This window comes from Castor canadensis, chromosome X (genome assembly GCF_047511655.1).
Source record: "Castor canadensis chromosome X, mCasCan1.hap1v2, whole genome shotgun sequence".
NCBI classification, from domain to species: Eukaryota; Metazoa; Chordata; class Mammalia; order Rodentia; family Castoridae; genus Castor; species Castor canadensis.
The window spans coordinates 132,036,886-132,108,974 of NC_133405.1; positions in this window are offsets into that span (position 1 = coordinate 132,036,886).

Genomic DNA, 72,089 nt, shown 5'->3' on the forward strand with positions numbered 1-72,089 from the left:
CAAACATTTAAAGAGTATTCCATCCTATGACAATATATCACACATTATTCTCAGCAGCCCATGGAACTTTTTAGGAAATAGATCACATGCTAGATCATAAAGCAAAACTCAACAAAAATACTGAAATTATTCCCTGTATCTTAATGACTATAATGAAAGAAATTAGAAATCAATGTCAAGGAAAACCACAAAAGCAATTCAAACTGATGGAGATTAAACAATACACATTTGAACACCAACGGGTCGTTGAAGAAGTTAGGAAAGAAATTATGTAATTGTAGTTTATGATACAAAAGGAGTATGTTTAAAAGTTTTTCCCAAGTTAAGCAAATTTAAGGAAAAATTATGACTTAAATTTCTAATGGAAAAACCTAGTTAGGAAATATATATATATATGTATATATATATATATATACATATATATATCATAGTAAGCTCTGAAAAGAAAATGAAAGTAAACTCAAGACTCCTCTTACATAGTAAAATGAATAAAGGCATTAGTGGTTGGAGTTATGATAGACTTACAGGCTTGGTGTTAGTGGAATGGTTTAAGAATATAAGGGGAGGGAGGGGGCAGTAAAGAAACTCTTAATATTTTAGCTCCTTGCTGTCAGTAAAGGTGAGAGTAAAATGGATACTAAGAGTAGCTTTCTGCATTAGATGTCTGGGGTCTGTAAACTTGCTGTTTGGGGATTTTTTTCAGATGTGTATAAGTTCTTGTGTCATGTGACTCAGGTTATCTCCAATCTGTGGGGAGTTCAGTGACCCTGGTGTTAAGAGACCAACCATTTATGTACCCCATTCAGGAGAGATGGAAATGTCCTTGAAACCTAGGGATGAAGCATGTGCCAAAAAGGGATTTAGAATCAAAAAGTGTGCTGCTTATGAAGGTTGACTTTTTAGGAGCATTACCCCAGGAGCCGCATGCCCTATTGGGAATCATAAGGAATATGGCAACACCACATAAGGACCACCTCCTCACTTATCAAGATATTTAAGATTAGTTTACTTCTACTTTCATGAGTAGTTTGCCACTTACTTACTTATAACTAAGGTTTGGTCTACAATACTCGAATACTCACTGTGTTCTCAGGACTAGAATGGAAAAAATACATAAAAACAGTGTTTCAGGGTACAATTTATCTACCAGGACATGTTCCCCTTCCCTTGCCCCTGACCATTATAAAGTATTGCTTTAACTACATCTACATTCATGCACTACTTCAGAGTTGACAGAATTTCAGGAGCAGCCATCATTTCTAGGCTGGAAATGGAGGATATCTTCTTTAGTTTCCTCCTGTATGGGCAGATCTCCAACAGTGACAATGAAAGAGGTTACCATAACTCCCTTAACACTGAAACTTTCAACATAAATTCACGGGACAAAGGAAATGTAAAACCTCATATTCATTAAAATTGCTAGGGCTACAAGGGTTATTATTAAAGCATGCGTGTCAAAAGCATTTTAAGAGAGGGGTTAGGATCACCTTCATTCCTCAGCTTTGAAGATGAAGACAAGACATCCTGCACTGTGATTTAGGCTCATATCAGTGCTTATCTATTCAGGAGACATTTCACTCATGATGATCTTTCAGTAAATTTGGAACTTTTACCTGATTCTGTGAAAGGCATCAGAAAAAGCAAATGGTATCTGGGTGCTGGTGACTCACAGTTATAATTCTAGCTATGCAGGAGGATCACAGTTCAAAGCCAGCATGGGCAAATGGTTCATGGACCTGTGTCTTGAAAAGAACTGATTACAAAAAAGGCTGGTGGAGTGTAGACCCTGAGTTGTTCAAGCCTCGGTACTGCAAAAACAAACAAACCAAAATTACAAACAGTTACATGTGCCATTCCACATACATCAGAAAATTCCCAAGCATCAATTTGCAATTCATGATCCATCTATATACTAGCTGTGCTCTTGCAGAGGCTCACTCACTCAGCCTTGTAAAAATCCTCTCTCTTCAGAGGAAAGCTATAAAATTCTACCCTGGACATCATAGAGATGGACATAATAAAAATTGTAGGAACTTTTCTTTTGCTGTACCTGTATAAGCACTATGTCCACATTGTCTCTCAGCAATCATGTAATGAGATGCAATGCTTCCTAGAAATATTAAGGAGCTATAGAAGATGAAAACATGCATGGTTGAAAAGTTTGGGGAAATAGAAGCACCTACTAATGATGTATTAAATATATCTGAAAATAGTTAGAAATCCAATGACTAAATGTGGCTTCACCTCATATCTATACACTTGCCAATAGGGAATGAGGGAACATGCACAAAACATAGGTGACAACAGGCTAGACCCAGTATGATTGCCTACCTACATATTGTAGATAAGATGATTTGCATTGTGCTATTCTAAATTTATTGAAGATGTCAGATAGGATAGGGAATCAGAGTTCCTGAGCTCTGTGATTTCAGAAACTGCTTCAAGACATGAGAGCTACACTTGGGTAATTCTGATTGTTATTAGCCAAAATAATAACTGCCAACATATTAGGTGCACATAAAATTCAAGGACTAACCCTTAAAATAGCTTTCAATTGCACCTAAAGCCCCAGAAAATGTTGGCATGGCACAACCAATGGGGTGCACTTGCCCTGGGAAAAAGCCCTCTGGCCCTTTCTTCTTTTTCTTTCTTTCTTTTTTCAAAAAGCAGAAGATAAAGCATCAAACAGAACTGAACCCTGTGACATACTGGACCCCTAATCTGTGGAAAGCTTACCTATGCCCCACCAGGCAAAACCCAGTCCCAGGAAGTATTTGCCTTGAGAAAAGTGGCACACTATTTTTCCCTGCTGGCTGGTTTTAAGACTGCCTGTGTATATCTACAGACCCAACAGGTGAGTGCCATGCACCACATGCTACTCCCCAACCTACCTCCCAGGAACATAATCCAGTACAGCTCCTGGGCAGATTGAACCTTACCCCAAACAAAACTGAGAAACATAAACAGTGACAGTGACAGTGGAGGTGGGTGGAACACTGAAGCAACTTTGGAGAATGGGGGTGGGGCAAAAAGCCAAACTCTCAACTAGTGAAGGCAGGGTAAGGAACAAGTGCAGAGAGTGGGGGTGGAATGACAAGCCAACCTCACAAAGCTGGGGCATGATGGAGGATTGCTGAGCTAGTCTGGTGGGACTGAAGGCAGTACTCAAAACTGAATTGCCCCACCTTGCTGGGGGAACAGCTGACCAGCCAGAGCTGCAGTGGTAAGGCAATGAAGCTGCTGCCTGGTTAAAGCAACACATCACACCACCTTGCGCAAACTGGAAGTGAGCTACCACAGGTCCCAATTGCAACCTGCCCTTTGGACAGAAGGAATCAAATATGCTCACAAACCAGCCATCCAATGAGACCACCTCAGAGCTCCCACTTGTAACAGATGACCAATAAGGCCAAGGAAAGCAGGGGGAAAAAACCTTAGAGCCATCTCCCCCACCAACCCTGAGCTGTCTGACAAAAGGGGCAGCACCCTTCCCCACATAGTCCAGACTACCAAGTGCCAATACCAGGACTGGATGTCAAAGGAATAAGTCCAGAACTTTTGCCAAACTGACTGAACTTTTTATTGTTGTTGTAGATGGGTTTCTTTTCTTTTCTTTTTTCTTAGTATTAATAATTTTATTATTACTATTTTCTTATTCCTATTCTTACCCTCTTCACTTTCTCTCCTTTCCTTGTGCTGCAATCCATTGTTCTCCCCCACAACTACTCTTTCTGCTCCTTCTCATCCACTCACTCCCCGTCTTTGCCTCCCCATCCTTGCCTTCTCTAACATGTCACCACATTACCCCTCCCTCCTATATATTTACCATCTGCTGATTAGCCTACTGTACCAAACACTCACACACCCAGCCCTCTGCAATCCCTGACACAAGCACACTCCACAACAGCAGAATTATACCCAAACACACACAAGGCCCCCAAAATCCAGCAGCCCCCACACCTCTCTCACCAACCCCACCTCCCTTGTCACCCCCCCTTTTAGAACTACCTTCACTACCTTTACCAATTACCCAAGTTTCTATCTCTAGCCAAACAGCCATTACCCCCCTAAATCCCACTGTTTATAGATATTATCACCAAGACATTTTCTGTACAATGTGTAAACAACTGGTCTGGCACTGAACCTGTGAATTTGTTATTGCTAATTTACATCTCTAGGCCAGGTACAGAAATAGCACATCAACCTAACTAACAACTAAGCCAATCACAACACAAAAATTAAAACAAAGGAAAGAAAACAGTCAATTAAAACCACCAACTAGCCAGTCAAGAACATAGTTGCACAGAGCCAATTAGAAAGATGAGGAGAAGAAGGCTAGGAAACTGTACTCCTCAAAAGAGCAATTCAATAGAAGATTTAATTGAAAATGAAGGAAATGAATACCCAGTTTCTGATCCCAACAAAATAATGATTAATGTCACTAATGTGATCAGTGATGCCCACAAAAAGTCTTTCAAAGAGGAAATCATGGATAAGATCACTGAGAAACTCATGGAAAAGCTACAAGCATGGCTAACTAGAAAGTAGAAGATGCACTCAAGAAATATCAAGGCACCACAAGTAAAAAAACTTGAGAAGACAGAGAAACAACTAAATTAACTCAGAGAGGACCTTAACAAACACCAAAGTGAAACAAAGGACACTATAAAAAAAGAGATATATTGCTGTGACCTGTGTGGGTGTGCTGCGTGAACCTGACTAGGAGTGACAGGGAATGATAAATAAAGACACACGCAGACATAGACACACATAGACATAAAACAGAAAGCTGGGGACAAGAGGAATGCACGTTCTTGGTGGGATATGTGAGCACCTACTTGAGCCAGAGTGTTTATTTTATAGGTCAGTATAAGGAAATGAATCAGGTAAAAATCAAACTTCAACAATTCTTTGATCTACATAAAAGGAATGGGGTGTGGTGGGCTAAATATCCTAAAGCTGTAGAAGCTTAATTATAGCACATCTGTTCTGGAAATTGTCAAGGCACGCAGCACACCTTATCTAAGGTATTGATTAATCTGGCATCAGGGAGTCTCCAAACAGTTCTTGTACTTTATCTAGTTTTGCATCAGGGGGCTGGTATGTGGACACAACAGGCTTAAAATAACATATAGACTCCAACACGGTGGTAGTGGGAGACTTTAATACATCTCTATCACCAATAGATAGGTCATCCAGACAAAAAAGTCAACAAAGAAATCCTAGAACTAAATGACACCATGGATCAATGGACCTAACTGATGTCTTCAGAATATTTCACCCTGCAATGACACAATATACATTCTTCTCAGAAGCCCATAGAACATTCTTTAAAATAGACCATATCTTAGGGCACAAAGCAAGTCTCAACAAATATAATAAAATTGAAATAACCCCCTGCATACTATCTGACCAAAATGCAATAAAACTGGAACTTAACAATAAAACAGCAGCAGAAAATACACAAACAATTGGAGGATGAATAACACATTGCTCAATGATCAGTGGGTCATAGAAGAAATAAGAGAGGAAATAAAAAAGTTCCTGGAATTTAATGAAAACACAACCTATCAGAACCCATGGGATACAGCAAAGGCAGTCCTAAGAGGAAAGGTGATAGCCATGAAACACAGAAAGATCTCAAATAAATGATCTAATTCTGCATCTCAATTTCCTAGAAAAACAAGTACAAGATAAACCCATAAAAAGTGGAAGGAGAGAATAATAAAAATAAGGGCCAAAATCAATGAAATAGAGACCAATAAAACCATACAAAGAATCAACGGGAAAAAAGCTTGTTCTTTGAAAAAATAAACAAGATTGATGAGCCCCTAGAAAATCTGACTAAAATGAGGAGGGAAAAGATCCAAATTAGTATACTCAGAAACAAAAAAGAGGAAATAACAACAATAAAAAGAAAACCCAAGGGAATCGTCAGAGACTACTTTGAGAATCTATATTCAAATAAATTGGAAAATCTAGAAGAAACGGACAAATTTCTAGATACTTATGACCATCCAAAACTGAACCAAGAAGATATTAATCACCTAAACATATCTAATTGAAGCAGCAATAAAGAGTCTCCCAAAAATGAAAAGTTCAGGACCTGACAGATTCTCTGCTGAATTCTACCAGACCTTTAAAGAACTAACACCAATACTCCTTAAAGTTTTGCACAAAATAGAAAGGGAAAGAACACTGCCTAACTCATTTTATGGAGCCAGTATTATACTCATCCCAAAATTGGACAAGGACACATACAAAAAGGAGAACTACAGGCCAATCTCCTTAATGAATATTGGTATAAAAATCCTCAATAAAACAATGGCAAACCGAATCCAACAACATATACGAAAGGTCATACACTATGACCAAGTCATCCACAAAGAAGAACGAAATTTTGTCATTTACAGGTAAATGGATGGAACTGGAGAACGTCATCTCCAGTTTTGGCTCAGAAGACCAAAAATCACATGTTCTCCCTCATATGCAGATTATAGTCCTAAAACAAATGCAGTAATATGATTGGACACAGATCACGCTAAGGGGAGACCATGCATGGGAGGAATAGGGCAAGGGAAGGAAACCAAAAACTTGAATGTGGTTGATGTGCTTACTGTATAGGAACAAATAGAGTAATCTTAAACTGGCCGAGACCACTATAAGAAGGGGACTGGAGAGTAGTGATGATTTCTGGTAGAGATGAACCAGTTTGGTTTGTAATACATATGTGTACGGAAACAACACATGAAATCTTCCTATATAGCTATCTTTATCTCAAACTAGCCAAAATGCCGTGTTTTTCTTATTATCTCTTATGATTTTTCTTCTACAAACTTGGAGAACAAGAGGGCAGAACAGGTTCTGCCCAAAGGTGTGTGCGTATATGTGTGTGGGGTGACACGGGCGGGGGAGGTACAAATAATGTATACACATGTAAGTAAAAGCAAATATAATACCTGTTGAAACTGTTCCAGGAAACAGGGGAGGAGGGATGAAAGAGAGCAGCAGAGGGGGTGAATTCAAGTATGATATATTTGACACACTGCAAGATCTTTTGCAAATACTCCTATGTACCCACACCCATCACAACAATAATAAAAAATATAAACACATGAAAGAACAAGTTTATCACTTACCTGTATATTAGCAAGTTTTTGCCAAGAATCTTTTCTGCTTTCTTTAGTGGAACAATAGGAAACCTGAAAAAAACATATATGAAGATGTTTCAGGACACAATTGTTCCTTAAGGACACCTTCATCGAGATGTGAACAAAATCAGTAAGAGACACTTGAGCTCTAACTGGATACATGGATTGTGACATTGATGGTACAAGTAGAAAGGGCTCTCATTTCTTGTGTGGACACCTGCAAAAACTGAGCTGCTTTCTGGGCTGAAGGGACCATAGCAATAATAAGGAAGAACAATCTAATTATTCACTCATATTAATAGGTTCAAAATAACATGTTATGCCACTAAAATTCTTAATCCTTGGTCATTACAATTAATAACCAAAGTGTCAGTATTGATTCAAGAAGGGACAATGAAAATTGGTGACAGGAGGGTTTTTGATAGGCAGAAGTTTTGTGCTGTCATGTAGGCCTGCACCAGCATATGCAAAAATTACAGCAGTGTTCTATGTGAGGACTTAATTGTTTTAGTGTCAAGATGTGCTCTGTCTGTAAAAGACATCATGCAAGCAATTACATAAGTACCTGAAGCTACCTGTGTTCTCAGTAACATCATAGCACACTGTATCACTTGTAGATTCACTTACACCACCTGGATCATTCCAGGTCTCCACAAATAGAGACTTTTCAAAGGCCCATTGCTTTTCAGAAAAATGCCTGAAGCTAATCATTGGTCAACATCACAGAGGTGGACAATATGAAAATTATGTGAATCTATACTAATGCCTCTATCATTGGGAATATTAACAACAGTATCTATCTGCCAAGATATAATAAAATCATATTATTGATTAAAAGCATGAGGCATATATTCATGTTTTCACCACATTCAGGCCCCAAATAGGGAAGAATACAAAATGTACATTCTTTGAATGTATATCTGAAAATAAAAAGGCTTCTCATGAGTGACTATGGCACCTTCAGATACCTGTACATTAGGCAGGATATACATAGGGTTATATAAAAATACATGGCAATAACTAGACACACAACCCCTGCTCAATCTCAGGGACGTGGAATATCAGATGGTCTAATCTGTACTTGAACAACTTTATCACCTACCTTTTTATTAGCAATGCTTTGTTAGGAAATTCTTGGTCAGGAAATGCTCTATTTTCTTCCAGAGGACCTATGAGAAAACATGCACAGGTGTGTTTCCAGAAACAACTTTCTCTACCAGGTCACCTATGTATTATTTAAACACCAACACTGTTGATGTACCATTCAACACTATATTTCTGGATTAATTCAAATTTAATAATATGGTCTGGATATTGCATCCATTCTTCACTAGTACATGATAAATATCCTATACTTAAAAAATTCTCCAGATCTACAAAAATGACTATGATCCAGACACAACCATGCCCCAGTACACACAGGAATAATGTGAATTTTTCCCATCATATAAAAAGTATACACACATGGTCACTACAAATGTTAAGGGATCAGTTATTTCTTACCTGAGAACCTGTAGCAAATGTTAGTAACAAGGAGGATTGGGGACAACCTCATATTAATCTATATATAGGAAGGTCAGACATTGTATGATAAGATTTGACCCCCAGCACCACCAAACTTGATGCCAAGAATTCTCCCACCTGATGACATTATTTCTCCCAGAGATTTTTTTTTTTATGGTTTCACAAACTTTATTTTTTTAATTATTTTTTTGCTGTTTTTTAAATTTCCTTTATTCATATGTGCATACAATGATTGGGTCATTATCCCCCCCTTCCCCCTGTCCCCTCCCTTTCTCCCTGCCCTACCCCTCTCCCCCCCAACCCCCTCGCTTCCAAGCAGATACTGTTTTGCCCTTATCTCTAATTTTGTTGAAGAGAGAGTATAAACACTAATAAGGAGGACCAGGGGTTTTTGCTAGTTGAGGTAAGGATAGCTATATAGGGAGATTCTTCATTTTGCTTCCATGTACATATGTGTTACTTTCTAAATTGGCTCTTCTCGAACTAAATTTTTCTCTAGTTCCTAGCCCCCTTCTCCTATTAGCCTCTGTTGCTTTAAAGTTTCTGCATTAGTTCCTTTGCATTGAAGACATCAAATGCTGTCTTTTGGGGGGGGTTACCTACCTATCATCATACCTCCCTTGTGTGTACTCACCTTATCAATGTGATCAAAGTTCTATCCCTTTATTGTGTTTACCCTTGATCTGAAGTCCACATATGAGGGAGAACATATGATTTTTGGTTTTCTGAGCCTAGCTAACCTCGCTCAGGATGATGTTCTCCAGTTCCATCCATTTGCTTGCGAATGATAAGATTTCATTCTTCTTCATGGCTGCGTAAAATTCCATTGTGTATAAATACCACATTTTCTTTTCTTTTTTTCTTTTATTATTCATATGTGCATACAAGGCTTGGGTCATTTCTCCCCCCTGTCCCCACCCCCTCCCTCACCACCCACTCCACTCCCTCCCTCTCCTCCTCACCCCCTCAATACCCAGCAGAAACTATTTTGCCCTTATCTCTAATTTTTTTGTAGAGAGAGTATAAGCAATAATAGGAAGGGACAAGAGTTTTTGCTGGTTGAGATAAGGATAGCTATTCATCAGTAGTGGGGCATCTTGGCTGTTTCCATAACTTGGCTATTGTGAATAGTGCTGCAATAAACATGGGTGTACAAGTATTCCCAGAGATATCTTGACTTGTCTCTAACAAAGACATTAGAGAAAATTTTTGTGCCATACATGGTTCTCAAAGTCATTGTATCATTAAAGGATCAAGCTACACTACTTGAAGACTTTTGAATCTCAAGGGAAAATACTTATAAGATATCCCTACTCTCTTGAGAGTATACCTGCTAATATTTCCAAGTCCTATTTACATGATGGACTCTTAAAAAAAGACATGAATGACGATTCATGCTTCTAGATGTTGTCAGTGTCAAATATTCATTGATTGCTATCAAGATTACCATCATATTAGGCCTAATAGTGTTGTTATGGAAGATGAGGGTTTCTTTAGACCACTTACGTATAATGGGGTGGAAATGTGTTGTGTTCAAAACAGTCATCATATGTGCATTTGAGAACAAGAGATCCTAAGCATTGAACAAGCCATGCCCTCATGCTTCTTTGCTAAGATGTACTTTGCAAAAATTCTTAAGAAAATGTGGCAATACCATATGAGGCACAACCTCCTCACCCACCTCAACGTTTAAGATCCCAGTATTTGTACTGTCACATGAGATGAGAGTCGCTTCTTAGCAATTATCACTGCTCCAACAATAATCCTGTAATGGTTGCTGTGTCTTTGTGAAGGGAATGTGAATAAAGAAACCATATAAATCAGTGATTCAGGAAACAGCTTACTCTACCACAACACATTCTCACACTTTCCTTGCCCTCAACCATTATTATGGGCCACCGAAGCTCTACCTAGATTCATGGAGTAATTCAGAGTTTACAGAATTTCAGGATCACTAATCAAATCTAGACTGGAACCATGAATAATTCTTAAACTTCTGCCTGTGTTGCTGTGTCAACAAAATGACGATAAACCAGAGTATCATAAATTTTTCTGAATTTCAAAGTTGATCATAAATTTCCTTGCTACAAAAACTACAAGGTGATATTCATTAAAATTACTAAGGTCCATTGTTACTCATCTCAGCATGTGTACCAAAAGTAAAGAGAGGTTATGAACACCCTTATTCCTTAATAGTAACTGAATGTATGATGTCCTGTATTGTGATTTAGGATCTTGTGAACACTTACCTATGTAGGAAAAATTTTACTCTTGAGGATCTCAGTGAGTCACTGTACTTCATGGCCTGCCTCTGAGAAACACATCCTGGAAAACGTACTTGCTACTTGTATCACCCAATCTGTGTATATGAAAATTCCTGATTCATTGCATCACTTTAGGAATCATCTATGCTACCTGAATACTTACAGAGGTCCATGTTCTCAATCTGGTATGGGAACACTTGCTATCTTAAAAGTATAAGCATTCCATAGTCAGTGTCAAAGTGATCAGTGCAAGGAAATTACCTGGATGTCTGCTTATGCCTCTGTCCCTGTGAGAAAGATATGCATATTACTAGTCCACAAGAACACACAAAAACAAATTCCTGACAGAAATGTGAGGCACATGTTTCACCACATACATAATCATATATATGGGAAATAGGGGGAAATTGGACTGCACATAACATTCATCAAAGTGGAAACAATAAAAATCACAGGGATTTCTCTTCATGCCTTTACCACTACAAACTTTAATGTACATTGTCAGCAAGCATAGAATATAATTTGGCCCTTTCCAGTCATATTAGGTTGCAATTATGGTCTGAAAAGCATGCATGCAAGAATGTTGGGAAATAAGTGTCTTCTAATGATTTATTACATATCTCTGAAATTATGAAGACTCTTGGGACAGAATGTGGCATCCTATCCCCTCTTCATACTAGCTAAGTTGGTAAGAGTACAGCTGCATGAAAACATGGTAATAGCAGTTTATGTATCACTCAAACCTACCTGGATACTGAACATCCTATGAGGTGTCCTGTACTATTGTCAGTAGAGTGGGATTGTTCATGAATTTTGTGATTCTTGAATGTGTCAAAAGAATTTTAAGAGTATTTATGGGGTAAAAATGTGCAAAGAAGGAAAGTAGTGGTGCATAGGACAGCACATAAAGGCACATCAAATAGAATGCATTTGGGAAGGTAAGGCCTAAGTATTAGTTCTTACACAAAAGGTTCTTCACATGCAGTAACAAAGGTTAATGACCTTAGCAAAACTTGGGGTTTTGGTTTTGTATTAGGTCCCTGGTAACTTGTAATCTTTTTGTTGTTACTGTTGGAATATGTTGACATTATTACCCAAGCATGAAGGCATTGTGTCTGTGGAAGTGTTACCAATAGAAGGGGTTTGTGACACGGCTTCCTGTATTTTATAACTTTTAAGGGCAAATTTTTGCCTGAAAGTATTGATTCCTTAGTTATTCTTCTTTTTGGGGGCACAATACTCAACAATGACAAGTGCAGAAGAAATTTAGAGGAACTTTATTTATTCTTGTTGTTTAGTATGTATTGTAACTTAATGGGATCTCTGCTAGCACAAATACATCCAATGCCTTCTTTTGATTCCAGCTTGTAGTTTGTAGTTTTGTGGTATAATATATTTAAATAAGTGTGGAGTGTTTTTATGCCCTTGAAACAAAACACTAAGTATATTGGGTTATTTTTAATATGTCTGGGTATGTTTATCTAAAATGACTAAAAGTTGAGATTTAGAACTACAGGAAAGTATATTTTAAAAACAAGAACACTAAGACAAATTTTTTACCAAAATATAGGGATTAAGCACTATGTGGTGAATAGGAGCTATAGTTTATTTTAAAGCTTTGTATAAGTTTTGTATTTGTTATTTAGGACATTAGGTGAATTATAAGGCCATTGGCAAGGCACCAATAATCTAAATATCTTATCTTAGTCATTGAAGACAGTGGTCTGCTTTAGATTTGGGCTTAATAGGGTATTAGCTTTCATGAGGGCAATGAGAGGAGCTTCGTGAGTGAATGACAATAGGCTCAGTTATTATTGTTCTATAGTGTGTTTCTGTGTTTTAGACCTGAGATTTTTTCATTCATTTTTTTCCTAGTACTGGTGAGGATTTTTCTTTTTGATAAGGTCTTTCTGGGAAGGTTATGATACTTTTTATGTTGGGGGCTCACTTGAGTCAAAAGAATGACACAGGATAGTTGATGGTTAGATGGATTGTGGCCCTAAATGTAGTAAAAATATTTGTGTTTAATAATGGAGTTGGCCATTTTGTCAAATGAGATATTGTTGTGGTAAGAAATTGAAATATTTATATCTGTATGTGAAGAAAGGAGTACAACTTTTGATCTTTGAGATTTTATTAATATACTGTTTTATTTTTAAGAAAGGGGTCTAGGGTTTTAGTTATGACACAATATTGATCCACAGCACTTAAATGAAGTTTATCATGATTTTGTTACACTAAGAAATACTTGAGTTTTAAATTAGGTTTTGAAGGATGACTGTTTAGGGATAGATTGAGGGAAGTCTTGGACATCTTTAGTCTTAAAGATCTGCCATCTCAGAGGTAGATGGCTCACTATTTCTCCAGGGAGAGGGACATTAGTCTTAGTTTGTCATTTTTAATAGCAGAAAGAGTATACCATCAGTTTATGTGAAGCATAAACTTGGAGCAATTAGACTTTCAGTGTCCCTGGTTTGTATATTTGTATTTGAGTGTTATCAGTTAACTTTTTTTGGAGATATTTGGGGTCTTTTGTATAGGAGGCTTAAATTTTGTGAAGAGTTATTTTTGGTTGAAATTTTTATTTTGAGAATTAGTGGAGTTCACTTCTTTGTGGATTGTTTTATTAGCTTACATTAATTGTATAAGTGGGTTTCATTGTTATAGTTACATAGTTGCATAAAATATACTTTGAGCAAGTTCACCCCCTTTATTATATATCATTAAATCCACCTGTGTTCTATAACTCCCCTCTCCTATCTTCAAGCACCATTTGTTAGGTTCACTTTGGTATCTTCATATGTATATATAACGTACTAAGAGGTTCTTTGTCTCACCAGTACTCTCTCCTTTCCTCCTCTATCTTCCCACTGATCTCCCCTGGAAAATTTACCTTTTATACTCCTGTTACCTTATGACTATCATCATACTCATTGTAAGCCCAGATTCCACATATGACTAAAAACATGATTTTTGGTTTTTTTGAGACTGGCATATGATGATTATCATGATGATTCCAAATTCCATCTATCTTTCTGCAGAAAACATAATTGAACCATTCATCACTGTTGAATAATACTACATTGTGTACATATAACATATTTTCTTTATCTATTCATTGGTTGTTGTACATCATTGCCAACTCCACAGCTTGGCAATTGTGAATAGTGTTATGATAAATGTGGGTGTGCAGGTGTTGCTCCTGCATGTTGATTTACACTTCTTTAGAAACATACCCAAGAGCAGCCAAGCAGGGTCATTAGGTATGGCTATTTTTAGTTTCTTTATTTTTTTTTTTTTGATGAGCTTCCATAATGATTTCCATAGTGGTGACACTCCTTTACATTCTCAATAACAGTGTATGATTGATTGTTGTTGACATTCCCAATAAGAGTGTATGAGTGATACTTGTTGACATTCCCAATAAATTTATTTATTAGCCATTTGTACTTCTTTTGAGAACTGTGTGTTCAATTCATTTACCCATTTATTAGAGTATTTCTTCTTTTGATGTTTAATTTTTTGAGCTCTTTGTAGATTCTGAATATTAATCTTTTATTTGTTGAATAGCTGCTAAAAAACATTCTCCCAATCTATGGGCTGTCTCATGACTCTGGTAATTGTTTCTTTGATGTGCATAAGCTTTGTGTTTTCATTTGATGCAATCCTTTTTGTCAATTCCCATTTAAAATACAGATAAAAAATAACTTCCTGTAAAACTGTTTATATATACATGGAAGAATGAAATAAGTGACTTAATTCCCATCCTCTACAAAAATTAATTCAAGGTGAATTTAATGTCACATTGTAAGTTTTTATATTTTGAACTACTTTAGGGGCTTTTTAGGGGGTGGACAGCAGTGAGGTTGGTATAATGGCTAAAAATGTGTATTTGTGCATTTATAGGCTTTAAAATATTTTTTATAAAATAAATATAAATGAAAAAATGAATTAATGTTGTTTTTATTCATAGGCCCAATGTTTTTATTAATTCATATAAATGGCATTTGTTTGTAGCAGAAGTTTTTTAATAAAAGTTTTATATTTTAATTTCTTAGCATATATTTTAAAAGATAATTTTGAGGAATGCTTAGAGGTTCAAACATCTGTTTTACTTTTAGTGTTTGAATTTGATGGAAAAGGAATTTGGAAGAAAAGAAGGGACGTAGAAGACCCTTTATTAGAACTCCTCAATCAGTTGATCAAGACTATTGTGTAGATTTTTTGTAGGTTTACCATTTTTATTATTATTATTTGCATCACATGAATTTTGAGTCAGGGATTTCTGCTTGCTAGGCATGTACTCACCTTTTTGAGCCATTTCCCTCATCCCACCATCCCATCATTGTGATTTGACAAGGGCACGTCCTTAATATTTTAGAGGGAGGTTAGTGAATTTGTATTTGTTGAAATTATTGATAAGTAGTTGTCTTGGCCATGATGGACTGGACTTAATCAATATATAAGTTTTGAAAGGTTAATTTTAAGGAGTTAATTTTTCCTAAGAAAGTTTAAGATTTTTTATGTTAAAATTTAGAAAGAGTTAGCTTTTGTGATTATTTTATCATATTTATTAAAAAATGGAGGTCTGATTAAAGTCATGGTGGCCATGTATGGCCCTCCTTTGTATATAATCTTGGTAATCTCATGAGAGGAGGGCAAAGGAAACAGCTCCTGCCCCAAGAGATCAGGTTTGGATTTTGCAAAGAATTTATAGATAATATTTTTTGCTTCATGTGAGTTTAAGAGATAGAGACTGGTATATTTTAATAAGGCTGACTAAGACAACAAAACTTTAAAATTACCTCAAACAGTATAACTATTTTAGTATAAACCAAAAAGCAAAAGGAAGAGAGAATATACCAAGAGCCAACTATAAATATATGCAGCAAACATCAGTTCCCTCAAGCACAAATAAAACAAGAGTTTCTGAGCTTAAAAGAACAAATAGGTCCAGATACAGTAATAGGGGGATGATCTCAACATCCATACCTCATTAACAGGTAGAACATCCACATAACATATTAACAAAGACATCCTAGAATTAAACAATACCATGGACAAAATGGACATAACAGACATTTATAGTTATACTTCATTCTAAGGCAGTAATTTACACATTTTTCTCAGCAGGCCATGGAACTTTTCAAAAACAGATCACATCCTTGGTCATAAAGCCTACATCAACAAAAATACTGAAATAATTCCCTATATCCTAATACCAAATGGAATGAAATTAGAAAATAACAGCAAAGAAACCCACAAAAGCCATTCAAACTGATGGAAATTGAATGACACACTTTTGAACACTAATGGGTCACTGAAGAAATTAACAAAGATATTATGTAATTGTGGTTCATGACAAAAGGCATGTGTTTAAAAGTTTTTCCCAAGTTAAGCAAATCTAAGCCCAAAATATGACTTAAATTCCTAATACAATGACCTGGTTAGGCAATTTGTAATTTTTAAAATAGTAAGCTCTAAAAAGAAAATGAAAGTAAATGAGAGACTTCTGTTATGTGGCAAAATGAAGAATGGCATTTGTGGCTAGAGATTTGACAAACTTAGAGGTTTGGTGTTAGTGGAATGATTGAAGAATGTCAGGGGAGAGAGTACAGGTAAAGAAGTCGTTAATATTTTAGCTTCTTACTGTCAATAAAAGTGACAGTAAAATGGATAGTAAGTATAGCTTTCTGCCGAGAGAGTTAGATGTCTGGGGTCTGTAAACTTGATGTTTGGGGATTCTTTCTCAGATGCATATTAAGTTCTTGTGTTGTGTCTCAGATTGTCTCTTCCTGTGGGGAGGGAGCTGAGTGGCCCTGGTGTCAGGAGACCAAACATTTATGTACTCATTTCAGGAGAGATAGGAATATCCTTGAAGCCTAGGAATAAGTTATGGGCCAAAAATGAATTTGGGATTAAAAATGTGATGCTTCTGAAACCCGTCTTCACATGTGTGTTACTCCAGGAGCCACATGGCCTCCCTGGAATCAGAAGGAACATGGCAACACCATGTAAGGCCTACCTCCTCACCCATCAGATTTTTTAAGATCAGACTGCTTCCACTTTCATGTGTAGTTTGCCCCTTACTAATTTATAAGCAAGGTTTTGTCTACAACCCTTTAATATTTGCTGTGTCCTCATGACTAGAATGGAAAAAGCATAAAAACTGTGTTTCAGGATAGTTTTCTCTACCACGATGCACACCCCTCCCCTTGCTCATGACCATTATTAAGTGTCACTTAAACTATACCTGGATCATTGTCCACTTCAGAGTTGACATCTTGTTTCCTCCTTTGTGAGCAGATCACCAAAGTGACAATGAAATAGGATTACATAACTCCCTCAGCAGTGAAAGTTTAAACATAAATTTACTAGCCAGACAAAAGGTAAAACTTAATCTTCATTAAATTTCTAGGGCTACAAGTGTTCTTATCAAAGTGTGTGCATCAAAAACATGCTAAAAGAGGGGTTAGTCATTCCTCAGCTTTGCAGATGAAGATAGGACCTCCTGCACTATGATTTGGGCTCATATAAGTGCTTACCTATTTAGGGAGCATTTTACTCTTCATGATCTTTGGCTGAATTTGGAACTTTTACTTGCTTCTGAGAAAGGCATCATGCACGTGTCATTCCACACACAGTCAAAAATTCTGTCATTGCATCAATTCATGCTCCATCTATGGCAGATGTACTCTTGCAGAGGCCCACTCACACAGCCTTGTAAAAATACTCTTTCTTGAGAAGAAAGATGTGTAAATTTCAACCCTGAGCATCATAGAGATAGACACAAAATTATACGGAACCTTTTTGTGCCTCTACCTGTGTGAGCCCTGAATCCACATTGTCTCTCAGCAATAATGCCAAGATATGTGACACTTCCTAGAAATGTTAAGGAGCTATAGATAATGAATACATGTATGTCTAAATAACTTGGGGAATAAAAGTACCCTGTAATGATTTAATAAATATATCTGAAAATAGTAAGAAATCCGGTGACTGAATGTGGCTCTACCTCATACTTATACACTAGACAATATGAAATGAGGCAGCACGCACAAAGCATTGGTAGCCTAGCCCATGCACTGACCTGCATATTGAAGGTGAGATGGTCTTCACTGCTCTCACATGTTTATCAGATCTCTGGTTATTAGCAAGCTTCTGTCAAGAATCTTTTCTGGTCATTATACTTAACAGAGAAAAACTGAAACCATTCCCTCTAAAATCAGGAACCAGACAAGGATGCCCACTATCTCCACTCCTATTCAACATAGCACTGAAATTCCTAGCCAGAGCAATTAGGCAAGAAGGAATAAAAGGAATACAAATAGGTAAAGAAACTGTCAAAATATCCCTATTTGCAGACGACATGATCCTATACCTTAAAGACCCAAAAAACTCTACTCAGAAGCTTCTAGACATCACCAATAGCTATAGCAAGGTAGCAGGATATAAAATCAACATTGAAAAATCATTAGCATTTCTATACACTAACAATGAACAAACTGAAAAAGAATGTATGAAAACAATTCCATTTACAATAGCCTCAAAAAAATCAAATACCTAGGTGTAAACCTAACAAAAGATGTGAATGACCTCTACAAGGAAAACTATACACTTCTGAAGAAAGAGATTGAGGAAGACTATAGAAAGTGGAGAGATCTCCCATGCTCATGGATTGGTAGAATCAACATAGTAAAAATGTCGATACTCCCCAAAGTAATCTACATGTTTAATGCAATTCCCATCAAAATTCCAATGACATTCATTAAAGAGATTGAAAAATCTACTGTTAAATTTATTTGGAAACACAAGAGGCCACGAATAGCCAAGGCAATACTCAGTCAAAAGAATAATGCAGGAGGTATCACAATACCTGACTTCAAACTATATTACAAAGCAATAACAATAAAAACAGCATGGTACTGCCACAAAAACAGACATGAAGACCAGTGGAACAGAATAGAGGACCCAGATATAAAGCCACACAACTATACCCAACTTGTCTTTGACAAAGGAGCTAAAAATATACGATGGAGAAATAGCAGCCTCTTCAACAAAAAATGCTGGGAAAATTGGTTAGCAGTCTGCAAAAAACTGAAACTAGATCCATGTATATCACCCTATACCAAGATTAACTCAAAATGGATCAAGGATCTTAATATTAGACAACAAATTCTAAAGTTGATACAGGAAAGAGTAGGAAATACTCTGGAGTTAGTAGGTATAGGTAAGAACTTTCTCAACGAAACCCCAGCAGCACAGCAACTAAGAGATAGCATAGATAAATGGGACTTCATAAAACTAAAAAGCTTCTGTTCATCAAAAGAAATGGTCTCTAAACTGAAGAGAACACCCACAGAGTGGGAGAAAATATTTGCCAACTATACATCAGACAAAGGACTGATAACCAGAATATATAGGGAACTTAAAAAACTAAATTCTCCCAAAACTAATGAACCAATAAAGAAATGGGCATGTGAACTAAACAGAACTTTCTCAAAAGAAGAAATTCAAATGGCCAAAAAACACATGGAAAAATGCTCACCATCCCTAGCAATAAAGGAAATGCAAATTAAAACCACACTAAGATTCCACCTCACCCCTGTTAGAATAGCCATCATCAGCAACACCACCAACAACAGGTGTTGGCGAGGATGCAGCGAAAAAGGAACCCTCTTACACTGTTGGTGGGAATGTAGACTAGTACAACCACTCTGGAAAAAAATTTGGAGGCTACTTTAAAAGCTAGACATTGATCTACCATTTGATCCAGCAATACCACTCTTGGGGATATACCCAAAAGACTGTGACACAGGTTACTCCAGAGGCACCTGCACACCCATGTTTATTGCGGCACTATTCACAATAGCCAAGTTATGGAAACAGCCAACATGCTCCACTACTGATGAATGAATTAAGATGTTGACAAAGCACTATCATTAATACTTATAAGTATTAATTCAAGTCAGGAAACAAAATGTGTGACAAGAAGGTTTAGGGTCGCAATTACCACTTACCTTTGTTTTTGGTGGGCCAAAGTTTTGTGCTGTAATGTAAACGCACACTACCATATATGAAAATATCAATCATGTGAGGACTTTATTGGTTCACTGTCAGGCTTAGCCTCTCTCTGTAAGACACATCATTGCAACCAATTAGGTAAATACTTGAAGCTACCTGTGTTACGCTTTTTTTTCAGGAAAGTAATAGGTCTTTAAAAGTTTCTGTTCATGGAGACCCAGAATTATCCATGTGTTCACAGTAATATCCTAGCTCACTGTATCATTTTAGGATCCATTTTACACCACATGGATAATAGCACTTTAGGTATCACTCAAACCTACCTGGATATTGAACATCAGATGAGCTATACTATACTAATGTCAGTGGAGTGGTGTTAAAGAGCTTTTCACCTGGGTAAAACCTTGACTTATTGTCCATGGGTTTTGTGATTCTGGAATATGTTGGACAAAAGAATTTTAAGAGTATTTATGAGGTAAACATGTGGCAAAGATTCTGTTTGATAAGCAGGAAAAGTAGTGAGACATAGGACAACAGGTTAATGAACACCAAGTGGAGTGCATTTGGGAAGGTAAGATATAAGTATTAGTTCTTACACACAAGGTTCTTCACAAGCAGAGACATAGGTTAATTACTATAGTTTAATTCTATATTGGGGGTTGTGTATGTATTAATTCTCTGCTAACTTGTAACCTTTTTTCATTGTAATACTTCAATGCTATTATCCAAGCATGAAGGCATTGTGTCTGGGGAGGTCTTACCAATCAAAGGATCTTGTGACATGGCTTTCTATATTTTATAACTTTTAAGGGAATATTTTTGCCTGAAAGTATTGATCCATCAGTCATCCTTCATTCTTGGGGCACAGTACTGAACAAGGACAGGTTTGGAGGAATTCTAGAGGAATTTTTTTTTCTTCTTTTTGTTTAGTATGTATTGTAACTTAATGGGATCCCTGCTAACACTAATGCATTCAATGCCTTCTTTGAGGTTTCTTTAGTGCAATATTTTATTTTATAATCCCACATCCATACTCTAGCTTGCATTGGTTCCATGCTACTTGTCCCTATTTTAGTCTGCCTTACATTTCCCCTAAATGACTTTTGTTCCTTGATCTTAAGGAGTCATGGAGGGTCTATGGTTTGTTCTTAATAGCTCTTTTCAGTTTAAAAGAGGCATCAGTCCTACCTAACAAGGTACTGACAATCACACACTACTTTGTTAGAAGGTGACATGAAAAACTTAGTCCTTGGACTGTCAGGATAGGATGATAACAGAAATGTGGTGTGTCTTGTATTAGAAAGTAAGTTTTGTGATATACTAAAGAATACAAGACACCATAAAACAACATAAAGATTAGCCGAGCAGTAGGTATGTAGGCATTAAAATAATTATTACAATTTTTTAAAAAAGAGTCCCCAGAAACCCCTGACCTTATAAAATCATTAATGCATGATGTACAATTAGATATAGCATTGATTTGCTTCTGGAGAGGCTTGAAGAATGTGGAGACATTGAGATATTCTGGATATAAACACAGCACCAAGAATTTTGAGGGCATTTTTGCCACCCTGAGAAGGAATTAGAGGGTAAAGGATATTTTATTTTGAAGAAAATTTTGTTTTTGTTATTTTTAATTTTGAATTTAGGAATGCTATGTCTTGAACTATGTCATAGAAAGGCTTTTGAGTAAAAATGGTGAGGGGTTATACATGTTCTATATTTTAATGTTATTTAAGAAATGGCAACATAGACTAATTAATAATACCTGTTGAAAATAGATCTTCTTTGTTTATGATTTTATACTAGCAATATGTTAGGTTTTGTAAGTTCTTTCTGAATTATTTTTGTGTCTACAGAAGTCATTTTCCCATCCAATCTAGTGTTAGACATGTTTATAGTTTCTTGTTACACAGCTATCACATTTTGTTTGTAGCTAATTAATGAGTTTTTTTGTTAATTTTTTGCATTTAATTTAGCATACAAATTAGTAGTTTTGAGTATTAAATGTTTTTATAATTACTGTGATGGATTATTTAGTGGTTTTTCTTACTCATTATATCAGTGGTTATATTGTTCTTTCATGAAAAATTTTTCTGGATTAGTTGAACTCATGTAAAATAACTAGATTAAATAGTCATTTTATAATTCATTATAATTTTTAAGAATTTATTGTTCATTTTTATCTTAGGTTATTGTGGAAATTTTAAGGTCTTTTTCATCTGAGAATACATAAGTTTGATGCCTGGTTAAAGATTGTGATTCAGAATGGTGTTTTGTGTTTAGAGTGTTGTGTTGTTAATAGGCTATTTTTAAAAGTTTTTAATTCTATTTTAATTAATTATGTCTATTAGGATATTATTTACTCTTCTAGTTTTAATTTTACGTATGGGTCTATAGATTGGCAAAGTATTTACATGTTGTATTGGACTTTTGCTTGCTACTAATAGGTTGTAGTTTGTGGTATAATACATTAAATAAGTGTGGACAGTTTTTATATCCTTCAGAAAAACACTTTTGGTATACTGAGATGTTTTTTAATATATATTTGATATATTTATTTCCAATAACTAAAAGGTGAGACTCAGAACTAGAAGAATGTAGAATATATTTTTAAAACTAAGAACACTAACCCAAGAGCTTTATAAGTATTTAAGTTAAAATGCTTATACAAATTAGGGTGATATGGGGTAAATAGGTACTGCAGTTTTTAAAAAATTTTTATTGTTTTATTATTCATATGTGCATACAATGTTTGGGTCATTTCTCCCCCCTGCCCCTACCCCCTCCCTTACCACCCACTCTGCCCCCTTCTTATCCCCCCCACCCCCTCAATACCCGGCAGAAACTATTTTGCCCTTATCTCTAATTTTGTTGAAGAGAGAGTATAAGCAATAATAGGAAGGAACAAGGGTTTTTGCTAGTTGAGATAAGGATAGCTATACAGGGAGTTGACTCACATTGATTTCCTGTGCATGTGTGTAACCTTCTAGGTTAATTCTTTTTGATCTCACCTTTTCTCTAGTTCCTGGTCCCCTTCTCCTATTGGCCTCAGTTGCTTTTAAGGTATCTGCTTTAGTTTCTCTGTGTTGAGGGCAACAAATGCTAGCTAATTTTTTAGGTGTCTTACCTATCCTCATATCTCCCTTGTGTGCTCTCGCTTTTATCTTGTGATCAAAGTTCAATCCCCTTGTTGTGTTTGCCCTTGATCTAATGTCTGCATATGAGGGAGAACATATGATTTTTGGTCTTTTGGGTCAGGCTAACCTCGCTCAAAATGATGTTCTCCAATTCCATCCATTTACCAGCAAATGATAACATTTCGTTCTTCTTCATGGCTGCATAAAACTCCATTGTGTATAGATACCACATTTTCTTAATCCATTCATCAGTGGTGGGGCATCTTGGCTGTTTCCATAGCTTGGCTATTGTGAATAGTGCTGCAATAAACATGGGTGTGCAGGTGCCTCTGGAGTGACCTGTGTCAGTCTTTTGGGTATATCCCCAACAGTGGTAATGCTGGATCAAATGGTAGATCAATGTCTAGCTTTTTAAGTAGCCTCCAAATTTTTTTCCAGAGTGGTTGTACTAGTTTACATTCCCACCAACAGTGTAAGAGGGTTCCTTTTTCCCCGCATCCTCGCCAACACCTGTTGTTGGTGGTGTTGCTGATGATGGCTATTCTAACAGGGGTGAGGTGGAATCTTAGTGTGGTTTTAATTTGCATTTCCTTTATTGCTAGGGATGGTGAGCATTTTTTCATGTGTTTTTTGGCCATTGGAATTTCTTCTTTTGAGAAAGTTCTGTTTAGTTCACTTGCCCATTTCTTTATTGGTTCATTAGTTTTGGGAGAATTTAGTTTTTTAAGTTCCCTATATATTCTGGTTATCAGTCCTTTGTCTGATGTATAGTTGGCAAATATTTTCTCCCACTCTGTGGGTGTTCTCTTCAGTTTAGAGACCATTTCTTTTGATGAACAGAAGCTTTTTAGTTTTATGAGGTCCCATTTATCTATGCTATCTCTTAGTTGCTGTGCTGCTGGGGTTTCATTGAGAAAGTTCTTACTTATACCTACTAACTCCAGAGTATTTCCTACTCTTTCCTGTATCAACTTTAGAATTTGTCATCTGATATTAAGATCCTTGATCCATTTTGAGTTAATCTTGGTATAGGGTGATATACATGGATCTAGTTTCAGTTTTTTGCAGACTGCTAACCAGTTTTCCAAGCAGCTTTTGTTTAAGAGGCTGCTATTTCTCCATCGTATATTTTTAGCTCCTTTGTCAAAGACAAGTTGGTTATAGTTGTGTGGCTTCATATCTGGGTCCTCTATTCTGTTCCACTGGTCTTCATGTCTGTTTTTGTGCCAGTACCATGCTGTTTTTATTGTTATTGCTTTGTAATATTGTTTTAATGATGATATGTCATGGAGTAGTTGTATTTTTATCTGGTCTGTTTGGTGTCCTGGAGGCCTCTTGCATCTGTATGGGAATATCTTTCTCTAGATTCGGGAAATTTTCCGTTATTATTTTGTTGAATAGATTGTGCATTCCCTTTGCTTGCACCTCTTCTCCTTCTTCAATGCCCATGATTCTCAAGTTTGGACTTTTGATGGAGTCAGTTAGTTCTTGCATTTTCTTTTCACAGGTCTTGAGTTGTTTAATTAATAGTTCTTTGGTTTTTCCTTTAATTACCATTTCATCTTTAAGTTCTGAGATTCTGTCTTCTGTTTGTTCTATTCTGCTGAATTGGCCTTCTGTTTTGTTTTGCAGTTCTGTTTCGTTCTTTTTTCTGAGGTTTTTCATATCCTGGGTGGTTTCCTTTTTAATGTTTTTTTTGTCCTGAATTCATTTATCTGTTTATTCATCGTGTTCTCTGTTTCACTTTGGTGTTTATACAGTGCTTCTATGGTTTCCTTTATTTCTTCTTTTGCTTTTTCAAATTCTCTATTTTTGTTGTCTTGGAATTTCTTGAGTGTCTCCTGTACATTTTGGTTGACCCTATCCAGTATCATCTCTATAAAATTCTCATTGAGTACCTGTAGTATGCCTTCTTTTAAATTATTCTTGTGGTCTTCATTGGGTCCTTTGGCATAGTTTATCTTCATTTTGTTGGAGTCTGGATCTGAGTATCTGTTTTCTTCATTCCCCTCTGGTTCCTGTACTAATTTTTTGCTGTGGGGAAACTGGTTTCCCTGTTTTTTCTGTCTTCCCGACATTGTCTATGGTGTTGTTACTGTCCCTGTACTGTGTGCAATTAAGTATTTTCTAGCTTGTAATAATAACAATGGTAATATTTAGAATGGAAGGGTGAGCTGAGATGGAAAGCAAGAAGTTAAAGAAAAGGGGAAAACAAATACACAGACAAGAGGAAGAAAACACAACAAGGTTTCAGACAAGAAAGTTTCAAAGGTATAAACAGGGAGTGTTAGTGTACTAATTGACAGTAAGCTGAACAGGCATTAGAGGGACAGAGATAGGATTGAAAATCAAAAATAAAAAAAAAGACAATAAAAATAAAAAATAAGTAAATGAAAGAAATATCCATATATAAAAATGAATTAAAATAAAATGGAAAATAGAAAATTAAAAAAAAAACCACCAAAAAACCAAAAAACCAAAAAACCTCCAAGTTCAAATGCAATGCAGTTTCAGTCTTAATAATTTGGGTGTCCATCTCAGTCTCTAATCCTGGAGATGGTGCCTCAGATGTTGTTCTGTAGTTGTCTTATCAAAGGGGATGCATAAAGTAGAGCAAAACTACACACACACACACACACAAAACCCACCAAGTGTCCCAAGTTCAAATGCAATACAGTTTCAGTTAGTTTTTCAGCTTGCAGGTGTAATTTGGTTGTTCTCTCATCAAAGGTAGGGATGAAAAGAAAAAAAGGAATCTGGAGACAGTTCTGAGAATGGTATCTGCAGCTGTGGCTTGCCTGCCCACTGCTGTCAGCCTGCTGTTGCTGGAGGCATTGTTTATGCAGATCTTTGGGGTGAGCTTAGCACTCACCTGGCCCCACAGGCTTTGTTTGTTCAGAGTTCTCCTGTGCGGGAGGCTCTGCTACAAGCTTTCCCCTTTCCAAGCACTGGGAAAGGTGACACTGCACCCACGTTGTCAGGCCTGTGTGTTTATTTACAGTTCATGTGGGAGGTGGGTTTTCCCCCTTCTCCTGTGGGGTTTTCCTCCCACCGCCACTTTCACAAGCTTTCCTGCTCCTGATTACTGGGTGGTGCTGCTGCTCCTGCCAGCCGCCATGTTTGTTTACAGTTCACGTGGGAAGTGGGTCTTCCCTCCTCTCCTGTGGAGTTTTCCTCCCTCCGCCACTCTCGCCAGCTTTCCTGCTCCTGGTTGCTGAGCGTGCGCCCTGCCCCCGCTCCTGCCAGAGCCTCTCCGGCCAGGTCGGCTTGTTTATTTACAGTCCTGGGAAGGATTCCCTTCCCCCAATCTTTGACACTCAGTGCTCCCCACCCTCTTTCCTGCATGTCTTATTTGTTCGTATTGCTTATTACTCAGTTTCTCTTTTTTCCCCGGGTGGAGGTCAGTCTGTCCAGGGGGCTATGCTGCTCTGGCCCAGGCTTGTCTGTGGGAGTACCGTGGTACCGCGAAGCTCACCTGGTCTGCGTCTTCCCAAGCCATCTGGGTGTGGGCGACTGGTGGCCCGGGAGCCCTCCTGGTTTCTCTGTTTAACGTGAAGTGGAGATTCTCTGCACTGGCTGGAGGTGTGGAGGGGTCAAAGTTATGCCTCTTCTCAGTGATTATGCCTGCAAAGTGTGTCTCCAGCTTCTTTCCAAGATTTCACTATAGGAGGCTCGCTTTCTGCCTCCTCCCTCTAGCCGCCATCTTGGAATCCTAGGAGTGAAATTTTTGATCTTCTAGATTTTATTGATATACTCTTACAATGTCCCAGATTTTTTAAATTTAGATTTTAGGGGTTATCAGTCTACTTTTTTTGGAGCTCTTAGGGGTCATTTGTAGAGGAGGCTTGAGCATAGTGAGTTTTATTTTTGTTTGATGCTTTTATTTTAATAACCAGTAGAGTTCTAATTATGGATTTTTATTAGCTGACATTAATAGTATCAGTGGGTTTCATTGTGACAATTCCATAGTTGCATACACTATGCTTTGAACAAATTTACCCCTCTATACCATTAAATCCACCTGTCTTCTGCAACTCCCTTGCCTTTTTTCAAACACTATTTTTTATGTTTCACTTTTTTATTCACATATATGAGTAATATTCTTAGAGGTTCTTTGCGCACTAATACCCTTTCCTTTCCCCCTCTGTCCTCCCACTGATCTCCCTTGGAAAATGTATCTTAATCTCCTGTTACCTCATTATCATCATCATACTCATGGTAAGCCCAGATTCCACATATGACCAAAAACATGTGATTTTTGGCTTTTTGAGATTGTCTTCTGGTGACCACATAGTGATGATTCCAAATTCCATTTTTCTGCAGATAACATAATTGAATCATTCGTTACAAGTGAATAATACTCCATTATATACATATAGCATATTTTGTTTATCCATTCATTGGTTGTTGTGCATCAGTGCTGACTCCACAGGTTGGCAATTGTGAATCATGGTTTGATAAATGTGGGTGTGCAGGTGTTGCTCCTCTATGTTGATTTACACTCCTTTGGATCCACGCCCATGAGCAGAATAGCAGGGTCATTATGTAGGACTATTTTTAGTTTCTTTCTTTGTTCCCTCCCTTTTTTTGGTGAGTTTCCTACTGATTTCCATAGTGATAACACTCCTTTGTATTTCCAATGACAGTATATGGTTGACTCTTGTTGACATTCCTAACAAGAGTGTACAAGTGACATTTGTTGACATTCCTAATAACAGTGTATGTGTTACACTAGTTGACATTACCAATAACATTGTATGAGGACTCCTTTTCTGCACATCCTCACAAGCATTTGGTGTTTTCTGGATAATTGCCATTGTGACTGAGGTCAGATGGATCCTAGTGTAGTGTTAATATGCCTGTCCTTTATGGCTAAGCATATTGAAAATTTTTCTCATATATTTATTGGCCATTTGACTTCTTTTGAGAACTATGCGTTCAATTCATTTCCCATTTATTAATTGGAATGTTTGTTCTTTGGTATTTAATTTTTTGAGCTCTTTGTAGTTTTTGAATATTAATCCTTTATTTATTGAATAACTGTTAAAAGAATTTTTCCCAATGTCTCATGACTCTGGTAATTGTTTCCTTTGATGTGTAGAAGTTTTGTGTTTTCATTTCATGCAATCCCTTTTGTTAAATCTTGCTCTTATTGCCTGGGAAATTGGAATCTTGTTCACAACATAACTGCCTATACCTATGTCTTCCAGTGTTTTTCCTGTATAGTTTCAGAGTTAGTGGTGTGGCTCAAGTGTTAGAGTGCCTGCCTAGCAAATATGAGACCCTGTGTTCAATCCCTAATACTACCCCCTAAAAAAGAGTAGTTTCAAACTTTTGCTACTTACCTTAAGATATGTGATGCACTTTGAATTCACTTTTGTAGAGGGTGTACTATTACAACAGCTTATTTCTAAATATCAGGGTTTCTTTTTAGTGTAACTTTCCTGTTTTAACCTGCTCTTTTTAAAAAATTATGCTTCAGTTGTTCAAACCCCCAAAAGGACAAATTACTAATTGTCAATGTGAATTTCAGTTCTCATTGCCTCTTTTCCTGATTTGTGATTAATATCTGGTGCTGACTAACTAATGAAGGCCATTTGCAAACATGCTAGTCCTTTATTAAGTTTGATATTAGTATATTTTTAAGATCTTTTTCAGTTGACCTAGAAACCGGGTAAGATTTGCGTTTATTCAGTGTGCAAATTTGGATGATTTTTTGGAAATAATTTATGATCTTATGCATTGATTGTTTTCTGTTTTTAATGGGGCAGGTGATTATGTAGCTTTTAAAGTTGAATTTAGCACTTTTAAATTGGTAATTTTAATTTGGATTAGTCTTGGGATATATAACTTCTTTACTGATTTATATGGCTTTTGACCCTAATATCATCAGCATAGTCCTGAGTCATCGTTCAAAATTTGTGTTTATATTTAGAATTCTAGTCAACTGAAAATGTGATTTGTAATCTGTCCAGGTAGGTTAAAAGTAGTAGTTACAGCTTTGAATTTGTTAACAGTCTTTCAGGTCTTTAGAGAACCATTTGAGCCTGGCTTTATATTGAGATACATGGGTTAAAGAAGAAGTATCATGTGATTGCATTGTTATTTAGTTATATGTATTATTTTTTAGGAGACATATTTTGTTTTTCATTGTATGAAGGTTTACTGTGGGTTATTTAATAGAGAATTATTTTATCAAGGAAGGATAATGAAACTGAGACTGATAAGCTGGAAGTCTGATTATGTGTGATCAGGGAGATGGAGGGGAAGTGTTTTATGGCCAGGATTAGATGAAGTGTGGACAGAGACACCCTTGAATATTGGGAGTGGTGGTAATAGTGGGAGGAGTTGATGCTTTTAGCAATCTTGATGTTTCTGATGTTTCAGGGGCACTGGTAGTACTGGAGGTCTTTGGGGGAGTATTTATTTATTTATTTTTATTTGCAGTATCAGTTATTGGACTCAGGGTATTTCACATGTAGGCAAGCACTCTACCACTTGAACCATATTACCAACATTTTTGGGTTTCTATTTTGTTTTTGAGTTAAGGTCTCTCTACATTTGCCTGAGTTGAGACAATGTCTAAATAAATGTATATATGCATTTAGAGGCTTTTGAATTTTGTATAAATTAGGTATGAATGAAAAACATGCATTAAATGTTTGGTTTTTATTCATAGGCCAATTATTTTTATCTTTTAATTCTTATTGGGTGCATTTGTTTTGTAGCAGAAGATTTTTTTCATAGAAGTTTTTATATTTGAAATGTATTTGTCTATATTTTAATGATAATTTTAAGAAATGCTAAGGGGTTCACACATCTGTTTTACTTTTACATTTGGGGAAAAAAGAAGAGGGAATAACAGAGGAAATAGATTATCTTTCAGTAGAACTCCATCTTAATTAGGTGTCCAAATCCATTTTGTTGATTTTTTGCTTGATTATCATTATTATTATTTTATACTTTGTAGTACTGGGATTTTAAATTTTGGATTTTTTGCTTGCTAAGGAGGTTCTCTGTTACTTGAGCCATGTCCTTATTCCATCATTGTACTTTGACAAGGGCAAGTCCCTAATATTTTAGAATGAGGTTTGTTAATTGGTTAGAATTTGGTGAGGGGATGTGTCTCCCTTCCAAATGTGTGATACCTGTGACTTATTTTTGAGGTCATTTGGAACTCTGTTCAATCAGAAGTCTAACAAAAAGGCGTGATGAGGGAAACAGTGAGGGCTATGATGATAAATGGGAAGCAGGATTTGAAATTTATGACAAGTGGCCCTTTTAGATATTAAAATTGATTACTAAGAATTCATTTTTTAAGTTGTTTGAACTGTAAAAAATAGTCTACATAGAATTACAGCAATATTTTTAGTTAGAAAAACCTTTTTAGAGTTAATTCTGGGGGAATGGTCTTTGGGTGCACAGTTGGTATTACCTCTCCTTCTGCAGATAAAGGAAAGGACATAGGAGAGTCTGCTTTTTATGATGATATTTATTTTTATTGAAATTATTAGTAATCATCTGTCTTGGCCATAGGCTAAATGAATGTCTAATCTTTAAGAATTTAATTTTAAGGAGTAAAGGTGTTTTTTAAAGAACATTTAACATTTATTACACAAAATTTAGGAGGAGATATCTTTTGTGCTATTTTTATTATATCTATAAAACAAAGATATCTGATTAAAGTAGTCATGGTGGCCTCCTTTGCCTATTATCTCTGTCATCTAATTGTAGGAGGGCAAGGGAAACAGTTCCCACCCCATGAGATCTTGTGTGATTGTAAATGTACTTTGGATTTTGCAAAGAATTTATATATAGTTTTTTGTTTCATTTGAGTTTAAAAGAGAATGAATGGCATATTTTAGCCAAGGCTGATTATGATAACAAAATTTTTAAATTACCTCAAACTGTGTAACTAGCTAAGTAAACCAGCAAGAAAGCAAAAAGGAGAGAGAATATACTAAGACCCAACAACAAATATATGCACCAAATATCAATGTCCCTAAGTTCATAAAACAAGAACTTCTGAGCTTAAAGGCACAGATAGGTCCAGATACTATAATAGTGGGAGATCTCAACATCTCACTCTCATCAATGCACAATACCAGCCAACAAATTGACAAAGATATCCTAGAACTAAACAATACCATGGACAAAATGGTCTTAGCAGACATTTATAGAGTATAATATATTAGAAATTTTTCTCAGTAGCCTATTGAACTTTTTTGAAAATAGATTATATCCTAGGTCATAAACTAAACCTCAACAAAATAATCCAAAATAATTCCTCATGTCATAACAAACCATAATGGAATAAAATTAGAAAACAATGGCAAGGAAGGAAAACCACAAAAGCCATTCAAACTGATGAAGATTGAGAAACACATTTTTGAAAGTTCAATGGGTCACTGAAAAATTAGGAAAGAAATTATATAATTGTAGTTCATGATGCAAAAGGCATGTATTTTAAAAGTTTTTACTAAGTTAAGCAAATCTAAGGCAAAAATATCAATCAAAATTCTGAATGAAAGAATCTAGTTAAGCAATTTATATATTTTTAAAAATATAAGTTCCAAAAAGGAAATGAAAGTAAACTCAAGATTTCTGTTATGTAGTACAATGAAGAGAGACATTATTAGCTGGAGTTTTGACAGACTTATAGGCTTTGTGTTAGGTGGAGTAATTGAAAAAAATTTAAGGGCAGTGAGGTACAAGTAAAGAAGCTCAGGATTTTAGCTTCGTGCTCTCAATAAAAGTGAGAGCTTTCTGCAATGAGAGTTGGATGTCTGGGGTCTGTAAGCTTGCTGTTTGGTGATTTTTTTTTTAGATGTACACATCTGAAAAGTTCTTGTTTCTTGCGTCTCAGATTGCCTCTGTGGGGAGCTAAGTTTCCTTGATATTTTGAGACCAACCATTTATGTACTCTTTCAGGAGAGATGGGAATGTTCCTTGAAATGTAAGGAATAAGGTATATGCCAAAATGGAAATTGACCAAAACTGTGCTACTTGTGAAGACTGACTTCTCATGCACATTACTCTAGAAGCCCCATGGCCTCCACTGGGAATCAAAAGGAGCATGGCAACACCACATAAGGAACAGCCTTCTCACCCATCAGGACGTTTACAAACAGATTGCATCCGCTTTCCTGTGTAATTTACCCCTTACTTACTTATAATCAAAGTTTTGTCTAAAATCCTCTAATATCTGTTGTGTTCTCATGACTGGAATGGAAAAAAATAAAAATTTTGTTTTAGGGTTCAGTTTTCTGTACCAGGACAGGTTTCCCTTCTCTTGCCCATGACCATTATGAAGTGACATTTAAACTGTACCTGCAATTATGGACTACTTCAGAGTTGACAGAATTTCAGGAACATTCATCATTTCTAGATTGGAATTATGGAAGATATCTTAAGTCTCCTCCTGTGTGGGTAAATTAGCAACAGTGACAATGAACCAAAACTACCTCAGTACTGAAAGTTTCAACATTTCTGGTCAGAGAATAGCTAAAACCACATATTCATTAAAATTACTAGGGCTATAAGGGTTCTTATCAAAGCATGTGCATCAAAAACGTGTTAAAAGTGGGGTTAGGAATACCCTCATTCCTCAGCTTTGTAAATGAAGATAAGACATCCTGCACTGTGATTTACACTAATAGCAGTGCTTAACTATTTAGGAGACATTTTACTCTTGATCATCTTTGTGAGTAAATTTGGATTCTTTACCCTCTTCTCAGAAAGACAGCATGCAAAACCTAATTCTTACATGTGTCATTCTACTCACACTCAAAAATTTCAAGGTCTTTGCATCAATTCATGACCCATGTACACTCTCTGCATATTTTCAAAGTTCTACCCACACAGCCTTATAAAATTACGCTTATTTTTTAAAGAGGAAAATTGTAAAATGTCCAGCCTCCACACCTTAGGGTAGATACAAAAAAATTACATGGAACCTTTTTTTTATGCCTCTACCTATATGAGCATTAAATTCACATTTTCTCTCAGCAACCCACAGTAATATGTGATGCTTCCTACAAATATTAGGAAGCTATTAGGAGATGAAGGCTTGTAGGATAATAAGTTTGGGGAAATAGAAGTGTCTCATAATATTTACTAAACATATCTGATTTTACTCAGCCATGAAGAAGAATGAAATCTTCTCATTTGCAAGTAAATGGATGGAACTAGAGAACATAATTCTGAGTGAGGTTAGCCAGGCTCAGAAGAACAAAAATCATATGTTTTCCCTCATATGCAGTCTTTAGATCTAGGGCAAATACAGCAATGTTGGTGGACTTGGGTCACATGCTAAGGGGAGAGCACATATGGGAGGTATGGGGATAGGTAGAAAACCCAAAACATGAAAGTGTTTGATGTCCCCACTGCAGAGGAGCTAATACAGAAACCTTAAAGCAACAGAGGTCAATATGAGAAGGGGATCAGGAACCAGTGAAAAGATCAGTTAGAGATCAATGAACTTAGGATGGAACACCATTTGTACATGGAAGCAATGCTAGGAATCTCTCTGTATAGCTATCCTTATCTCAACTAGCAAAAATGCTTTGTCTTTCTTATTAATGCTTATGCCTTCTCTTCAACAAAATTAGAGATAAGGGCAGAACAGGTTTTGCCTGGAAGTGAGGGGGGGCTAGGAGGAAGGGGGTGGGGACGGAAGGCAGTGGGGAGAAATGACCCAAACAATCTATGCATATGTGAATAAATGAATAAAAAACACATCTGAAAGCAGAAAGGTATCTAATGATTGAATATATCATCACATCGTACCTGTACACAAGCCAAGACAGAAATAGGCAACCTGCAAAAGATATGATGACACCAGACACAGCCTCCTCAGCTACCTGCATATTGAGATGAGATGATGTGCACTGTGCTATCACCACTTTTATCACTCCACTGGACACTAGCAAGCTTTGGTCAAGAATCTTTCCTGCATATGTGGGTTGTTTTCTAGAAAACTTGGAAAAAATCCTACATGATCAATTTTCAGGAAATAATTTCTCTTCAGGGATACCTGCATAGTGGTGTGCACAAAATCATTGCTAATGGGCATGTGAGCTCTAACTGGATACTTGGATTAATTTGAGATTAATGGTATCAGCATGAGGAGCCATTATTTCTTCTCTGGACACCTGCAACATAAACCCCTCCCACCAAAAATGCCTCTTTCTGGGCTGATAAGACCATACCAATGACAGTGCAGCTCAGTATAATCATTTCCTCAAAATTCCTGGTTTCAAAATAAAATTTTATGACACTTAAAATGTTTAATCCTTGGTCACTACTATTAGTAGTGACAGTGTCAGTTTTGATCTGAGCAAGGACAACCAAAACACGTGACTTATAGTTTTGGAACCAGTCATCCCTTACTGTGTTTTTGATGGGCAGAAGTTCTTTGTTGTCACATAGGCCCATACTAGCATGTATACGCACATCAGCAGTGTTCCACATGAGAACTTCATTGGCTCACTGTCAGGCTTGGCCTCTCTCTATAAGAGACATCATTGCAAATGGATTTGGCAAAATCCTGATGCTACCTGTGATCTTGGTAATATACTAGTTCTTGTATACTCGTAGGAAAAAGTCACATCACTTTGGTCTTTGTGAACAGAGACTTTTTAAGAGACCTATTACTTTCCAGAAAAAATTCTGAAGATATTTCTTAGTCAAGATTGCAGGGATGGACTTTATAAACCTTTTGTGACTCTCTGCTTATGCCTCTATCACTGGGGCCATTAAACACAAGACAGTGTCTGTCTATGAGGATACAAGAAAATCTTACTTTTGTTTAGGAATGTGAGGCATATATTTGTGCTTTCTCCATACATAGGCCAAACATATGGGGGAAAATAAGAATGAAAAACCATTCTTCAAATGTATATCTTAAAGATTTTTCAGATTAGTGAATGTGATGCCTTCTGACCCCTGTAAATCAGACAAGACCTCTACAGATTACTGTAAAAACATGACAATAACCATACACACAAAACCTGCTCAATCTCAGGGATATTGAATATCAGATGGTCTGCTTTGCACTTGGTCCTCTTTGCCATCTACCCTTGTTATCAGCAATGCTCAGTCAGCAGTCTTTCAGGAAACACTATTGTCCTTCAGAGAACTTGTGAGAAAACATGCACAGATGTGTTTCAGGATACAAGTTGCTCTACCAGGACACCTGTCTATTACTTCCAAAAGTAACATCTTTGACATACCTTTCAACTCTACATTGACACATGGATCAATTCCTGTTGAACTGGATGGTCTGGAGATTCCTTCCATTCTTGACTGGTGCCTGAAAAATATCTTACACTTACAAGAAGATGCAAGGTCAACCAAAATAACAATGATCCAGGACACAACATATCCCAATATCCACAGGAACAATGCAAATTTTCTCCAACATATAAAAAGTGTAAACTAATGGTCACTACAAATGGTAAGGGATACAGTCATTTCTTACCTACACACCTGTAACAAACGTTAGTGACAAGAAAGGTTAGGGGCAACCTCATGTTATTCTATATATAGGAAGATAAGACAACCTATGGTAAGATTTTGATTCACAGCACCACCAACCTGGATACCAGGAATTCCCCACTTGATGACTTTTTGTCTCCCTGAGATATCATGATCTGTTTCAGACATATAGATAAAACATACCTTCCCAGAAAACTGGTATGTACACATAGAAGAATGAAATTAGACCCTTAAGTCCTTCTACAAAAATGAATTCAAATTATTGGTTGTTGTGAACCTAGACTGATTTGGAAGCTTGGCTATTATGAATAGTGCTGCCATAAATGTGGATGTCCAGGTATCATTTTTGTATGCTGATTTATACTCCTTTGGATCTATGCCCAAAAATTGTATAGCAGGGTCATTATATAAGGCTATTTTTAGTTTTGTTATTCTTTTCTTTTTGATGAGCCTCACTACTGATTTCCATAGTGATGGCACTTATTTACATTCCCAATAAATGTGTATAGTGTTCCTTTCTCCACACATCCTAACAAGAATTTGTTCTTTGTTTACTTGATGATCGCCATTCTGACTGGGGTTGGTGAGATTGAATCTCAGTTTGATGATAAGTATTCCTTTCTGCTGAAATAATGGATAGGTTTCTGTCTTGGCTGAGGTGGACAGGAGTGCATAAATATATAACTTTTGAAAGGTTAATTTTAAGGGGTGAGGTTTTTTTCAGAATATTTACTATTTGTTAAGTGAAATTTAAGAGGAAATAGTTTTGGACATTTTTTTAATCAACTTGATAAAAAACAGAGATGTGAGAACAAAGGACTGGTTGCCAATTATGGCCCTCCTGTGTAGGCAGCATTGGTCATCTCACCAGAGGAGGGGCATGGGAACGAATCCATCCCATGAGATGCTCCGTATGTGGTAAATATGTTTGGATTTTGCAAGAATTGTTGTACCATTTTTTGTTTCATATGAGTTTAATAGCTATACAATGTTGCATTTTAGCTAAGATGATGAAGATAACAAAACTTTAAAATTAACTTGAATAGCACATCTATCTCAGTACAAGTAAGAAAGCAGAAGGAAGAGAGGAGGTGTGGCTCAAGTGGTAGCGTGTCTGCTTTCTAAGAGCAAAGCCGAGTTCAAACCCCAGTCCTACCAAAAACAAAACAAGAAAACAAAAGACAGAAAAAATATATCAATAGCCAATAATCTTTATATACTAACTCTCTAAATGTAGTTTATGATACCAGAGTTGTGTATTTAAATGTTTTAGCTGAGTTAAGCAAATTTAAGGGAAACATATAACCTAAAGTCCCTAAATAAGAGAACCTAGGTAGGCAATTTGTAATTTTGTTATCAAAGTGAGCTCTAAAAATTAAGTGAAGAAAACTCAAGAACCCTCATGTTTTTTAAAAAGAAGAAAAGCATTAGTGGTCTGAGGCTTGACAGAGTTAGTGGCTTGGTATTAGGTGGAGTTATGGCAAGGTTACAAGGAGATAAAGAACTTATTAATATTTTAGCTTTTTTGCTGTTAATAATGGCAAGAGCAAAAGGGATCCTAAAGGTAGGTATCAGTATGAGAGATTCTGGGGACTGTGGGTTTGTTTTTTGGGACTTTTTTTCAGAAATATGTTAGATATTGTGTCATTTGTCTCAGATTATCTCCAATTTGTGGGAGAGATGAGTGGTGTAAGTGTGGGGAGACAAACCCTTTAAAAATACCAATGTAGTAGCCAGGAATGTTCCTTACAGCCTAGGAATGAGGTATATGCTAAAATTTGTTTTGGATAAAAAGTGTGTTGCTTATGAAGGCCAAAGTCTCTTGGGCATTACCCCAAGTGCCATAGGGCTTCTTCTGGTTTTCAAAAGGAAATTTTACTTTTTGGCTTGAAAAAAATGCATCTGTAGAAACTGCTTGACCAAACTTACAGATTCCATCCAGACCCCTTGTTTAGTCCCGTCTCAACCACTGACAAAACATTTAGAATCTAATGGACACTTATCTTTGGAACTCTCAGATGAAGCTCTCATTTTCTAAAAGGCAGATTCTCAAAAAAGGTATAAAGAGTGGGTGAGTCAAAAAGTACATCTAAAAGTCTTTGTAAAGCAGAGTAAAAGAGAGACATATAGAGAAACAGAGAAAAGAGGAAAAGCAAAAGAAACTTAGGAAGATAGGCAATGTCCTGCCTCATAACTGTTGATTGCCATTCTGACTGGGGTGGGTGAGACTGAATCTCAGTTTGATGATACATATTCCTTTCTGGTGAAATAAGGGATAGGAGTCTGTCTTGGCTGAGGTGGATAGGAGTACATAAATACGTAACTTGAAAAGTTAATTTTAAGGGGGGGATGCAAGAGCACTGTGTGCTACCTCCTGGCTGGTTCACCTAAACTGTCACTGGAGATGTGTTGAGGAGGTATTTGATGCAGGAAAAATGCTCAATACATTACTCATGGTTTTTGAAGCTACTGAATGGATCAGAGAAAAGATTTTTAAGACATTCTACAAGGGAAAAGACTGGCAAAGAACACATTACACAACTAAGGCAAAGAAGGGAAATGCACACAAAGCAGATGGAGAACAGGTGTTGGAGACACAAAGAGTTGTTCTTCCATCAAGGCTATTTATATTAACTATATGCAGTTAAGGAATTAGGCTTAAACTTTTTCAGAAAAGTGATTTATTTTGTGTTAGATACCATGTAAATTTTAATCATTTTGAACTTGTAATATTTTAATGGTATTATCCAAGCATGGATACACTGAGTCTGGGGTGGTCATACCAAACTAGGGTCTTGTGACACGTGTGCCTATTTTCCTTGTTATTTTATTGTTATGATTGCTTTTGTTGACCAAAAGAATTGGTGTGACAGACACTCATAATTCTAGGGCAGAGGAATCATCTGGGGCAAGCCAGAGGAATTGTAGAAGCATTAGGTTATTTTTACTACATAGTGTAAAGTGGAAGAGGTATGTGCTAGAAGGAACTCATGTGTGTGATTTAATAAAGCTCATTTAATGCAATGTTTACTTTTATAGTTGTAACGTCTGATTATGCTTTGCTTTGGCACCCATGACACCTATCCCTATACTACCCTGCTGCTGTATAATCATTTTATCATCCACCTGATTATTAGGACACCTCTGTGAAGAATCTTTCCAGGGTTTTTGAGTTTCCTTGTTGGGAACCTGAAAAAGCACATGGAAAAATGTCTTTCAGAATACACTTGCTCTTCATGATACTTGCCAATTTGCACTCTCAAAGGAACACTTGAGTCTACCTGGATATGTGTATTAATTTGAGGCTCATCGTATCATCAGGGTAGGCCATACTCTTTTCCCTGGACACCTACAAAAATATTCTGGGTTTATTTCTGTGTTGCTATGATCACAGATTGAAAATAGAAAATGATATTATTATTCCTTCAAAATTTTCAGGCTCAACATAAATTTTCTCTTCTCTATTAGGTGTTTAAAACCTTGGTCATTGCAATTGCTAAAGGTTCTATCCATTTTTACCTGAGCCATTGATCCAAACCACATTGACATGAAGTGGTAGAAGTGGTACAATTACTGTGATCACTTGATGTTTTGTCTCCCGAAAATAAAAAACACAATTTGGTACATATCTAGAACTAACTGATTTAGTGGCATTTAGCTACTTGTATTCACATACCTAGTTTTTAGCTATACTTAGTCAATAATGTTCACCCAGCTCTCTTTCTGAAAAACTGTAAGAAAACATACAAATGTGTTTCAGGATATATGTTCGTCTACCAGAACACCTATCTATTTCCTGAACTACCACCATTGATGAAGTACACTTTAACTCTATGCAGATAGTTAGATTAATTCTAGGTGACCTCTATTGAGAAGACTCCATCCTTTCTTGACTAAGCATCTGTAAAATATCCTATGCTTACAACCATGCTCAAGGTCAACAAAAATGACAATGAACTATGAAACAAGCAATGCCTCAGCACACACAGGTTTAACTTGAATTTCTTAATCATATGAAAACTGAAGTCCATGCTCACTGCAATTTCTAAAGAACTGTCATTTCCTACTGAGAACCAAGAACAAAGATTAGTGAAAAGAAAGATTAGGGACACAGTTTTCACAGGTCAGATTTATGCCCAAAACAACACTACCATAGATACAAGGGATGGTCAACTTGATCATTTTGGCTAACTAAGATGTATTCGCCTGTCTAAAACACACATTGTGGCAATTCTATGTGGCACATGTCATTCCCAAGGTCATTGTATCATTTCAAGATCCAGATATACCACTTCTAGACTTGTATAATGCCAAGACACAGACATGGAAGAGAACCCTTCCTCTCTTAAGAGTTCAACTGCCATTATTCCCTGCCCTACATAACTTCAAAACTGCCTGGATCACCATTTAGCATCTAATATTATGTGCTTTAAATATGCATTATCTATGCACTAACATGATGCTTGATAATGTTTTTATGAACATATGTGTTTTTTGACTGCATAATTATTAATGAGAGAGAAATATGATAGTGTTCTAAACATTCCACAGATGTACATCTGAGAATAAGAGGTGTTAGTGATTGAATGATTCTCCAACTAGTGCATGACCTAAGACATTATTAGAAACATGAATAAAAACATGGCTACACACTCTGCAGGCACAACTTCCTCACCTACCTGCGTATTTAAAATCAGTGTGTCTGACTTGTCACATGTGCAGTTTGTGACTTACATAGTAATTTACCAAGGCTCTGTCAACAATCCTTTAAGTCTCTGTGTTCTCATGAAGGAATGTACAAAAAGAAAACATAGAAAATTGCATTTCAAGAGACAGCTTGCCCTACCTGCCCCTTCAATGTCCCATGACCATTATTAAAGGACACTTAAACTCTACCTAGATTCATAGAGTACTTCAAAGTTAAAACAATTTCAGGACCATCCATCATTTTTGGATGGGAAACATGAAATTTTCGAACTCCCCCCACCACATTTTGTCAGGTAAACCACAATGATAATGAACAACCATATCATAAATCCCTCGGTATTCATAGGTTCAACATAAATTTTCTTGCCATAGAAAAACAACACATGCATAACCACTAACAATGCTAAGGGCTCCATTGTTTCTTATCATACCTCCAACGCCAGAAACTTGTGGATAAAAGGGCTTAGGAATGTCCCAGTCCCTTAATTTGTAGATGAAGGTAGGATGTTCTGAGACTATGATTTAGGCTCATAGCAGCACTTACCTACATAGGAGAAACTGTACTCTGGGAGATATCTGTGAGTTATTGTGGGTATCTGACCATTTCTGAAAAACACATCATGCAAAATCAGTTTGTTATTTTTCTAATTCAACCTGTACGTTTGAAATTCCTGAGGTCATTGTATCAATTCAGGATCTACTGAAACTATTGGCATTTGTACCCACACAGACTTGTAAGAGAACTCTTATTTTCTTAAGAGGAAACTTCTAATAATTTCAGCATTCAAGCAGTTGGTACAATGAAAAGCACTGGAACAGTTCTTTTGGTTCTACAAGTATGGGCATTGTCTATCAGCAAACATACAATAAAATATCATGTTTCTTAGAAATATTAGGAATCCATTAGTATATGAACGGTGTGCATGACAAAAATGTTAGAGAAATAGTAGAGTGTCCTAAGAGTTTATTAAATATATCTAACATTAGATACACACGCTCTTCATCTACCCATATATTGCATAGCAGCTGCTCTGCACTTTCATATGGCCACTTTATCACCTACTTCATTCTTAGCAGTCTTTGGTGAACAATCTTTTAGGGATTGCTCTGTTCTCTTTCAGAGAACCTATTAGAAAACATGCACAAATGAGTTTCGTGATAAAATTTTCTCTACCAGGATGCCTCTATTTCCTTGACCACCTTGATGTACCCTTCAACTCTACCTGAATATATGGATTAATACAAGATGAACTTGACTCGAGACCCCATACTTTATTTTTTAATATTTATTTTTATTAACTTTAATTAATTGTATAAAGAAGTTTCATTGTGATATTTGCATACATGTATATAATGTAGCTTGATCAAATTCACCTTGTGTATATTTCTCTTCCTTCTCTCTGTTGTCTCCATCTTTAATGTTTCTTGGTATCTTTATGCTATTCCCTCCCACCACATGTAGATAGATAGACAGATAAACAGATGGACAGATAGATAGATAGATATTCTATCATGTAGCTCCCATTTACTTCTCCTTTCCCATCTCCTGAACCTACCCACTTCCCCCAATATCCCCCTTTTTGCAATTACTTTATATTATTTTTAGGCCTAAATTCCCTATATGAATGAAAACATGCTATATATGTCTTTTTATTTGGTGTTTGGTTGTTAAACGGATTTTTTAGAGATAAACAAGGCCATGTAATGATGAAGAGAGATACGGGAGTCATGCTGCCACAAGCCATGGGATGCCACAAGCTGGAAGAACAAGAAAAGATTCTCTCCTAATGCCTTTTGAGGAATCCCCCTTACTTTATCTTCCTTACTTGAAAAAGGAACTGTTCCTCCTGAACTGTACCTCAGACTTAGATGTCCAGGCCCCAAATTCACATTCCCCCAGAGTATGTATCTTACCTTGAAAGGTTTGCTGGTCACCAATGGGCTCTGAGGTCATATTACTAAATTTCGTAAGGAATGTGTTTTGGAACTATCTCTGCCTGATTGCTTACCCCCATGCTAGAGAATTTCAAATTCCATAAATCTGAACTCACTGTCAACTAGAGTGGAAGTGATCAGCCGGTTTATTCAACAAGGTGTAATGTTCCGGATTCCCACCTAAGTCTTACCATCTTGGGAGCAGGAATTGTACCTTTCTTAGATGGTTGTTCATGGCTTCCCCCAGCCCTATCAGCAGTAGAGATGCTGCCATCGCTCCTAAACCACTTTGCCAGAGGAGGAGTCAAGATGAGGCCATGTTTGACTCTTGTAGGATTGGCAAGAGGCTGCTATAGCTATAACATAAAAACTGGATGCCTGATGTCACAATCAGCTTTGCGCTACCTGTACAGCCAATCAGCTACCAGAATGCAGCTGCCTTCAGCCAATCAGGACCTGCCACATTCTTGCCTGTACTCATAATCCTTTGGGTGTGTGCTATTTGTTGGTATGCATCGGTTTTAAAACCATATGTGTAATTTTAAACATTTCCTTTCCTCTTTATAAAATATATTTTTGTAGTGAAAATTTGTTCCAGTTTGTCCCCTTATTTACTGGATGCCCCAATTTCTAGTCATTTTATTGAGGCAGAACATTGCTATATAGCCTGCAAAGTCACTATGTATCCCAGGCTGGACTCAAACTCATGATCCTCCTACCTTAGTCACATCTGGCCACTGTCTTTTAAAATTTTTTATAAACTTGTAATTTCTCAAGTATTTTGCCAAATGTACTATAAATATACATACATAATATATATATGAATTTATCCATAAATCCACACTAAATGACTAAGGACTGAAATATTTTCAAGGCATCGTGGACATATCAAAAAAGCACAAGAGTTGGGCATAACATCTATGGGAAAAACATAATAAAACCACTTTTGTTATATACTCTTATCTAGTAAACTCTGAACTTAAGATTCTAGCAATTGTGTAAAACAACACTGTAGAGCATTTAACATTACACTGAAAATCAGTTTTTCTTTTTCACACATCTGATTTTGCATTTATTAATTTAAAGGATTTATATAGTTAATAAATGAATAACAATCAGTGAGAGTTTTTTGTTTATATGAGCTTAAGAACCATAGAATGTTACATTTTAGTTAAGGCTGGCAAAGACAATAAAACATTAAAATTACCTTGAATAACAGAACTATCTTAGTACAAGAAAGAACACAGAAGGGACAGAGAATATACCAAGAGCCAACAATCTTTATATGCTAACCTTATAACTGTAGTTTAGAAAACAAAAGGCATGTGTTTAAAGCTGTTTCCTAAGTGAAGCAAATCTAAGGCAAAAATATTCCCTAATGACCCTAATAAAAGAACCTAGTAAGGAAAAAAAGTAAACTGGAGAATCCTCATGTATAGTAAAAAGAAATGTGGTTAGTAGCTGGTGTTTTGATAGACTTACAGACTGTGGCATTAGGTGAAGTGATCTTAAGAATACAAGGGGAGGGAGGTGGAGATAAAGAAGCTGTTAATGTTTTCCTTCTTCCTGTGAATAGTGGAGAGGATGAAAGGGATATCAAGGGTAGGTTTCTGCCATGAGAGTTAATTGTTTGAGATTGTGAAGTGTGCTGTTTGGTGATTGTTTTTCCAGAAATGGATCAGATATCCCATCTTATGTATGTTCTATTGTCTCAGTGCCATGGAGAGCTGAGTGGCTCAGGTATGAGGAAATCAACCCTTGATTTATACCTTCTGGATGAGCTGGGAATGTTCTTTTTGATCCTGGGAATGAGGCATGTGCCTACAAGGGGGTTTGGATCCCAAGTGTGCTGTTCATGAAAGCTGACTTCTTCTGGGCCTTTTTCCAAGTGCCACAGGGTATTCATTGGTACTCAGAATGAAATCTTTACTTTTTGAATGAAAAATATAGCAGCTGTGGTAACTGACTGAACAGCCTTATGCTTTGATTTGTTCAATCTCACCAAGGCACATAGTATTTAGTATCTAATGGAGGCTTATGTTTAGAGTTCTCATGTGAAGTTGTCATTTTCCAAAAGGGAATAAAGAATGGGTGAATTGCAAAGTAGGGGAGCAGAGAGAGAGAGAGAGAGGAAAGAGAAGAGGAAAAGCAAGTTTATAAGCAGGACAATGCCCCACTTCCTACCTGGTTCTCTTCTTTGGTGATGCAGAAGCAGTCAGTTTTAACCTTAGCCACAAGAACCAAAATAAAGTGACAAGAAGGTTTAGGGCAACAGTCACAAATAGCCTGTGGTTTTGATGGGCAGAAATTCTGTGTTGTGATTTAGGCCCACGCCAGAATGTACCTGAATACCAACTGTGTTTCATGTCAAGAGTATGACCCCAGTGTTATGCTGGGCTCCTTTCTGGAAGAAACATCATTGCACACTGATTTTGAACATACCTTACGCTACCTGTGTTCAACATAATGATCCTTAAATATCATCAGCATAGTCCTGAGTATAAATTTTGTTCTTTTCAGGAGTACAGTCATCTGAACAAATGATATACAATTTGTTTAGGTTAGTAGTAGTAACATTTTTGAACTTATTTATAATTTATAAATATCTTTGCAGTATCATTTGAGCCAGGCTTTATGTGTAATTATACCTGCTGTACAAGAAGTAGCACATTATTTGCATTATTTTTTATCTATGCATTTTTTAAAAAATAAACCTCTTTTTTTTCATTTGTTTCTCTCTCTTTTTTGGCAGCACTTGGGTTTGAACTCAGGGCTTCCCACTTGCTAAGCAGGCGTTCTTACCATTTGAATCACTCCTCCAGCACTTTATCTATGTATTTTAAAGAGACATATTTTATTTGGTTTTGGATAACACGAATTTTCACTGTGGGTTGTTTTAGTAGGGAATAACTTTATTAAGGAAGGGTAACAGAATGAAGGCTGATAAGCTGAAGGTGAAATGGGAGATGATATGGAAATCGTCGGGAGAAACCAATGGTCAAGATTGGATGAAAGGGTCATTGAACTTGGAGTACTGTGGGTGGCTGAAATAAAAAGAGTCATTGTTGTAGTAGTGTTTGTAGTTTGTTTTTGTAGAAAGCTGCACCTGTGGTAGAGGAGGTCTGTTGGGGGCTGCTTTTTTTTCTTGTGGTACTGGAGGTTGTCCCCAGAACTGTATGCATGCTAGACAAGCATTTAAACACTTGAAGCAATCTACCAATCATTTTTATTAAATAGGTATAATTGAAAAATATGTAGCAAATTTTAGATTTTATTCATAAGTCAAATAGTTTTATTTTTAATTGATATTGGGGACATGCTATATTGTAGTAGAAGATTAACTTTGGAAATATTTTATATTGTAATTTCTGAAAATATTTTAAAGGGAGCGCTCTTAGGAATGCTAATGAGATCACATGACTTTTTCAATTTTGTTGTTTGTGTTTGAAGGGAAAGGAAGAAAGAAGGATATAGAAGACTTTATTGGAACTTCTTTTAACTAGATACCTAGGTCCACTGTGCTTTGAAAAAGGATGTCTTTAACATTTTAAGAGCCTTTAGTAAGTTTGTTAATGTATGACAAGGGCATGTCCCTTCCTTCCAGGAGTATGACACCACAGGCTTATTTTTGAGGCCATTAGAAGTACCTTTTTAATCAGAAGTCTACCAAAAGTCACTTTGAGGCATAAAGTGAAGGCTATCATAGAAAACAGGGAAAAGATATTAAATTTGTGATGAATGGCCTCTTTTGATGCTAAAATGGGGATTTTTAAGAATCAATTTTTAGAGAGTGATGGATCTCTAACAATAATTTACCTAGGGTTATAGAAATATTTTTAGTTACATAAACGTCTTTAGAGTTAATTTAGTGATCCTGGTCTTTGAGTGCAAAGTTGGCAGCTCATCTCTTCCAGATGAAGGAAATATATGGGAAGCTGCAATTTTTATGATGCTTAATAATTGTTTTTGTTGAAATTAGTCATATTCTGCTATCTTGGCTATAGTGATGAGGATTGAATAAATATATATCTGTTTAAATGGAACTTTTAATGGTTGAGACTTTCAGAATATATAACTTTTGTCAAAGTTTAAGAGGAAACAGCTTTTGTGGTTTTTGTCATGTTTATGAAAAATAGAAATGTGAGATTAACATGATGGATGCCATGTGTGGCCCTCATTTGCAGGTTCTCTTAGTTATCACATCAGAGAGCCCATCCTATGAAATCTCTTAAGTTTCATAAATGTCTGGATTTTACAAAGAATTTTAATATTTTTTTGTTTCATATGTGGTTAAGAGCTATAGTATGCTACATTTTAGCTAAGATTGGCTAAATTAACAAAACTGTTAAATGACCTTGAACACTATAGTTATTTTAATACAAGCAAGAAACAGAAGGGAGACAGGATAAAACAAAAGCCAACAATCTTTAAAGTCATCTCTGTAATTATAGTTCAGAATACAAAAGGGATACATTTAGAAATTTTCCCTAAATCAAGCAAATCTAAGTCAAAAATATAACCTAAAGGCACTCATAAAAGAACATAGCTAGGCAACTTATGATTTTGTTTTTAAAGTAAGCTTGAAAAAGAAAATGGAAGTAAATTCTAGAATCCTTATTTGGAGCAAAAACAAGAAAGACCTTAGTGGCCTGTGGTTTGACAGACCTAGAGGGTTGGTATTAAGGGATTTATTGCAAGAAAATAAGGGGAAAGCGGTGGCGATAAGGAAGCTGTTAATAGCTTTTGCTATCTGTAGCAGTGAGAGCAAAAGGGATCCTAAGATTTGCTTTTCACTATGGGCATTAGATGTGTGGGATGAGTAAACTTTCTGTTTGTGGATTTTTTTCTTTTTAAAAATGTGTAAGATCTTGTCTGATACATCTCAGATTGTCTCTGATTATGAGGACCAAAGTGACCAAGGCATGATGAGAAAATCCCTCTATGTACACCTTTGGAAGACCCGGGAATATTCCTTAACTAGGAATGAGGCATGGGCCTAAAATGGGTTTTGCATCAAATGTGTACAGCATATGAAGGTTGACTTCTCATGTGAATTACCCCAAGAGTCACATGATCTCCACCGGGAATCAGAAGGAACAAAGGAACAGCAGTTAAGGTACCACCACCTCCTCACCTATCAAGATATTTAAGAGCAGATTGTCTACACTGTCATGTGTGCAGTTTGCCACTTGCTTAGTAATAACCACGGTTTCATCAATAATCCTCTATGGTTCATTTTGTTGTCATGAGTGGAATGAAAAAAATCTACAAAACTGTGTTTCAGATTACAGTTTGCTCTACCAAGACACTTACCCCTTCCCTTGCCTGTGCCTATTATGATGTGACAAACTCACCTAAAATCATGGATTACTTCAGAGTTAGCAGATTTTTCAGGAGTGTCTATCATTTCTAGCTCAGAAACAAGGGTAATATCTTAAGTTCCCTCCTGTGTGGGCAATTTAACAACGATAATGAACCAGGGTTCCATAAATCTCTCAGCATTCAAAGGTTCAACATAAATTTGCTGCTCAGAGAAAAACTAAAACCCATATTTGCTCATATTGCTAAGTGCACCAAGGACTTCTATCGAAGCACCTGCATCAAAATCATGTTAAAAGAAGGGACAGGAATACCTCATTCCTTAGCTTTGTAGAAGGTCAGACATCCTGTGCTGTGATTTAAGCTCATATCACTGCTTAACTGTGTAGGAGAAATTTTACTCTTGAATATTCTGAATGTTAATCCTTTATCTGTTGAATATCTGTGAAAGATTTCTCCCATTCTGTGGGCTGTCTCTTGACTCTGGAAATTGTTTCTTTTGATGAGCAGAAGCTTTTTAATTTGAGCCAATCCCTTTTGTCAATTCTTCCTCTTATTTCTTAGGCAATTAGAGTCACATATAGGAAATAAATGCCTGTTCCTAAATCTTCCAGTGTTTTCCCGCAGTAGTTTCTAATTTTGGAATCTTTCATTAAGATCTTTGATCCATTTTCAGTAGAATTTGGTCAGGGGTGAAATGTAGGGGACTAGTTTCATTCTCCTATGTGTACATAGCCAGTTTTGTGGGAAGTTATTTTTATAATGACATTTAAAACTTGGGACTGTTTTTCTGTAAACATTTGTGCTTAATTTTGTAATTACCCTGTTTTAACATTTTCTTCATTTTAAAAATTATGTTCAAATCCCTAAATTATTAATTTTAAGTGAGTTTCAGGTCTGATTGACACCTTTTGTAATTTGTTATGTAATTTGGGAGGAAAAGGTGAAAGGAATAAAAAAAGGAAAAGGAATACTTTTATTGGAAGTATATTTTAATTAGGAGCCTAAGACTATGGTTCCTTGATAAAGAAATGTCTTTAATATTTTTAGTTAGTAATTTTGATACAGTCTAGTGAGGAATCATTCATTCCACCTGGATGTGTGATACCCCAAGCTTATTCTGAGACCATTAGTATATTTTTTCCTTTATTATTGTGCTGAGTGGGGGTACATTGTGGCATTTACAAGGGTTCTTACAATGTATCAAATATATCATACTCGAATTCACCCCCTCCACTGCTCTTCTTTATCACCCTCCCCCGATTCCAGGAATAGTTTCAACAGGTATCATTTTTGCATTTACATACATGTGCACACAGTTTTTGCACCGGTATTCACTCACCTAACCCTTTCCCCTCCACTTCCACCCTCCCACTGGTACCTCTTTCCCCATTCCACCCTGCTGCTGGACCTGTTCTGCCCTCCCGTTCTCTAATTTTGTGAGGAAAAAAATGACATTTTTTTTCTTATTTGAGATAAAGCTAGCTGGACAGGAAATTTCCTTGTGATATATATATAATATATATTATATATATCCCCAATACATATGTATATATATATATATGTATTTTATCCCCAATTGATTTATCTCCTCTAATTTTCTTCATTCTACCTTAGTCCCTTTCTTAAGGTGGTTTCAGCCAGTTTAAGATTTCTATATTCATTCTTGTACAGAGAGTATATCAGCCATATTCAACTTCTTAGTATCCTTCTTTTACCCTACCATTCTCATTCATGGCTACCCCCAACTCCTTTTTAACAAGGAGTCTAACAAAAGGCACATTGAGACTGACAAGTGAAGGTTGTGATGGTAATGGTAAACTGTGAGAGGGATTTGAAATCTATAACAAGTGACCTTTTTGGACATTACCACCTAGATTGTTAGTAATTAAAATGTAGAGGGTATTTAATTTTTAATAATAGTCCACCTAGGATCATAGCAATATTTTAATTAATCAGATAATAATTTTTAGAGTTAATTAGGGACCCTGGTCTTTGGGTGAAGAATTGACATCTGATTTCATTTTCCATATAAAGGAAAGGAGAAGTGAGAGTCTGCTTTTTATGATGATAAACATTTGTGTTGAAATTGTGGTAGCCAGCTGTCTTGCTATGGTTTGAGAAGACTAAACAAATGATAATGTATAATGAGGTATTTTATATACATGTATAAAATAGATCAATGAAATATGTTGAAATTATTGTAGGACTAAGGGATAGGGTGAATAAAGGAGAACAATGAAGGGGGTGACATGAAAATCATGTTAAAGAAAATTTATGAACACCCTCATTCCTAAGCTTTGTAGATGAATGTGTGACATGTCCTGTAATGTTTTTTTTTGGGTGGGGGGGTCATATCAGTGCTTAACTGTTTAGGAGAAATTAACTTTTGAAGATCTCTGTGAGTAAACTTGGAGCATTTACCTAACTCATAGAAAGACATAGTGCAAAATAAAATTGTTACATGTGCCATGGGACACATACTTTTGAAAATTCCCTAGGTCATTGTATCACTTTATGATCTCTCCCTGGATGCATGGATAGGTCCACCTACATATACTTACAAGAATACTCTTACTCTCTTGAAAGGCACCCATAAAAGTCACCCTCAGCATCAAAGTGATGGACACAATCAAAATTACATGAAACCCTCTTATGTCTCTAGCTGTCTGAGCATTAAACTCACATTGTGTCTCAGTAAGCATACAATAATATGTGATGCTTCCTAGGAATACTAGGGAGATATTAGGGAATAAGAGGGTTGCTTGATAAAAAGGTTGGAATAATAGAAGGGTCTTTTAAGGATTTATTAACCATATCTGAAAATAGGAAGGTAAAAAAATGACTGAATGCACTATCTCCTTATATGTTTACACCAGTCGAGACAATAACAGGCAACCTACAAGAAGACATGGTGATGCCAGGTTAGGTAAACCCTCCTCATCTACCTGCATATTGAAGATCAGATGATCTATACTGTGATATCACCAGTTTATCACTCCCCTGGATATTAGTGAGCAACTGTCAAGAACCTTTGCTATGGTTTCGAGTAGACTTGCAGGTAACCTGAACAACAACAAAAATATGTACAAACATATTTCAGGATCCAATTGTGCTTCAATGATGCCTGCATAGTGATGTCCACAAAAGTATTGCTAAGAGACCCTTGACCTATAACTAGATGGTGTCAACAGAAAGGGCCATTACTGCTTTTCCAGACACCTGAAAAATATCCCTGTGCTTATTGCTGGGCTGACAGAACCACAACAATGAAAAAGAAGCAGCAAGTAATCATTTTTTCAACATCCATGGGTTCGACATAAAATTTTATGCCGCTTAAAATGTTTAAAACTTTGGTTACTACAATTACCAATGATGCTGTCACTTCTGTCTTGAGCCACTAGGACCAAAACATAGTGACTGGAAGGACTGAGGCCACTATCATAACTTACTTGTGTTTTGATGGGCAGAAGTTCTGTGCTATCACTCTTTATGCCTCTAACTTTAGGTGTCTCCATATGCATTACCTCTTAGCAAGGATATAGTAATATGAAGCTTTTTAGTGTTTCTATGGACAAAGACTTTCTTTTTTCATTGCATCATATGAAAAAGGGGGAAATATTTTAGTGCTCAAAATATTCCTTAGCTATGCATTCAAGAATTAGTAGAGCTTAATGAGTGAATGTTCCATCCTGTTAATCCTATACACAACCAAAACCTTGCTAGACTATGCCACAACAAAAAATAACATGGCAACACTAAAAGAGACACAATCTCCTGGTATACCCAGATATATAACATCAGATGGTTTGCACTTTCATATGTGCAGTTTTGTCATTTATTAGTAATTGGCCATCAGCATCAGTGTTTCTGTGTGATTGTGAAGGGGATGTGAGAAAAGAAGACATACAAAGCTCTTTCAGGATATAGCTTGATTTACTATGACCTGACTCTTGCCTTGCCTATGATCATTAGTATGGAACTTTTTAACTCTGTCTGGATTAATGTGTTACTTCAGAGGTAACAGACTTCAGGAACATTCATCATTTCTACATTGGCAACATGGAAAATCCTCATCTTCCTCCTGTGTTCATAGATCATCAACAATTACAATGAACAGTATATCATAAATCCCTCAGTCTATACAGGTTCACCATAAATTTTAAACAATGTATGCACATGTGAATAAATGAAAAAAAAATAAAAAGAAAGAACAATAAAAAAATAAATTGTATAACTATAGAAATACAACAAATGCATAACCACTAGAATTGCTAAGGACTCCATGTTTTCTTATCTCAACATCTGCAACAAAAGCATGTAGAAATGAGGGCATAGGGACACCTTATCACTTATACATGTAGGTGAAGATAAGACAACTTATTCTGTAATCTGGGATCATTTTAGGACTTCCCTATGCAGGAGAAATTTTACTCTTGAAGATCTATGTGAGTCACTGTGGGTCATATCCTGTCTTGACAAATACATTCTAGATAACACATTTGCTACTTCTCTTACTTTACCTGTACGTATGAAAATTTCTGTAATCACTGTATCAATTCAAGATTCATCTACACTTCCTGGATATGTGCAGAGGTCCATGTACACAGCCTTTTAAGTGAACTCTTCTGAGGAAATGCCTTTAAGAATTCCATAGTCAATGTCAAAGTGATGGATATAACCAATATTACCTGGATGTCTGCTTATGCCTCTATCTCTAAAAGAAGTATATACATATTATTTGTCTACAAGGGCACAGAAAATGTCAAATTCTTGACACATATGTGAGAGAGATATTCACAATTTTACCACATATATGCCAAATAAGGAAAATGTAGGAGTGCACAGAATATTCATGCTCCAAAAATGCCTCCAAAAATTCCATCCTTAATATAAAATTAATGGAAACATAGAAAGTTTATTTCAGGAATATGTGCCACCTGATGACTTATTATATGTGTTTAAAATTATGAAGTCCTCTAATGACTGAAAATGGCATCATCTCATTTATTTTTAGTATATATTGTAACTTAATGGGAGGCGTGTGCTGTTTAGAATGTGCATTTTAAAGCTTATTTGGTACAATGTTTTATTTTATTGTCCTAGTTCCTTATTCTGGCTTGTTTTGGTTGCCATGCTACCTGTTGTAGCCTGTCTTTTTTGCCCCAAATCTCTTGGGTCCCTTAATCTTTATGAATAATGGAATGTCCATGGTGTGTGTTTTATGGATATTTTTGGTTGAGGTGGGGCATCTGTCCTGCCCACCAACTTACTGACACTTGCACACTATTTGATGTAGAAGTGGCATGGAACAGTTAATTGTTGCACTGTCAGACAGGATGATACCAGGACTATGGTATGATTTTGTACTGGAATAGAAGTTATGTGACAGAATAGAGAGGACAGTATACCATAAAATCTATATAAAGAGTAGCAAAATAGTAGTTATAGAAACATAAAAGTTATTATAATTTTTAAAACCAGAATTCCCCAGAAAACCATGAGGTTAGAAGATCTTTAATGCTGAGTGTACAATTAGACAGAGCATTGATCTGATTGTGGAGATCCTCCTGGAATGAAGAAATATTGAATATTTGGAATATAAAAACAGCACACAAGCTTTCTGAAGGCAGGAGTGCTTCTCTGAACAACAATTAGTATGTTTAGAGACATTTTATTTTGAAGAACCTTTTGCTTTGTTATTTTTATTTTTGAATTTAAGAAAGAAATATTTACTTTTGAGTAAAGTTGGTGAAAGATTTTATACATTACATTTTTTAACGTTATTACAAGGATGAAAATAGAGGCTATTTGATCATATCTGTGAAAAGCAGATTTTATTTATTTAAGATAAAATACTAGGAGGTTAGTGGGCTTTGTAAGGTCTTACCTTTTTATATCTAGGGAAGTGTGACAGAACATTTTCTTATCCTACCTAGGTTTACGCAGGTCCATACATTGTTGTTACATAACTATCATGTTTTCTTAGGTGCTTTTCAGTGAGGTGTATCTAGCTATCTATATATTTATATATACACAAACACAAACGTTATATATATGTACTTGTAGTTAATAAGTGGCTTGTCAATTAGTAGTTTTGAATATTGTTGTGTTTTTATATTTATTGGGAGAGATTTAGCCCAATCTTTTGGTGACATTTTTTATTTATTACAGGTGCGATCTTGTTTATAGATAAAAGGAATCTTCTGACTTTCTTGGCCTATATTGAGAATTAATAAGCTATTGCCTTTTAAAAATTGATAATATTCAAAAGTATTTATGATTATTATAATTTATCTTGACTAGTTGTGGAGTTTCTAAGATCCTTTTAATTTGAGAGCAAATATGTATTCAATTCTTGTTAATCATTGTGAGTGTGAGTGTTTTTTTATGTTTAGGATCGTTGATAGTGTTACTAATAGGCTATTTTGTAAAGTCATATTAATTGTATTATGAATATTTGTGTCTTTTTGAATAGTATTATTTTAAAAATTTATACTTTAGGGTTATTGATTAACAAATTATTTATATGTATATTGGGGCCTTTGGATAAGAGTTGTAGTTGGTAATTTATAATTCCTAAGAATTTAAGTATCAGAGAAATACTTATATAAACATTAAAATGATGATTACAATTTTTTTAGTCAGGACTCCCCAGAAAACCATGAGCTTAGAAGATCATTAATGCTGAGTATATAATCACACATATCATTGATCTGACTGTGGAGATCCTTCAGGACTGAGGAGACATGGAGATATTTGAAATAAAAACATAGCACACAACCTTTATGAAGCCAGGAGTGCCTCCCTGTGCAGCAATAAGATGGTTTAGGGACATTTTATTTTGAAGAATGTTTTACTGTTTTCATTTTTGAATTTGGGAAAGAAATGTCTTAGGCTATGTCATACTTTACTTTTCAGTAAAGTTTGTAAGGTACATTATAAGTTATATTTTTTAATGTTATTGAAGGTATGAAAATACAGGAAATTTATTCTACAAGTGGAAAATATATCTAGTTTGTTCATGATGAAATACTGGAAAATTAGTAGGTTCTGTTAGGTCTTTATTGTTTTTCTGTATAGGAGAGTGTGGTAGTTCATTTTCCTTTGCTGCCATGGACAGCATGACCATAGTTTGTTGTCACATAACTATCACATTTTGTTAAAAGATTTTCAGTGACATTTTTTGATGTGTGTATTTTTTTGTATTTAGTGGCATGCCAAATGGTAATTTTGATTATTGATATGTTTTTATAATTAGCAAGAAGGATTTAAACTAACGTTTTACTGACTTTTTTATTTATTATAGTTTCAACTTTGTGGTTTTTACGTGAATGAGTCTTCATACTTACTTGGCCTATAGTGGGAAGTAAGTAGATATAAATGGACATTTTAAAGTTGATAATATTTTGAAAGTGTTTTTGGCTGTCATTTTGTTTATCACATGTGGTTGCTGAGATCTTAACACTTTTTAAATTTAAAAATGCATAAGTTTTGAATCCAGGAAAATAATTGTTACATTTAAGATGTTGGACAATTTTATTAATAAGCCATTTTGTAAATTAAAGTATATCGATCAACTGCATCTTTTAGAATATTATTGTTTTCATTTACATTTTTGATTTGTGAGGTTGTAGTTTAACATAACATTTGTACATTGTATAATGCCTTTTTGGCTAAGATTTATAATTTGTAATTTTTTATTCATAGTATCTTTTAATAGATGTAGATTGTGAATCATTGAGGCAATATAGTTTAAGTTTTCTGGGTTGCTGTTAAAGTATCTGGGTATGGTTATTTAAACATAAACAAAATCAAGACTTTGGATCTACAGGAATGTAAAATAATGTATTTTTAAAATTAATATCACTGAGGCAATACTATATGTAGGTATTTGAACCAAAATATTATACAGATTAGGGACCATGTGGTGAATAGGGCTTATGTTTTTTAAGTATATATGTTTTCATTTGTTATGTTATTTTAATATAGAAAGAACAGGTGAGTGATAAGAGGATTGATAATGTATCAGTAATCTAATTCTCATGAACTTACTAATTAAAGGTAGTAGTTGATTTCAGATTTGGGATTAATATGATGTTTTTCCTGTGGGATATGAGGAGCTTTTAAAGTGAATGATAATAAGCTGAAATGTTATTGTGGTCCTAGGTGCTTTTGTGTTTTAGATCAGAGAATTAATTTTTTTGAAATTTTTTATTGTTGTGTTAAGTAGGGGTACATTGTGGAATTTACAAAGGTTCTTACAAAATATCAAATATAGCATACTTGAATTATTTTTGAGAAGGACTTCTTGGGCACATTATATTTCTTTTTTGGTGGGACTGACATTTGAACTCAGGGCTTCATGCTTCTAAAGTAGGTAGTGTAACAATTGAGCCACACTTCCAGTCCATTTTACTCTGGTTATTTTGGAGATGGGATCAAGTGAACTATTTGCCAAGGCTGGCCTCAAACCACAATCCTGATCTTGCCTCTTTGGAGGTATGAGCTTCCAGCTCCTAACTTTTTTTTTTAATGTTAGGGGCTTACAAGGGCTCTCAAGAATGACAGAATGACCAATATTTACATGGCCTTTAAGTAGTCAAATTATTTTTGCCTAATAATGGAATTTTGTCAAAGAAATTTTAGGGAGAAAGTTTAAGGGGGGTTTACAATATCTTAGTTGCACACAGAGTACTTTTAATAAGTCACCCTGACTCTCATATTCCCTTAAACTCTACTTTGTCCTCCTCTCCTTTTTCAAACAGTATTTGAGGGGTTCATTATACTGTTTTCATGTGTATATGAAGTGCACATTTCTTCTCTTTACCCAGTACCCTCTTCTCTTCCCATGCCCTCTCCTGCTGATGTCCACGGAGAACGCCCTTCTATACTTATTTCCCATTATTATTATCTTCCTCAGCATAGTAGGCCTAGATTACACAAATGACCAAAGACCTGTGATATTTGGCTCTCTATTGTGTATATAGGTTACACTTCCTTTACCTGTTCATCAGTTGTTGGGCACCTAGGCTGATTCCACAGCTTGGCTATTGTGAATAGTGCTGCAATAAACATGTCTATGCAGGTGTCTCTCTTGTATGTTCATTTATACTTCTTCAGTTCTATGTTCATTTATACTTCTTCAGTTCTATGCACAACAGAGGTATGGCAGCATCATAAGGTAGGTGTATTTTGAGTCTTAGGATGAACCTCTGTACTGATTTCCATAGTAGTTGCATTAATTTGTACACCCACCAATGGAGTATGAAGGTTCCATTTCTCCTACATCCTGAGAAGCATTTGTACTTGATTGTTTTTCTTAAAAATTACCATTCTAACCAGAGTTGAGATAGAATCTCAGTGTAGTTGTGATATATAGTTCTTTGATGGTGAAGGTTGTTGAATATTTCTTCATATATTTATTAGCCATTTGTACTTCTTCTTCTGTCCATTTATTAATTGGATTGATTATTCTTTTGGTGTTTAGTTTTGGAGGTCTATGTACATTTTGGATATTAATTCTTTATCCACTGAATAGCAGCTGAAGACTTTCTCCCATTCTATGGGCTGTCTCTTGATTCTGGTAATTGCTTCTTTTGATGTGCACAAGCTTTTTCATTCAATTCAATCCCGTTTGTCATTTTTTGTTCTTATTTCTTAGGCATTTGGAGTCATGTTCAGAACATAATTGCCTATACCTGTATCTTCCAGTGTTTTCCCCATGTTCTCCTGCAGTAGTTTCAAGTCCAAGATCTTACATTAAGATCTTGGATCCACTTTGACTTGATTTTTGTCAAAGGTGAGAGTTAAATGACTAGTTTCATGCTTCTACATATAGATAACCATTGTTTGGGGAAGTTATTTTTCATAAATATATTTAAACTTGTGATTTTTGGGATGTCTTTATGCTATAACTTTCTTATTTTCACAGTTAATTTTTTGAATAATATTTTGATTGTTAAAATTCCTTAGACAAATTATTAATTTTTAAGTACAGTGTAAGTTCTCATTGCCTCTTTTTGTGATTTGTGATTTGGAGTTGACTGATGAAATACGGGCATTTTTAAAGGTGTTTGTTCTTTTGTTGAGTTATGGTTGATGTATGTTTTTTAAGGTCTTTGTCAGTTGGCATAAGATCAGAATTTATTTTATATTCCAAATGGGACATATTTTTAAAAACTTATTATAATTAATGCTCTTCTTTATTGATTCTATTTTTAATTATACAGGTGATTATGTATCTTATTGGGTTTAAAATTAGTATGTCAAATTAATAATTTTAATTTGTGTCGGTATTGAGATCCATACTGTTTCAACTGCTTTATTTGGCTTTTTTACCTTAATATTGTTAGCATACTTCCAAATCATTGTCCAAATTTTGTTTTTCTTTTTAGAAATATAGTCAACTGAAAATATAACTTTTAATCTGTCCAGGATAGATTAAAAGTAGTTTTAGAGCTTTGAATTTACTTGTGATCCTTTAGTGTCTTTGAAAAATCAATTGAGGCTAGCTTTATATTGAGATACATGTGTTAAACAGGAAGTAGCATTTAATTTTGTGTTGTTATTTATGTATATGCATCATTTTTCAGGAGACATTTTATTTGGCTTTGGATGGTATGAAGTTTTACTGTTGGTTGTTTAGTAAGGAATAACTTTATTTAGGAAGGGTAACAAAACTGAGGCTGATAAACTGGTAGTAAGACAGGGGATGACATTGGAGATTGGAGGAGTCCTATGGCCAGGATTGGATGAAAGCATCAGAGACCTTAGAGAAGAGGGAGTGGCCAAGATAGTGGAACTAGTTGGTTCTATAGTACAGGTTCTTTGTTTTCTTTGTTTTTAAAGTTGTAGGTGCTGTAGGGGGGAAAAGAAGAGTTTTTTTTTTCAGGGTTCTTGCTTATGCAAGAACTTGAGCAATGGCACCAACCCTTTTTAAAAATTTTATCTTATTTTTGCATAAGGTAACGTTGCCTGGGTTAGCTTCAAATTTGTGTTTCTCTTGCCTCCACTTCCAGAGTAGTTGTGATTATAGCTGTGCACCACCAAGCTTTGTAAAGGCTCTCAAAAAATCAATTTTATTGGATTTCAAAATATAGATGTTCTAGTATTGTGAGTTTTGTACGTGGTTTTAGAATATTTTATATAAATAATAAGACTTGCATGGCACCAATAATATAAATTTCAAAACCTTAGTAATTCTAATTCTAATTCCCATTTAGCTTTGGCCTCATATGATACAGTGTTTCATGAAGGAAATGAGAGGAGCTTTTTAGATGAATGACAACAGGCTGAGTTGTTATTGTTCTGTTAGGCGTTTTTGTGTTTTAGACCTGAGCATTTATGTTTGGTAAGAGCTTTTGGGAATGTTATGATTTTTATTTTAATTTGGGGGACTCAAAGGGCTCTAATAAATGACATAAAATGGCTAACATTTATGTATATTGTGTTCATTAAACTACTCAAAATATTTTTGTTTAATAATGGAGTCAGCCATTTTGGTTAAAACAATTTTTGTGGAAAATTAAACTACTTTCAAGATTGAATATAGAATTTTTTAAGCTGTTGAAACCACCATAAGAAGGGGATTAAGGTAAAAAGAAGAAAAATAAACGAGATGAATCAACTCGGGTTATAATATATATATACATGGAAATGTCACAAGGAAACTCCCTGTGTAGCTGTCTTAAACAAACAAAAATGTGCTTTTTTTTTCTCTTTTACAAAATAGAGAACAGAAGAGCAGAACAGGTCCTTCTTAGGGTGTTGGTACTAGTGGAAAATGGGAGGAGGTGGAAAAGGGCGTGGGAGGGTGAATATAGTGTAAATACTGTGTATACATGTATATAAATGGAAAAATGATACTTGTTAAAACTGTCCCAAGAATGGGGTATGGGGCGATAAAAGAGAATGGTAGAGGGAGGTAAATTCAAGTATGATATATTTTATATATTGTAAAAACTTTTGTAAATGCCACAATGAACCCCCCCTCACAGCACAACAATAAGAAAGTATGTGTTTCTTTTTATATTTTTTACAATACTTTTCACATGGTTTAAGAACAAAGAGGGATTTAAATTTTTTGTAGGGCAACTTTTTAAAAGATTTTGAATTTACAGTCTCTACATAAGTGTTTTTAATTGGATAGCTGATCTCATTATTTTTTTACCTCATTTTACTTATGGGCATATATTAGTTATAGAAAGGGATCTGGTTGTGATATTCATATAAATGCATACAATGTCCTTTGTTCATATACACCCCTCTATCACTCTGTTTTATGCCTTTCTTCTCTGTTTGAAACAATTTTAAAGAGGGTTTTAATATTCTATTTTCATATAGATCTTATGACTTTTGAGGTTTAAATTAGTACTTTTAATTGGGGGTCTGTAATTATCTTTGCTGATTGTTTGACTCTGATAAGAATATCATCATCATAGGCCTATGTCATTCTTCAAATTTTGTGTTTGTTTTTAGGATACACAAACTGAAAATAGGACACATAGGTATATTTAAATAGCTTAAAAGTAGTAGGTATAATGTTTTTAATTAATTTTGAATTCTTTGGTATATTTAGTCATTTTTAGGTAAAGGTAACTGGGATTTGTATACAAGGCCTGCCACTCCCTAAGTAATACTGTGAACCTTAAACTATACCTGCTTTTATAGGTTATTTCTCATATATGATCTTGCTTCTGACCTGTGTCAGCATGATACCAGAATCCTACTATCAGTGTCTCCTACATAGTTGGCATTATACTCTTGGGTCATCAGGCAGGCTTGTTGACATCTCCTAGCTTATTTCCAAACCTGACTTTGAATTGCACCACCCTACTGGGCCCTCTTCAAAGAAACATTTCAGAATAGGCACTCTCAATATATAGAGATATTTTGAGATACATCTGTTATAGAAGAAGGAACATATATTTGAATTGTTTTTTACTTAGCTTTATTAATTCTTAAGGGAAACATTCTTTTTGGATTTTAATGGTAACAAATTTTTGTGCGTTGTTTTAGTAGAGCTTACCTTTGTGAAGGAATGAGGGTAAAGGAATTTGTGCTGAAAAGCCAGAAGTGAGATGGGAGAAGTAGGAGAGGAATCAGATTCCCGAGGATTGAATGCAGGGTTTGGAGACATTGGAGTAGGTAGTATAGATGGAATATGAGAGTTTTTGTTTCTGTAGTTGTAGGGAGGGACCTGTGGCCTTTTGGGGGTACTTTTTTGAAACACTATCATACAATTTTTTATCATATAAAAATTTTAAATCTTTTGTCAATGCAATTCTTAAAGATACTACCAGTTTGACCTGGACCACTACACCAAAACATGTTCATAGGAAGGGTTTATTTTAAATCATCACTTACCTATGTTTTTAATGGGCAGAAGTTCTGTGCTGTGATTAGGCCCACGCCACCTTTTATGCCTCTAAAATTAGGTGTCTCCATTTGCTTATTCTGTTAGCAGGAATACAGCAAAATAAGGATTAGTAATAGTATTATGGACAAATGTGGCTTTCTTCAGTATTTCATACATGAAAAAGTGGAAAAGTGATAGTGCCCAAAACATTCCTCAGATATTCATCTGAAAATAGGAAAGCCTTGCTAATAGATTTAATGAATGTGATATCTTCACAAACTTGTAAACTCCCTGAGACCTTACTAGTATACACACACACACACACACACACACAAAACAAAACATGGCAACACTGTGAGAGGCACAACCTCCTCACCCACCTGGATATTTAACATCAGATGGTCTGCCCTGTCATACGTGCTGTTGTCATGTATCTAGTAAGTAAGGCTCTGGCAATCCTTTAAGGGTTACTCTGCTCTTGTGAAGAGAATGTGAAGAAAGAAAACATATTTGTTAAGTAGCAGTAGTGTGGCCATTGTGCAGGGTGTGAAAAATTCCACAAGGGCCAGAGGTATAGTGCATAGAAAACTTTCATTTACTTTCCAAAGGAGGAAAGAGTCAGATGGCATAGACAACATCCATTGTAGGACAATTAATGGGAAGTTTTAAGGGATTTTTTGAGACATGGTAGTAGAAAGGCGGGTATATGAGTAGAACGGGCATTTGTTCATTCCTTTGACTGATGGTAGGGTGGATATCCTCATTAGATCCAGCACATTGTCCAGGGTTCAGAGAGCTATTTTCTGAGTACTGTGGTTTCTCAGAATTGGAGAGAGAAGTTATTAACTGGGTCTAGTCTGAAAAAGATAAGCCTATGAAGAATGAAGTTTGGCAATCAAATGGAGCTATTAGGCCCATTTGTTAGCTTTACAATACAAAACAGTATTTTAGATACAGCTTGCCTACAAAGACACTTAACCCTTCCTACCTTGCTTCCATTATTATAGGACATTGCAGCTGTAACTGGATTTATGTATTGCTTCAAAGTTTACAGACTTTCAGAAACACATCCTTTCTGGGTTGGGAACATGGAAAATTCTTGATCTTCTTCCTGTGTTGGTAGGCCAATGACAATGAACCAGCACACCATAAATCCCTCAGTGTTTACAAGTTCACCATCAATTTTCTTTCTGTGGAAATACTACAAATTCATATTTAATAGAATTGCTGCAGAATCTATGGTTTCTTAATTCAGCACCTGCCACCAGAACATGTTAAAAAAGAGATGTCCTGTTCTTTGATTAAGGATCCTATGAGCACTTACCAATGTGGAGAAATTTTCCTCTAGAAGATCTCTGTGAATCACTATGGGTCATGACCTGTCTTTGAGAAACACATCATTGAGCACTCATTGGTTACATGTGTGATAGTACCTGTTCATACGTAAATCCCTGAAATCATTTCAAGATTCATGCACACTACCTGGATATTTGCAGAGATTCATGTACCTAACCATGTAAGGGAACTCTTACGTTCTTGAGAAGATAACTGTAAGAATTCCACAGTCAAAGTGATTGACATAAGGAATATTGTGTAAATGTCTGCTTATGCAACTATTCCTGAAAGAAATAAATACAAATTATTTGTCTGCAGGGACATACAAAAAAATCAAACTCTTGATAAAAATGCAAGGGAGAGAGACAAGTTTTCATCACATATATGCCAAATAGGGGGAAATGTAGGTGTGCACAAAGTATTCCTCAAATGTGCATGTGCAAATTGCAAATTCCATTTTCTCTACTACTACAAGCTTTAATGTCATATTGTTAATCAGGAAGCATACTGTAAAATTTGGTCTCTTCTGGTATTATTAGTAATTGTGGTTTGAAAACAAAGCATGGAGCAATGTTGGGTAATATGTGACTCATACTGATTATATATGGTGGAAATTATGAAGATGATGGAACCATCATCTCACGTTTCTACACTAGATAAGTTAGTGTAGACTATAGATTGAGCCTATTTTGGAAGTTGTGTTTTTGTATTAGGACTTGGATTACTTTTAATCTGTTTGCTATTGTAATACTTTGAAGTTATTATCCAACCATGAAAGAAGCATTGTGTCTCGGGAGATCTTACCAAAGGGTCTTGTAACATGGCTGCTTATGTTTTGAAACTTTATGGGCATATTTTGGAATAAAATGATTGAGACATCATGCATTCTTCATTCCTGGGGCTTGTTACTCAACAGAGACAAGGTCAGAGGAATTTTAGAGGCACTCTTCTTTTAATTGCTTTTGTAGTTATCTACTATATATAGTAATTTAATGGAAGGTGTGCTGGAAAGAATGCATCTGATGCTTTCCTTAAAGAATCGTTGATATATTGTTTTATTTTCTAGTCCCAACTCCTTCTTCTGGCTTGCTTTGGAGTTCAATGTCACCTGTCCTTATTTTAGCCTGTTTTATTTTTCCACTGAATGACTTTAATCCCTTAATCTTAAGGGATCAAGTCTTTTAGACCTCTTTTTAGTTTCATAAGGGAATCAGTCCTGCCTAATCAGGTAGTGACAATCATATCCTTTTTGGTGGAGAGGTAACATGGAAAAGCTAGACCCTGGACTGTCAGGATAAGATGATACCAACAGTATGGTATGTTTTCATATTTGAAAAGAAGTTATGTAATATACTAGAGAAGATAATACATAGTAAAAACAAAATAAAGGGTAGCAGAGTAGTAGATATATAATCATTGAAACAGTTGAATTTTTTAAGGATGTGCTCCCAGAAATCCTTGAGATTAGACATCACTAATGCAAAGTAGACAACAAGACATAACATTGACCTGGTTCTGGAGACTCCTCAAGACTAAGGAGACATTGAGGTTTTGGGCATACAAACATAGCACACAAGATTTAAGAGGGTCTTAACTCCTCCCTGAGCAGCAATAAGGTTTAGAAATATTTTATTTTGAAGAACATTTGGTTTTGTTATTTTATTTTTGAATTTAGGAGAAACATGTCTTGAACTGTTATAGAATTACTTTTAAGTAAAGTTGGTTAAGGATTTTATATGTTATATTTTTAATGTTATTGAAGGGATGAAAATAAGTGATCACACCTGTTGAAACTAGACTTTTTGTATGATTTAATTCTGGTAAGTTAGGAGGTTTTGTAAGGTCTTTATTTTTTTTAATATAAGGCTGTGTGATAATACATTTACCTATCCAATTTAGGATTAGGAGAGATCATAGGCTGTTGTCACATAACTGTCAGATTTTGTTAGGAGTTTTTTAGGGAGATTTTTGACATAATGTTTTTACGTATTTAATAAGTGGCACACCAAGTAGTAGTTTTGAGTATTAAAAAATTTTTATGATTAGAAGGATTTAACCTATTCATTTAGTGGCATTTTTTACTTTTATATGTGTGGGTTTTGTTGTTTTTAACATAAAGGATCTTCTGAATTAGTTGGACTTAACTAATGTAAATTAACTAATATGAATTAATTAGTGGAAAATAACTAGATATAATAGTCATTTAAGTTGATAATAACTTTTAAGTATTTATGGTTGCTAATTTTTATCTTAGGTCATTATGGAAATAGTAAGGTCTTTTTTTATGTGAGAGCACACATGTTTTGAACCAGTTAGTGGTTGTGATTTTGAATGTCTTTTGTGTTTATGATGTTGAATAGGATGGTTAATGGATCATTTTTGTGAAATTTTATTAGATATATTTTGATTTGCTGCCTGGATATTATTAATTTTTCTAATTTAATTTTTTGTATGAAGCTATAGTTTTTCAAATGATTTGTATTTTGTGTTGGGCTTTGGTTATAGCTTGTACTTTTTTTATCCATCATATATTCAAATATATGTGGACTGTGCTTATATCCTGGAGCAAAATAGTTTACTGTACTGGGCTGTTGTTAAAGAGTCTAGATATGTCTATTTTAAAAGATACTGGGTGCAGGTGTCTCACATCTACAATCCTAGCTACCTGGAAGGCTGAGAATGGGAAGATTATGGTTTGAAGCCAGCCTGAGCAAATACTTCACAATACCACATTTTCAAAATAACAGAGAAAAATGGCCTATATGTATGGCCCAAGTAGTAGAGTTCCTACTTTGAGAGCACAAAGCTATGAGTTCAAAACCAGTCTCAACAAAATAATATAATAATAAAGAAGACAGAGAAAATGAACCAAATCGGGCTCTAATACATATATACATGGAAGTGCCACAAGGAAATTCCCTGTGTAGCTATCTTAAAGAAGTAAAAATGTCATTTCTTTTTCCTTTCTTTTGCAAAATCAGAGAACAGGAGGGAGGAACAGGTCTTGTTTCTGGAGGGGTTGTTGATACCCGTGGGAAGGGGGAGAAGGTGGGGAAAGGGTGTAAGAGGGTGAATTTGCTGCAAATACTGTGTACACATGAATGTAAATGGAAAAAACATACCAGTTGAAACTATTTCTTGCATGGGGGGAGGGGAGATAAAGGAGAGTGGTGCAGGGGTGAACTCAGGTATGGTATATTGTAAGAACCCTTGTAAATACCACAATGTACCCCTACCCAGCACAACAATAAAATAGAAATTTTTAAAAAGAGACTTTGAATCTAGTAAAATGCACAGGAATATTATTTTTAAAATACAAGCACTGAACCAAGAACTGTCTGTAAGTATTTAAGCCAAAATTTTATAAAGGATTAGGGACTGTGGGGTGAGTTGGTGCTGTAACTTCTTTATAGTTTTGTATAAGTTTGCATTTGTTATTTGAGAGAATAGGAGTCTTATAAAGGGATCGGTAGGGCATCAGTATTCTACATTTCTTAACCTTAGTAGTTGGAGGTTGTGATTCTGATTTAGATATGGGCCTCAAAGGTATAGGTTTTCACTAGAAAAAATGAGACCTTTAAAGTGAATGACAATAGGGTGACTTGTTTTTGTTCTGTGTGTGTTTTTGTGTTTTAGTCTTGAGAATTTTTTTCATTTATTTATTTTTGACAGGATTCGTGAGAATTTCTTTTCATAAGGTCTTTTTGGGAATGCTTTTTTTTTTTTTTAGCTTGAAAGATAATTAATCTCTCAGGAATGACATAGGATGACCAATATATAGAAGGATTGTGGCCCTGAGAGTAGTCAAAATATTTCTAGATAGTAATGGATTTGGCTATTTTGTTAAAAGAGAAATTTTTGTAAGAAATTGCAATTATATACATGTTTATTAGGAAAGGAGTACATCTTTTGATTTTGAGATTTTATTGGTACACTTTTTTGCAGAAAGGGGTCTAGGAATTTAGTTAAGGCAGAATATTAAACCTATTAATGAAGATTGTCTTGATCTTTGTAACAGTGAAAAAATCTGAGATTTTAATCAGGTATTGAAAGACCACTTGATGATAGATAGAGTGAAGGTTTGGTCATCTTTAGCCTTTAAGATCTGCCATCTCAGAGGTACATGACCCACCATTTTTCCCCAGAAAAGACATTTTTTGATGGGTCTTTTTCATGGCAAAGTGGTATATCCTGAGTTTATGGGATTCTTTTGTGCAATTAGATTTTCAGTGTGCCAGCATTTTTATATTTATAATATTTTGGGGGGTATTAGTCACCTTTTTGTTTTTTATTTATTTTTGTTTTATTGGGTCTTTCATGGAGGGGACTTAACTTTTGCGGGGAGTTCTTTTATTGAACTTTGTATTTTGATAATAAGTTAAGTTCAAATTCCAGATTTCTTATGAATCTACATTAATAATATATAAGTGATTCATTATGAAAATTCCATTGTTGAATACAGTGTACTTTGACAAGTTCACCACCTCTATTATATACCATTAAATATCCCACTCTCCTCCTCCCCTTGTTCAAATGCTATTTCCCTTTTACATTTCTATCCTATTATTATCCTCATCCTTGTTGTGAGTCTAGACTGGACATAGAAGCAGAAACATGTGATCTTGGTTTTTGAAACTTGACTTATCTGACTCAATGTGGTGATCCACAATTCCATTAATTTTCATGCAAAAAACATATTTTCCTTTGTCATAATAGGAAAATAATACTACATTGCATTTGTATTTTTATCCATTCATCCTTTGTTTAGCACAGAGGCTGATTCCAAAGCTTTGCTATTGTCAATTGGGCATGTATACAGGTATTGCTGTTGTATGTTGATTTACACTCCTTTTGTTCTATGGCCAAAAGTGGTATAGTAGGGTCTTTAGCCAGGGATATTTATGGATTGTTTGTTTAGTCTTTGATGAACCTCCACAATTGTATCCACTTGTTTACATGCCCAATAACATTGTATGTGTTTTCCTTTTTTCCCACATCCTCAATTAAGCATTTGTTGTTCTTTGTTTCTTTAGTCATTGCCATTCTGACTGGGGTGAGATGGAATCACAATGTAATAGTGATATATGTTTCCTTTATGGCTAAGAATGCTGAACTTTTGTTACATATTTATTAGCTATTAGTACTTCTTCTGAGAACTGTCTGTTCAATGCATTTGCCCATTTAGTAGTTGGATTTTTCCTTTTTTTTGGTATTTAATTTTATGACCAATTTGCATGCTCTCAACATTTATCCTTTATCTGTTAAATACCAGATAAAAATTTTCTCCCAATCTATGCATTGTTTCATGACTCTGGTAATTGTTTCCTTTGATGTGCAGAATTTTTGTCATTTGATGCAATCACCTGGGAAATTGGGGTTTTGTTCAGAAAATAATTGCCTATATCTACATCTACCAGTGTTTTCGTATTATAGTTTTAGTGTTGGTGGAGTGGGTCAAGTGTAGAATACCTACCTAGCAAGCCTGAGGCCCCAGGTTCAACTCCCACTACTAGAAAAACAAGAAAAAGTCCCTGAACATTAAGATCATTGATTCACTGAATTCCTTTTTTAAGAGGGGATTGCTCTGTGTGTATATATCTGTTTTGTGGGAAGTAATTTTTTATCTATATTTAAAATCAGGACTGTTAATATTGGGGTCTCATTTTTTGTTGGAATTTTCTGTTTTTTTTACCTTTTCTTGTTTTATAAATTATATTTTGGTTGTTCAAAACCCAAAAGGACAAATTATTAATTTTGAATTGGAGTTTCATGTCTCATTGCCTCATTATCTAATTTGTGATCAATATTTGGTGTTGACTAATGAAAGACATTGTTAAAGATGTTTATCCTTTTCTGAGTTAGAGTTGATGTTTGTTTATTTTTTTAGGTTCTGCCAATTGGCCTGGGATAAAAGTAAAATTTTTATTTTTGTGAGAATTTTAAAATGTTTTTACAATTAATGGTGCTATGAATTGATTATTTTATGGTTTTAATGTAATAGGTGACTATGTAACTTTTTAAGTTGAAATTAGTACTTTTAAATTGATCATTTTAATTTGGGTCAGTTGTGGGATCCATAACTCTTTTTACTGATCTGTTGGGTCTTTGACCTGAATATCATCAACATATGCCTGAGTCATTGTCCAAACTTTGTGTTTCTTTTTAGAAGTACAGTCAACTGAAAATTCAATTTGTGACCTGTTAGGTTAGATTAAAAGTAGTAGTTACAGCTTTCAATTTATTTATAATTTTTAGTGTCTTTGGAATATCATTTGAACCTGCCTTTGTACTGAGATTCATCTGTTATAGCACAAATAACATGTATTTGTATTATATTAGTTGTGGTACTTTTCATGGACACATATTACTTGGTTTTGAATGGTATGAAGCTTTACTGTGGTGTGTTTTAGTATGGAATAACTTTATTAAGAAAGGGTAACGAAACAGGTTGATGACCTGGATGTGAGATTGTGCATGATCTGGGAGATGGAAGGGAAGTCTCCTATGACCAGGATTGTATGAAGTGATCAGAGACCATTGTGTAATGGGGGTGGCTGAAGTAGCAGAAGTAGTTGGTGTTTTAGGGATTTTATTGTTGTTTTGTAATTTTAATGGATACCTGTTTTGGAGAATGTCTACTCAAGGCTCTGGGGTTTTTGTTACTGTTGTTTTGTTTTGTTTTATTTTTGTTGTGTTAGGTATTAAACTAAAGGCCTTTTGCATGTAAGCAAACACTCTACCACTACAGCCATGTCACAAACCCTTTTTGGATATTATTTTGATTTTTTGGTGAGGATCTCTCTAAGTTTGCTTGGGTTGGCCTCAAATTCAGGAATCTCTAGTCTTTACTTGGTAGGGATTTTAGCTATGTACAACCAGACTAGGCTTCTAAAGGGAACTAAAAAAAATCAACTTTATTGAGTTTTAAAATGTGGATGTTGGAGACTAATGAACTTCATTTTTTTTAAATTTAAGGGTTTAGTGTAATGTTTAAAAGGGTGCATATGTGTATTTGGACATTCTTTGTGTTTTTTAGTAAAATACTTAAAATGCAAAAATATTAAATTTTAGGTCTTTATTCATGAGCTAGGAATTTTTACTTTTAATTTATAATAGGTGTATTTATATTATAGCAGATTTATTTTGTAAACATTTTCACATTTTAATTTTTAATGCATATTTAAACAGAAAATTTTGAGGAATGCTAATGGGCTCACTTATCTTATTTACTTTTGATGTTTGTGTTTGGTGGAAATGGATGAAAGATGAACAGAAATGAAATAGAAGAGTTTTATTAGAGCTCTTTCTCAATTGTCCAACACCATTGGGTTGTTGTTGGTTTTGTTTTTTTTTTTTTGGCTGTTGTTGGTATGATCTCAGGGCTTGCTAGGTGTGTACTCTTCTACTTGAGTTGTGCCCCAGCCCACCACTGTGTTTTGACAATCACAGGTTCTTAATATTTTAGAGTGAGGTTGGTTAATTGGTCACAGCTTGGTAAGGGGGCATCTCTTCCTTCAGATTGGTGACACCCCAGCCACATTTTTGAGGCTTTCGAATTCTTATTTATTCAGGAGTCTACCAAAAAGGCATGATAAGACAAACAGTGTAGGCTATGATGGTAAACAGGGAGCAGAATTTGAAATTTATGACAAGTGGCACTTTACTATATTAAGAAAGATTTTTATCAATTCATTTTTAGAGCCTGTTTTTCTCTAATAATTGTCTGTCTAGGGTTATAGCAGTAGTTTTAATTAGATAGACCTGATTAGAGTTAATTTAGAGAACCTGGTCCTTAAGTCAGAGTTGGCATTGCATCTCCTTTTCCAAACAAAGGACAGGACATTGGAGCATCTACTTTTCCATGATGTTAAGTATTCGGTTTGGTTGAAATTGTTGATAGGCAGCTAGCTGTCTTGGCTATGGTAGAAGGACTGAATAAACACATAACCTTTGAAAGGTAAATTTGTAGGGAGTGAGGGTGTTTTTCCAAATATTGAACATTTGCTAAGTAAAATTTAAGAGGAGATAGCTTTTGTTATTTTTAATCATATTTATAAAAACTAGCTGTCTGATTACAATTATGGTTGCCACATATGGCCCTGCTTTGTAGACAATGTGGTTATCTCAACAGAGGAGTACCAGAGAAATGGCTCTTACCTAATGAGATTCTGGATGTTTGGTAAATATAGTTTGGATTTTGTAAAGACTATTTATATATACATTTTTTAGTTTCATATAGGTTTAAGAGCTACTGCATGTTACATTTTAGCTAAAACTGTTTAAAATAACAAAAGTTTAAAAATACCTCAAACAGTATAACTATATTAGTATAAGCAAGAAAGCAAAAAGAGAGAGAAAATATACAAAGAACCAACAATCTTTGTATGGTATAGTGTAGTTGCAGTTCATGATGTGAAGGGCTTATGTTTAAAAGTGTTTCCTAAGTTAATCAAATCTAAGGCAAAAATATGACCTAAAGTCCTTAATAACTCTAAGTTAGGCAATTTATACTTTTTTTTAAATAGTAAACTCTAAAAAGAAAGTGAAAGTAAATTTGAGAATGCTAATGTGTAGTAAAATGAAGAAGGCATTAGAGGCTTGGTGTTAGGTGGGGTGATTGCAAGAATATAAGTGGAGGGAGCTGAAGATAAAGAAGCTGTTAATATTTAACTTCTTGCTGTCAATAATAGTGATAGCAAAAGAGATAAGTGTAAATTTCCTCCATGGGACTTAGATGTACGGGGTGTGTAAACTTGCTGTTTGCAGATTTTTTTCAGAAATTTGTAAGCTCTTGTGTCATGTGTCTCAGATTGTCTCTTCCCTGTGGGGAGCTGAGTGGCCCTGCTATAAGGAGATTAAGAGGAGACCAACAATTTTTGTACTTCTTTTGGAAGAGATGGGAATATTCCTTGAAGTCTAGGAATTAGGCATGTGCCAAAAAGCATACTGGATCAAAAGTGTGCTGCTTCTGAAGGCTGACTTCTCATAAGCATCACCCCAAGACCTGCATGACCTCCGTTAGGAATCACAGGGAACATGGCTGCACCACAAGAGCCAGAGCCAATTCACCTACCAAGATATTTAAGATCAGATAGCATCATCTGTCATAAGTTTGCCACTTACCTACTAATAACCAAGGTTTCCTCAATAATCCTGTAACTTCTCTGTGTTCTCATGATTGTAATGGAATGAAAAAAAGCATACAAATCTGTGTCTCAGGGTAGGATTTTTCTACCAGAACACTCCCCTTCTCTTGCCCATGACCACTATGAAGTGTCAAGTAAACTCTACCAACTTCATGGATTACTTCAGAGTTAATAGAATTTCAGGAACATTTATCATTTTTAGACCGGAAACATGAAAATATTTTTAAGTTTTCTTCTATATGGACAGGTCAACAACAGTGACAATCAAAGGGGATACCACAAATCTGAGGTTCAATGTAAATTTGCAAGCCACAGAAAAACTAAAGCCACATATTTAATAGGATTGCCAGGGCTCCAAGGACCTTATCAAAGCATGTGTATCAAAAGTGTATTAAAGAGTGTTTGAGAATAGTCCCATTCCTTAGCTTTGTTGATGATGGTAAAAATGTCCTGCACTGTGGTTTAGGCTCATAAACGTGCTTAAGTGCTTATGAGACATTGCACTACTGATTATCTCCGTAAGTAAATTTGGAGCTTTTACCTTCTTCTGAGAAAGACATCATGCCAATGCAAATTATTACATTGTTACATATGTCATTTAACACACACTTGGAATTGAAAAATTCCATGATCATTATATCATAATCAATCTGCAAACTCTGCATACCTGCAAATGTCCACCCTTA